This window comes from Sparus aurata, chromosome 24, assembly GCF_900880675.1.
Source record: "Sparus aurata chromosome 24, fSpaAur1.1, whole genome shotgun sequence".
In the NCBI taxonomy this organism is placed as follows: domain Eukaryota; kingdom Metazoa; phylum Chordata; class Actinopteri; order Spariformes; family Sparidae; genus Sparus; species Sparus aurata.
In genome coordinates this window covers 21204108-21274519 of record NC_044210.1, presented here as the reverse complement: position 1 = coordinate 21274519, position 70412 = coordinate 21204108, and the positions used below count along the sequence as shown (strand labels likewise).

Genomic DNA, 70412 nt, shown 5'->3' with positions numbered 1-70412 from the left:
AACGCCATCACGGTCCTCACGCTGCTCGACAAATTGGTCAACATGTTGGATGCCGTTCAGGAAAACCAGAACAAGATGGAGGTGAGCCAGGGGTGGGGCCACACCTCGACATCAGGTCTGAGTGTGTCCAGTACAGACACCAGTACAGGAACCAGTACAGGCCCCAGTACAGGAACCAGTACCGGCACTACAGGCTACGGAATATCTGCCTAAACCAAACTCTATTTAAACGAACATTGATTTAACCACAACTGTTTACTTGTGAACATCTTTCTGTCCTTCCACTCGGCTCAGTTGACTTGACTTAAACCTGACTGGTTAAACAGTTCAGACTTGTTCATCCTTTCTAAACCAAACACTACTTAAAAAGTGATGTTTTAAGCACAACTGTAACTGCTAACAATGTGTTGGTCAGTCTGGCTCTTCGACTCTCTTTATCTTCTCTCTCTGGCGTCAGCTTCTCTCAACAAACATCTAATTTGTCCCACGTTCAGACATCACATGACTCTCAGCAACACTCGGCCGCAGGTTAACTGAACTGTTAGCAGATGTGTAACTCTGCTGTGACTGTAGATTCCTCACATGTTTGTCATGTTCAGATGCTTCAACTGAAACTCTGCTGACACAGTTTAGTAGAAAACAAGTCAGTTCATAACGTTGAGTTCTGGCTGCTAAGCCCAGTTAACCCTAACTGTGGAGCTGCTTTCTGTGGCAACAGGTGTGTTGACTATAGTTCATAAAACACGTTGGAACAGGTTTTCTGTCAAACTGGCTCCTGATCACAGTCAACATTCACATTAACTACATGTTCAAATCTAACAGCAACAAATAAACATCAACATGAGTGAAGTACAGGGGTCAGAAACAGAATGATTTATCCTCATTAAACAAAGTCAAACCAGCTCACCTGTTCACACCTGACTTATTTTTCTGGAAACTACAGAGAAACTACAAAGACACTACAGAACAACTACGGAATATTACATATGAAACTACAAAACAACTACAGAGAAACTACAGAAGGAACTCCATAAAACTACAGAAGAAACTACAGAGAAACACATAAGAAACTTCAGAAAAACTGGGGTGCCGTTTAGCTCAGTTGGTAGAGCGGGCGTCCCATGTGCTGAGACTCTGCAACAGCCCCGGGTTCCACTCACGGCCTGGGTCCCTTTGCTGAGTGTCTCTTGCCCTGTTTCCTGTCACCCTCTTCAGCTGTACTATCAATAAATGCCAAAAAAATACTTAAAAAAGAAACTACAAAAAACGACACAAGAAGCTACATAATGGGGCGGCTGTAGCTCAGGGGGTAGAGCGAGTTGTCAGTTCAATTCACTTTCAAATATTTCAGCAGCCTTAAAACTGAAATATACCTTCACAGCGTTCAGAGGAAGACAGGGTTCAACCCTGGTGAACTTTGACCCTTGAAGCCACCCTATTGACCAATAACAAGCCGTCCTGACGGACCTGAGCTCTGAGTAAACCAAAGCTGTTGGGACCAGTGCTGCGTTGCTAAGCTAATTTGTCAACAGTGTAATAAGAACGTCACCTGATACTCAGAGGTCAAAGGTCTCCAGAATAAATAATTTCATCCAGACTCGATAGTCAGCAGAGGGCTGAACAGGAAGTGAGTCTCTGCACGCATTAGCATCGCCCAGCTAGCATGTTAGCTGTTAGCTCTCCAGCTATAGTTCCTCACTAACCACTACCACTACATCTGAAGCAGCTTATTGGTTGACACCAGGGGTTCTCAACTGATATCCGATTGGCTGTTTCAGGTGCACCAGGTGGAGATGGAGGGTGTGGTCAGAGGGATCCAGGCTGACATGACCAAACTGTCGAAGAGCCACAGCCACACCTCCAACACGGTCAGCAAGCTGCTGGACAAGAGCCGCAAGCTGTCCGTCACCATGAAGGAGGTAAACTTGGTGGTGACATCACCTTTCATCACCTGACTGAACCCAGCTGTTACCTGTCAGGTACATTGAGACTCTTAATGTTCCTACAGGTCCGTGATAAGATGGAGCGTCAGGGCGTCCAGGTGAAGAAGCTGGAGGCCAACCACGCCCACCTGATCAACAGGAACAACTTCAGGGTCCTCATCTTCCAGGTATGTGTGACCTTTTCAGAAGTCAGAGGTACTTATAGTCCCTGCTGGTCTATTCTGAAGTCCTGGTTCAGGTCCAGGACTTTAGAATGGACGATATGGACTGATGCTCTGACAGAGTCTGTCCAGATAAGATCCAAGACTGTATGCAGAGTGGATCCAGTCCAGACCGGATCAGTACGTGAGACATTCGTTCTCTGTGTGTTGGTGGTTTTCAGTGTGTGACCTTATTTAGTCATCAGCTGCTGCAGGAAATGGAGAGGGAAAATCTTTGTATAAAACAGAAGAGACAGACAGACAGACAGACAGAGAGAGAGAGAGAGAGAGAGAGAGAGAGAGAGACAGGCAGACAGACGGAGACAGACAGACAGACAGACAGTATCAGAGTGTCTGTTAGTGTGTGTTTTCTGTCCTCCCTAAAATTCCCAGCATTCCTCAGTAGGTGTGGTACTTTGTCAGTTCTTGTCAGACACTATATGGACAAAAGTATGTGGACAGACTCGTCACTTCTCTCAGGGAGGGGAAATAGAAATTGACAGAATAACATCAGTGTCATAGCTTAATCCACTGGTTAAATTATGGGATGTCTGTCATAATTTAAGGTGAGGAGGTGAGGTTCTTGTACAGGTGCTCCTCCTGAGGAGGTGTCCTCATGTTGTCCCGTTCTGTCCTCAGGAGGAGAATGAGATCCCCTCCAGTGTTTTCGTCAAGGACCCTCCTCCGTTCCCTCGGGATGAGATCTTAGAAGAGGGCGATGAGTCCGCACCAGGGGTAGTCGACGGCAACCGTTCCCAGGAGGGCGGGTTCCACTGCATCGACCTATCATCTGACGAGGACGTTGGGCTGGAGGCGGAGCAAGAAGAGGATGACATGTGGCCTCATGACCTGGAGAACATGGAAAAGTCCAGAGCTGAGAAACTCAAACGTTCCAGTCTGAAGAAGGTAAGAGCCACAGACAGGCGGACAGACAGACAGGTAGGTATTCAGACAGACAGGTGTAACTAACTGTACCTTTGCAGGTGGACAGTCTGAAGAAAGCGTTCTCCAGGCAGAACATCGAGAAGAAGATGACAAAGATCGGAACAAAGATTGTTTCTCAGGAGCAGCGAGAGAAGATCAAACAGAGAACGTCCAGCCTGAAGGTTTCCCCTCTGACCTTCAGCATCAGGAAGGTAACTGTAGTTCCTCTAACTGGCTTCAAGCATTTTCTAAAGGTTCTTCAACCTTCACCGAGAGTTAACACTGAATTTCCTTAAAGGTTCCCCTCATAAATCAAATCAAATCAAATCAAATCAATTTTATTTATATAGCCCAAAATCGCAATCACATTGCCTCAGTGGGCTTTACAATCTGTACAGTGAACAACATCCTCTGTCCTTAGACCCTCGATTCGAGTGAGGAAAAACTTCACATGTTGATGGAAAAAAAAACCTTTTAACAGGGTAAAAAAAACAATGGAAGAAAACTGATGAAGAGCCACAGAGGAGGATCCCTCTTCCAGGACGGACAGACATGCAATAGATGTTGCGTGGACAGAAAAGAGCAACAATTCATAGTTTACAAGTTATATCAACAGAAGATCTGATACAAGTTATGCAATGTTAGTGGAACCAGGAGACGACCGAGCAGGACGAGGCATCACCAAGTGGAGCCCGAGCCAGACGACCTCCTGTCCACCATGTTGACCTGGAAGAGGGCAGAACACACAAGATAATTAGTAATAGACGGAGAGAGGCATCAAGATTTACAGAAATAAAGATATGGTGAGATAGTGAAGCAGAGGAGAGCAATGATCCAGCAGAGCCCGGGCTGTGACGATCCAGATCAGTCAGTATTTCAAGGCAGCAGGAGCCTGGAAATGGTAGATGGTCCCAGGGGCCCGTGGTCCATCAGAAGGGAGCCTGAAAGAAAGAGGGGAGGAGGAGGAGGAGGAGGAGGAGGAGAAAGAGAAGGAGGAGAGAGAAGAGGAGGAGGAGGAGAAGCTATAGAGAGTGACACAGCTTGCAGCTTGTGGGAACAGAAAACAAAAACAAAGGTTAGAGAAATGCGATATTGATCAGAATAAACAGATTGTTTCTCGTCGGCAGCACAGTGTAACTCTAGTAGTATAGGAACTCATTGAGACTGACACCGACCCACTGAGAAGCTCACAGTTGATATCAGGGCTAATTAAAGGCTAAATCGAAGAAGTGAGTTTTGAGTTTAGATTTAAAGGCGTCAACAGAGCCATCTGGTCTGAGGTCAGCTGGGAGGTTATTCCAGAGGAAAGCAGCCCGATAGGAAAAAGACCTGCAGCCAGCTGACTTCTTTTTGATCCTGGGAACCATCAGGAGCCCTGAAGTTTGAGAGCGTAGTGCCCGAGTTGGAATATATGGTTTAATGAGATCTGACATGTACGACGGGGCCGTGTACAGTTTTGTATGTCATCAGCAGCACCTTAAAGTCTGATCTTAGATGCACTGGGAGCCAGTGCAGAGATGCTAAGATTGGTGTAATATGATCAAATTTTCTTGTACGTGTTAAGACTCTGGCTGCAGCATTCTGAACCATTTGAAGACTTTTGGTGCTCTCGTGTGGAAGACCTGAAAATAAGGCATTGCAGTAATCAAGCCTAGACTCATACCTTCCTTAATGTATCATATCTTTCTGTAGGACTCCCCCGTGGTTCTCTTACCTGTACCTGTCAAGTTCTACTAACAGTCCCACTAAAGCTCCTGTCAGGTTCTATAAGGGTTTCCCTGATGATGTTCCTGTAACATTTTCAAAAGGAACCACCTGAGCTTCTAAGGCTCTCCTTAAGCGCTTGTTCAGTCAACCCATGCGTTCTGTTCCTGAAGGTTTACTATGAGTTTCATGAACTATTCTCCCAACGTTTGCCAACAAATTCTCCCAATTCTCCTGAGATTTCCTTAATGTTCCTCTCATGTTTACATCACATTTTCCAAAGGAACCATTTGTGCTTTCAAGGTTCCAAGAATCCAGTTTAGTTAACCCAAGGGTTCCCCTCATTTTCCTGACCCAACAGTTACCACCCCAAGCTTCATGAACTAGTCCTCCAATCAGTACCGCTGCTAGCCATTTTGGTGCCCTAAGCATAATTCCTGTTTTTGCCAGTTTAACTTTTCATTACCAAACATATAACTCAATTCCAATAACACACTAGCAGCATCACAATGTCACACCTAATAACAATAAAACGAAAAAAGAAAATCAACTTTGTAAATACAGAACACAGAACAGGTCACACAGGTCTCAACACTGTCACCTGCTGATGGACTCTCGATGACACGACTTGTGCTTTCAGAGGTGGTTCTCTGCTGTCTATCTGTCCCCAAACTGCTGGTTGAGGGTGGTTGATCAGGGCTTGGTACTGTTGTGGAGTCTACAGACCTGCAGGACGGCTGGGGTTGATGTGTGCCTGAACTGCTAGATGGTTGCTCTTCCTCTTGGCCACGTGCTCCTCCTTGTACGTATCTCAGCAGTGACCCTGCATTAATTTAGAAATACCAAGAAAAAGGTTCAGAATAGAAAGAGACAAAATATTCAAAGACTCTTATACCAAAAAAAATGATAAACATTAAAAACTGAAAGCATGCAGCCAAGGAGCTCTCCCTCTTTATTACTTATTTATCAACTATTTGATGAATCTAATCTAATATAATATAAAAAGCAACAGAATGAGTTGCAATATTGCACACATTCAACAATAATGTTTGCTTTATATCATTCAAAATGACATTATATGTATATATATATACATATATATATGTATATATATATATATATATATATATATATATATATATACACATATATATGTACATACATATATATATATATATCTTACCTACAGGAATAAGAGCAAAATGATACACCTTACACTACACTACACTACATTTCTGAATCTTAAACATTATTTTACCATTTAATTGAATACAACTTAAATATGGTTATGAGAGCATTTTGTCTACTACAAAACATGTTTCTATTTCACTGGCAGATGTCACCCATGCCTTTGCATCCTGACATAAATGCAATCAAAACGCCCGTTCATTTTGTCATGTAGCTTCTGTCACAGTCAGCTGTAGCTAAGCTAGCTGTAGCAGTAACATTAAAAGTCACATTATCAAGAGACATTTTCTGTCCCACTGCACATCCGACACCTCTCCTAATGTGTGTGAGAGACTGTAGCTTACATTCTGCTGAATCCTACTGAATGACAATCCTAAAGATGGTGGTGGGTTTAATATGCATTGCAAACGCAAAATTTATGCGTTCTCAAATGCCACTATGCTAGGTAAACTTTGCTAAATGCCTGGCGAAAGACTATTAATCGCACGCTACACAGTAATAAATGGTCTGAAACAAGAGGATTTGTTAGCCTAGCTTGTGCTCTGACTGCTAACTGTTACTGAGAAAGTACTGGCCATCATCACGTCAAAATAAACCATAAACTACTGCTCAATATCTAAAGTGAAGTAACAGCTAGCTGGCGTCAGTTACTCATAAAATGCATAGATAATGTTGAACAGTAAAATCTCAATTTAGCTTGCATCTAAGTTATAACATATTTGAGTTTGCTAACATTAGCAATAACATCAGCTAGTTGGAGGTGTATGTTGGGCTAACCATCACATTAGCAGCACATTTCCCGTATTTAAGAATGATTAAACATGGACTTACCTGCAAGTGATGCACAGGCATCATCTCGCAGCTTCTTCCTTCTTTTCTCTGCTCCTGACTCCTGCTGTCTTTTCGGGGCCATTTCCAAAAGAGTTAACAGCCTGCTGTCAAACTTCATCAGGTGCAATCCAACAGACCACTGAGATGGGGAGGGGCACCCACGGGGAGCTTGGGAAGTTGTGTGTGTGTGTTTTGTTTTGTTTTTTTTGGGGGGGGGCACCATCGTTACTTTCTTGAGCAATTAAATATATCTCTTGTTCTGTCTGTTTTGTGATATACATGCCTAAAAAGTGCCTAATATTTCTATAGTGAAATAAAATCGGCATTATAATTATTATGACTATGATGATTTTTCATTAGGCTATTTTTGGTGCCCCCTCAGCACTTGGTGCCCTACGCACAGCGCGTGATGGGAACGGCAGCGCTGCCTCCAATGTTCTCCCATGACTCCATCTGGTTCCACTCAGATTTGCTATATGTTCTTCCAAGGTTCCCCAAACATTCTCTAAGGTTTGACACAAGATTTGGCTGAGTTTGTCTGTTGTCGTCTGTTCTCAGCCTCGCAGCAGCTCCGACTCTCAGCCCCCCGAAGCCTCCGACCAGCCGGGGGAGCCAGTCAGTGCCGAGGCCGACGTCCAGCTCTGCCCACTGGGCAGCACTCACCAGGACGTCCCATTCACAGAGGTCCATGCCCAGTTAGCTCCAGCCGAGCATGAGGAGAAAGAGGACGAGGAGGTGAAGGAGGAGGTGAAGGAGGAGGTGAAGGAGGAGGAGGTAAAAGAGGAGGAAGAGGAGGAGGAGCAGAAGAGAGGTGAGGAGGTGGAGGCAGATCTGTCGGTGGTGTCAGAGGGAGTCAGTCAGGAGTACGCCCTGTCCTGCACCTTACCTCAGGAGGAGAGAGGAGAGGAGAGAGGAGCAGAGGAGGAGAGAGGAGAGGAGTGAGGAGCAGAGGAGGAGAGAGGAGAGGAGTGAGGAGCAGAGGAGGAGAGAGGAGAGGAGTGAGGAGCAGAGGAGGAGAGAGGAGAGGAGTGAGGAGCAGAGGAGGAGAGAGGAGAGGAGTGAGGAGCAGAGGAGGAGAGAGGAGAGGAGAGAGGAGCAGAGGAGGAGAGAGGAGAGGAGTGAGGAGCAGAGGAGGAGAGAGGAGAGGAGTGAGGAGCAGAGGAGGAGAGAGGAGAGGAGGTGAGGAGCAGAGGAGGAGAGAGGAGAGGAGTGAGGAGCAGAGGAGGAGAGAGGAGAGGAGTGAGGAGCAGAGGAGGAGACCTAAACACTCGTTAATATTCACATTCATGGAGGTTCGTTAGCAGTAAAACAGATCCAAGCAGATGATTAAAGGAAAAGTTCAACACGTTCCTGAGAGCACACACACACACACACACACACACTCACACACACACACATGCACACACGCACTCAGGCACTCACTCACACACACACGCACACACACTCACACACACGCACGCACACACACACACGCACTCACACGCACACACACACATGCACTCACACACACACACACACACACACACACACACAGTTGAGACCTGGTCTTTCTTGTAAAAAGGAGTTTTGGGTCAAAGTTTGAATGAAGTCGAAGAGTTTTTACTTTTAATTCTTCAGCTGATCTGAAAATCTCAAACTTCCAAACGAGAGATTCGGCGTCTTTACTGGAGAACATTTATCTTTGATGTTAAACGTTTGTTTAAGTTTCCTTTAAATGTTTAATCTTCTTCTACAATGATATAAACATAACTAATGATCAATAATCAATAACCTTACAGTAACACTCCTATCAGTGGAACCCAACTGAAAGTCTGAACCTGTTGATCATCCCAACGAGGTTCTTACGCAGAACTCCGAGATTACTGTGGGAAACATGGTGCTAAACAGAACCCAGAAAACACAAACCTGTCTGAAACATTCCTCTGGTGTTGTTCTCCCGGTACACTGTGGAACCTTTCCCGAAAAGTTTTAAAATATACTGCTTTAAGATCCAGATTAAGTTTCTCAAAGGTGCCCCTAAGATTCTGCTAGCACTCCGCTGAGGAACCCCAAAGTTTTAACAATGGTCCCCTATGATTTGTCAAATGTCCCCCTTTGTTTCTTCCCGTAAGGTTCTCCATAGGTTCCACGAAAGGTTCCACAAAAGATTCTCCTAGTTCCTCAAAGTTCCTACTAGCATTTTTAAATACCTCTGCAAGGTTCTACCAACGTTTTCTTAACATTCCCCTAAAGTCCCCGCTGGTTCCTACAAGGTTCTCCTAAGATCCCCATATGCTGTCTGTTAAACTCCATCATTGAAACAAGTTCAATCTCAAATGTTTTCCTCAATGATTATGATGTTTGATTTCCAGTGATCAATAAGTGATCAGTTTAGATGAACAGTCTTTGAATTAACCTCACTGACGTATTAATAAGTGTAACAGTGTCGTGAACCTGATCAAACACTTTGATCTGGTGTTCTGGTTTTAAGTTGCTGTTTTTCTTTGTTTTTCTTGTTTTTGAACAAAAATTGAAACGTTCTGCTGCCAAAGATCACTTCCTGTTTGATTTCTGTTACCTGTCAGTCATCCGACAGGTGTGTGACATTCACCTGAACAATAAAGTCCAGTGTAACCACATCTGTTTCCTGCCTGTCATTGAACTTTGTTGAGTTTGGACTGTTGTCATTGTTACATTACATATAGACACAGTTATTATCATCATTATTGTTGTTGTTGTTGTTGTTGTGTCAGCAGCAGGTGGGTCCACAGGCTGCAGGTATTTGTGCAACATTAACTTCACAATGTTCCTTGGTTCTGCTCACACTGTGGAGTTTTTTCACAACAAATCATCTTTTTATTAAAAATCTGAAACAGAGCTGAAGTGCTGTCCAACGCTCACCTTGTTTATATTTATAATTATAACAGGTTTGATTAAAAAAAAATAATACAAATAATTAGTTCTATTATTTTCATATTTGTAATATAAATAATAATTGTATGCTTCATACTTTATAATATGTTGTATATTTGTAATAATGATATGTTTAATCTTTATAATAACATGTCATATTTGTTATAATTATGATTATGAGGTGCTAACTCAGCTGTCAGAGTCATCTTTCAGTGTTGATGACCTGATGCACTTTTTACAGTGTGTTTCAGGATCAATAACTATTCAAATCTTAAAAATAGATCAGTAACTCCCCTGGTTTGAGTGTGTTGCCTCCTGCTGGACGATCACCAACTCTTCTTCTTCTTCTTCTTCTAATATATAATATATAGTTTGCCTCACAAATATGTGACTATATTTTAATCTCTTAGCAATCTGATTAGAATAAAACTGATTATTATTGATTATTTTTCTCAGCAGGTGAGTTACTACAGAAGAAAGTGAACAATGTTTTATATTTTAAGTATTACTACTTTATTCTGTTGTTCATTCATTGGTGTAAATCGTTGTTGTTCATGTTTGAAGTCTTTTGTGTGACTTAAATACATGTTTTAGTGTATTATTATTATCATTATTATTATTATTATTATAAAAATACTAACCACGAACCGAAAGTTTTTCTTAAGAACAGAAGCTATAAAGAACCACACTTGTTCTTTACTGAACCTACTGTAAGATGTAAGAAGTTGTAGGAACATAGAAGCACTGAGTTACAAAATCTGTAGTTTTCTGAATAAAGTCTGGTTTGACCTTTGACCTCTGCTGTCTCTGTAAAGGGAGGGGTGGGGCCAGGAGTGGGGTGTTCTCTTCAGGAGCCAATAGGATGGTCCGAGGGTGGGGCTTGAATCCAACATGACTGATGAATTTCAGACGCACACTGTGTGATTTCATTTAGAGTACTGCTGAGTCTGAAAACATACTTCTACGCCAGAGCACTGCCAGATTACTACCAGACTACTCCACGTGGTACTTCAGCTTTTCCAGTACCACATCCTGCTGCTCCTCCTGGTCTGCCTCCTCATCCTCCGGATCCTCCTCCTTCTCTTTTGTTCTTCTCCTATAACATCAGATGGACTCAGTGGTGCCCCCCGGACTCTCTCTGGTTTCTGTCCTGTCTCTGTTAGCATGTAGCATCCAGGTGTTAGCAGCAGCCCTACTAACACTCAGGTATGGTGGGCGGAGCTCTGCAGAGGATAGGTGGATTCTATTGTGGCTCTTCTATGATGTCATCGTCCACCTGACGCTGGTACGACCAATCTGGACCAGTTTCATATGTCTTCACTCAGTTATGATTTGGATGTTTTGTCATTGTTTTTTGTTGTTTGTCCTCAGGAGGGACCGTTTGTCTACATGTCTTTGGTTGTTTATTGTTTGTTGTTTGTCTTCAGGAGGGACCGTTTGTCTACATGTCTCTGGTCGGGACGGTGGAGACATCAGAGGGTCCGCTGGCTGAACTCTGTGAGTATGTCTACTCTCTTATACTTTGTTCTGTACTACACAGTACTATATTAAAGAAGGACATGTTGTATTTTTATTGCACTACATTAATCTGACAGACAGCTGCAGGTACTTTAACTGCCTCTGTCACTACCTGTCTGACTCTCCACCTGCCTGTCTGTGTCTCCACCCGTCTGTCTGTGTCTCCGCCTGTCTGTCTGTATGTAGGGAGGGAGTACGGTAAGGCTGACAGTCGCTGGCTGATTTCTGATCCGACGATCGTTTCCATCGAGATTCTGACGGTCGTTCTCGACTCTCTGCTCGCTCTGCTTCTCATACACGCAGTACTGAAGGACAAGTACTACAGGTAACGTTCTGTTTGTTTACAGACACTTAATGTGTTGTTTGTTTGTTTACAGACACTTCCTGTGTTGTTTGTTTACAGACACTTCCTGTGTTGTTTGTTAGTTTACAGACATTTCCCATATTCTTCGTGGTTTTTGTTTACAGACACTTCTTGTGTTGTTTGTTTACAGACACTTCCTGTGTTGTTTGTTAGTTTACAGACATTTCCCATATTCTTCGTGGTTTTTGTTTACAGACACTTCTTGTGTTGTTTGTTTACAGACACTTCCTGTGTTGTTTGTTGTTTGTTTACAGACACTTCCTGTATTGTTCATTATTTGTTTACAGCCACTTCCTGTATTCTTTGTTTGTTTACAGACACTTCCCATATTCTTCGTGGTTTTTGTTTACAGACACTTCTTGTGTTGTTTGTTTACAGACACTTCCTGTGTTGTTTGTTGTTTGTTTACAGACACTTCCTGTGTTGTTTGTTGTTGGTTTACAGACACTTCCTGTGTTGTTTGTTTGTTTACAGACACCTCCTGTATTGTTTATTGTTTGTTTACAGACACTTCCTGTGTTGTTTGTTGTTTGTTTACAGACACTTCCTGTATTGTTTGTTTGTTTACAGACACTTCCTGTGTTGTTTGTTGATTGTTTACAGACACTTCCTCTATTGTTTATTGTTTGTTTACAGACACTTCCTGTATTGTTTGTTGTTTGTTTACAGACACTTCCTGTGTTGTTTGTTTGTTTATAGACACTTCCTGTATTGTTCATTGTTTGTTTACAGACACTTCCTGTGTTGTTTGTTTGTTTACAGACACTTCCTGTATTGTTTGTTGTTTGTTTACAGACACTTCCTGTGTTGTTTGTTGTTGGTTTACAGACACTTCCTGTGTTGTTTGTTTGTTTACAGACACCTCCTGTATTGTTTATTGTTTGTTTACAGACACTTCCTGTGTTGTTTGTTGTTTGTTTACAGACACTTCCTGTGTTGTTTGTTGATTGTTTACAGACACTTCCTGTATTGTTTGTTTGTTTACAGACACTTCCTGTGTTGTTTGTTTGTTTACAGACACCTCCTGTATTGTTTATTGTTTGTTTACAGACACTTCCTGTGTTGTTTGTTGATTGTTTACAGACACTTCCTGTGTTGTTTGTTGATTGTTTACAGACACTTCCTGTATTGTTTATTGTTTGTTTACAGACACTTCCTGTATTGTTTGTTGTTTGTTTACAGACACTTCCTGTGTTGTTTGTTTGTTTATAGACACTTCCTGTATGGTTCATTGTTTGTTTACAGACACTTCCTGTGTTGTTTGTTTGTTTACAGACACTTCCTGTATTGTTTATTGTTTGTTTACAGACACTGGCTGCAGGTGGCTCTGAGTGTGTGCGAACTGTATGGTGGCTGGATGACCTTTTGTCCTGATTGGCTGATGGGCAGTCCTCACCTGGACACGTCCAGCCAGCTCCACCTGTGGGTCTACCTGGTCTTCTTCAATGGGCTCTGGGTCTTGGTCCCAGTTCTGCTGCTGATCCACTCCTGGATCTCTCTGAGGAGACTGCACGCGCTCGGACAAGATGACCACAACGTAAACAGGAAGAAGATGTAAACTGGTTGACTGACTACCGATCAATAAGCGTTATTAATCCTGTCATGTCTGCACTGATTGGTGGACATTCAAAGGGGCGGTTCAGCTGCTCAGTGACAGAAACAACTGTAATTGATCAATGTATTGATATCTGAAATGAAATGAACATTAAAACTCATCAGTGATCAATGTATCACCTGATGACTGATAATATTGATAGATTGATAGAACGATCGATAGACTGAAATCTGACGTCCTCGTCTTCAGTTCAACGCGTTAACTCAAATTCCTGACACATTCCCCATCAACAAGTGAAAACATTTAATCCACTTTGAGATTCATTTAATAATCGGAACAGTCTGACTGTTACCGGGCAGATGTTAAAATACTGCTCTCTGATTCGCTGAAAAAAAATCTATATTTTACTGCAATTTTAAGGAGCTGAACTAGAAGAAAATCCATGAAATTACCCTTTAATCCTCCTCAGAGTTCGATTATCAAACAGCACAAATTCACATCTTTGAGATTTATTATTCAATCTGTACAGGCCGTCACTCAGGATTAATAATTAATAATTACAGTCGTCGTCCTCCTCCTCCTCCACCTAGCTCTTCTTGATCAGTTTGCTGACAGACATGAAGGCCTGTTGGAGGCCGAGTCCCTTCAGAGCGCTGCAGGCCTGAATCTCCCACAGCCGGTCGCTGTAACTGTTCAGATCCAGCTGCCTGGAGACCTGTGGGGAGGAAGAAAGGGAGGAAGATGGGGGGAGAAGAAGGGGGGAGAGGATGGCTTTAGAAGTGTGAAGTTTAGGAGGGAACAGGAATCAGCTCTTCTCCGCTGACTGTGTTTTGATTTAAAGACGTTCTCTGACTGCAGCTGAGTTCTTTCAGTTCTTGGTTTGTCTGGACAAAGTTCCACTGGTCTGTTAGAAGCTGATGTGGAGAACGTGGAGCTGTTTCGGGTTTAGGTTTCCTACCTCTCGTATGGTCATGGAGTTTGGGAGGTCCTTCTTGTTTGCCAGAACCATCAGAGGAATTCTCCGTAACTTCTCATCACCTAGAACCTTCTTTAGGGCTTTCTGCGCCTCCGGCATCCGGGTCGGATCACTGCTGTCTACCACAAACACCAGAGCCTTACAGTCATCCAGGTAGAACCTGAGGATTATTCACCCGTCTTTCATGTATCACTGTTGTTTGTTTGTTTGTTTGTTTGTTTGTGTGTGTTGTGGGGGTTCCTTACTTCCAGTTGGGTCTCATGCTCTTCTGTCCGCCAACATCCCACACAGTCAGAGACGTCTTCTTGTCCAGGTCCAGAGTTCCCACATTGAATCCGATGGTCGGAGATGTTTCCATTACCTTCAGGTTCACAGAGGACCACAGACTGTGTGACATGCAGTTCATGGCCAACATGATGTATTTACCTGTTCAGAGGAGGCTCACCTGTCCTGTCAGAAGTCTGGCCAGCAGGGTCGACTTTCCAGCTGAGTCTAAACCCATCACGATCACCTGAACACACAGAAACACCTGTTCAGGTTCTGGTTCTGTTTGTATCAGAGGCTGTTTAGACCTGGTGTCTAACCTCAATGTGCTTCACTGTGAATTAAATGTTTGGTTTCTGTTAATGTGCCAACCTGTTTCGACTCCAACCCTTGAACCAGTAACACAACATCACCAGACTCCCTCAACAAATCGTTTGATTTTAAGAGTTGTTGAGTTAAAACAAACTTTCTAACGTAGTGAAACTGTGTGTGTGACAGATTGTAAGTCATTGTGTCCTTGTTGTAAATTCGGCATTAAATCTTTCAGCTGAAGTTGTTTGTCTCCTTGTAAAAAGTGTCAGTTTGTGGCAGCATGTCTGTACCAGCCTGTCTGCTTCTGTGTCTAAAGTGCTAAAGTCTTACCTGCCAACATTGATCAGCTGTTTGAACACACTGTTTACACTGATGTCACCATTTACACTCCATTTATGAAAGAAGAAACATGTTATTGATCTAAACATGTCACATGTTACAAAGACACTAAACAGGAACAATATAGGCATGATTTCCATGCTGGTCTATGCTGGTTAGTGCTGGTTTAGGCCACATTTACACATAGCCAGGTATTTAGAGAAATGAATATTTACCCCCTCCGTTTTCAATAATAACATCGTGCACACCACATTGTTGTCATTTACATCAACCTGCATAAATACGCTATCGAGCACCATTATAACTATGCCAAACCTATGGGCGGCAGTGTAGGGAGAAGGATAAAGCCATGCAAGCCAATCAGAATCCTCAGAATCGACAACAACTAATAACACGAGCGACTTCCTGTTCCTGTAAACATAGGGCGCTCACATGACATTAAGCATTTTCTGGCGCACAATGTGACGTTTGAGAACTCCGTTTCTCCCTGTTGACACGGCAACACATAACCGGCGTTATCAGAAATCTCCAATTTGACCAGAGTTTTTAGAAACAGAAAGAAGAGAGAAACAGGAGCAACAAACAAAGTGTTGCATTTATATTTTTGTATATTTAGTGCAGTATTTACAGTTTGTTTCAGGTGCCCTCAAATGACCCCAAAATCTTTCAGGTTGGTGTACTGTGACGACCTCACTGACTCTGTGTCCTGTATTTAGTTGGACTTTCACAACCAACTTCACTCCTCCTCATACTCTGCAATATGACATTAGTTGTTGACACATCCCATGCTGGTCACCAGCATCCCATCACCAACATCGATGCTGGTGCTGATTAAGGCTGAATTTAGATCAACCCTGCTGGAAAAACCAGCATAGCTGGTGACCAGCATACCAGTACCAAAACACAACAAATGCTGGTCTTGCTGGTTTTTCCAGCAGGGTCCCCGTGGAGAAAGTCCCCAGACTCCCTTAACAAATGTGTCAGTTTAGTGAGTTGTTGAGTTGGAGACACTTTATAAACTCTGTGAAACTCTGTCTCTGACTCATTCTGCATTATTTGGACCTGCTTGTAAATTCAGCAAATGTTCTACATGAATTTCTTTCTGTCTTTGAGTAGAAACATGGAGTCTGTTTGTCTCAGTGATGGACGGGTTTGTTTCATATAGAGCAGGAAGTGACATCACAGGTGGTCACTCAGACGTTAATGAACTGGCTGACTGAGAGCCGAACACTCAGGTACCAGTTCTGAACTGGGCCTCAGAGACTCTTTAACACATCCACAACAAACTACATGACCCTTGAAAAACATGTAATGAACACTGAAAACATTGAAGTGCCGCTGATGAAAGACGAGGAGTTAAGTGTGTCAGTGTATTGATGGAGGATACCTGCCTGACAGGTGTGTTGTTCATTTACCTGAGGAGAGTTGGAGCTGTGAGCCAGACCCATCGATTTGCTTTTCTTCTTCTTTAAATCCTGTTTGTTCTTCTCTCCTTTAAACGGTGTGTCTCTTCCTCTGGCTGAATCCGAGCCTTGTGTCTGACTGAAATTCACCTGTCACATCCCTCAGGTGTGTTCAGGGTCATCAGCCAATAGGAGAGCAGGTCATGTGACTGTATGACAGGTCTGACTACATGTTTGTGTCAGAGGCAGGTGGAGTGTCTGAGACTGCTATAAAGAAAAGCTTCAGTTTGATGACGTCTGAATGTCACGCATTGTGTCACACACTGTGTGTGTGTGTGTGTGTGTGTGTGTGTGTGTGTGTGTGTGTGTTACAGCAGCTGTTATCGACACACAGACTGAACATCAGAGTTCACACACCTGACAGGAAGCAGAGCACACAGGTGTGTTCACGTTAACGCTGAGGAGGTGTCAGGCTGAAGCGCTGTTAAAGGTTAATATGACATTTGTTAGGGTTGGATGCTGCCATTTTGTTCTCATCGCTTTAATCCCAAACACTTTTTCATTCACTTTAAATAGAAGATACATTTTAGATATAAAAAGTGTTGAAGTGAAGAAGACGCCAGGCTGATGGTTCGGAGGGAAACTTCACACTTTACTTTTACTAATGATAATAACAACAATAACACTGGTACACAAAGGTTCTGGTTCTGGTTCTGGTTCGGGTCTAACTCTGACCCAGATAATACACACTGAACTACACAGCAAAACCGGCAGAGTTGATTTCTCCGTGTCAATGTGTTGGGAGTATAAAGTGTTACTCACTGGAGTCAATTTCACTCCATGTAGTGTCTTGTCTGTTTATTGTAACACTCTGTCCACAAAGACAGAGTGTTGATGTTGATAGAATTGGGTGTCAAATGTGTGAGTGTCATTCTCTGCAAATCAACTCTGGATGGCAGTGTTAATATGGAGGGAAAGTCTCAGAGAGGATGTGTTAAAAAAAATAACACAAAAAATGTGTTGTCACATACTTAACACATTTTGTGTTGATTTAAACACAAAATGTGTAAAGAAGCCTAAAAGCTTAACATATAGTGTACTGGACAATTTAACACAGTTGTGTGTTATTTTACATGGCGGGATTTCAAATTAAGCGTTATTAATAAAGGTAATAGTGACAGTCCTCTTTTTCCAACGTGTTTCAGACAAACACAATACAACAGCTAGTTATAGACAGACAGACATACAATAGGCTATAATAACATCCAACAAAAGTGCCAAGTGGGAGCAGATAAAGCAAAAGGACTTTTTCCGACATGCACATAGGTCCCTGCCCTTGCGTTTCAGCCCAGGTAAACCTGTGCAAGGCAGGCTTGTGCAGGAAGGGGCCTTCCCTTCTTCATTGTTCTCCCTTCGCGCCACATTTGACAAAAAAGGACAAAAGGTGGAGGCCGCATCACCCGGTGTGCACCAAGACCCTTGGGTAAGTATTAATATATTATCTTAATGTGCCTCATCAACATGTAAAGCGTCAGGGTAAATTTGGAATGTAAATAATCCACCAACTCAATCATATTTTTAACGGAATTCATGATAAATTTTAGCTTTGTTCAGCAGGGCTGCTTGTGAGCTAGCTAGCTGGCAAAAGGCAAACTTCTGTTGTGGTTTTTAAGTTTATTTCTTTAAACCATATTACCTAACACGACGTAAATTTTAATTTGTAACTTTACACAGTCGCCCGTCTAAACTTGGCACGAGACTGGTGAATTCTAACATTAATGTCAGGTAACTAGCACATTGCAATTTGTTGCTATTAGCATTAACTGCCATGTTGATGCAGGTGCACCTCAGAGTTTAGTTTGGGAAAGGAGACTGTTTTGAGCCATTAACTATTAAGCACAGGTCGGTGTGTTCCTTCAGTTCTGAATTGCTTGCTTTGAACTGTGGAGAGTTAAGGTCGGGCTGGCGATGGTTCATTTTAATGCTGCTTTTTCTCCTGGTCGTGTGGTTTTTAAATTGCTGCAGGTTACCTCCCAGGCTTGATGTTAACCTTAGTTCTCCCCAACACCACGGCAGGGAGAGGTAACGTTAAAGTGGAGCTGGTGGTGAGTGTTTCAACGGTGCTTTTAATACCTTTTGTCCGAGTAGGTCGGTTTTGAAATGCTGCTGGTTATCTCCCTGGGGTCAGACGGATTTCCGACATTCCTTGGGAGGACTGATGCGATGGGAGCGCAAACCAGACGACCCTTCCTCCTTGCACTTGGACAGCAAAAAAACAAGATCCAAAGGTGTGTAGTGTGTGGAGAAAATATATTTTGTTTTACTAGTGCAAAGTGCCTGTGGTGGGTGTCCCCCCCTCTCCAACCTTGAAGTGATTGATTCCCTCTGTTCACATGCTGGGGTACTTTACACACGAAATCCTGAGAACTATGGCTTAACTTCAGATCGTCAATTTTAGTCATGGTTATTTCTATCACAGGTTCTGCATCGTCCTGGATCAAAAAGGCGATCCCCTGCAAAGGCCAGACTGCCGTGGCAGCCTTTGATGAGTTATTTAAGGCTCATTATGTCTTCGGGCTCAACTACGACAACATGCTCCGCGGCTTTTACACGTTCCTTCAGACAACAGTCTACCACATCGATGCTGAGACCACGAAGGAGACCCTGCGTGTGAAGGAACTTCGTACGCGCCTGCTGCAGCGGGAAAACGAAGTTGACACAGAGTTGCAGCGAGAAAACGAACTTCCCACCAAGCTGTTTGGGTAAACCTATGTGTTGTTTGTAAGGAGTACTAGAACACAATTTATATTTTATGTCGACATTTAAAGTTTCAACATAGACTCTACCCTGGGTATAACAACTTGAGGTACACATGGAGCAGCTTACCTACTTCAAACCATTTGATGGACAGTATTCAAATGAGAACAGAGACCACATACCTCGTTCCATATTGTTTTATTTTGGATATGTAATGCAGTTGTATATGCTTCAAAGTGTTGTCTATAGAGGCCAGTATTTCCTGTATTGTATGATGCCACACCTGATGACTGTGCTAGCATGACGGCAGTGTGGTACAGCCTATTTGAGTCGCTGGTCCTATTTTGTTTGAAAGCCTCCAATGAAATGAAATTTCAATGTGTTGTGGTGCACCTTCCAACTAGTCAAATGTTAATGTGTTTTTAAAATAAAAATGACTAAATTCAAATGCTTTAATTTTTATTGTACTAGTTATTATGGAGTCAACACCTGCAGGAGTCATCGACTAACCCCTGCTTGAGAGTTATTAAGTGACAATGCATTGGTGTTGAGGAACACCTGGTGGGTGTAAAGCAAGTACCCATAAGTGTCAAATCCCAACTACCCACATAGTCAATACTTAACTCCAAACATGGTGTTAAAATCCCAACTCTCTTACTAAGTGTTAAATTAACACTTTCTGGTGTGGAACTTATAGGACACCAGGAATAGTGTTAAAATGAACTCCCATGGAGTTAATTTGACTCTGCTGATTTTGCTACTGTGACATAAAGAGTTAGTTCATCTGTTCCACAAACTGTTCTAAAGAGTAGAATAAGTGTGTTTATGTCATTTACTGTTTGTGTTTGTTGTCACTTGGAAGATTCATAATGAACAAAGTGTATGTACACAACTTTTTTATATTTATTCATTTTCAGTTTTACAACACGGACAGATAAACACAACCCAACACACACATACATTTCTACACATGGAAGAAGAAATACATAAACAGTTTGCTCTCCTAATGACCTTTCAGGAAGTTCTCTAACATAATGGCATTTGGGTCCAAGTAATTCAAATAAGGTTCCCAAACTTCATTAAATTGTTTCTACATATCAAGTATTCCAGAGGCACTAAATCAAACAGCACCGTATGGCCACCTTTAACAGTCCTGGTACTCTCTCACTTATCCACTGCAGTAAAATATTGTTCCTCGCTGCACATGTGAGAGAACGACACAGTCTCTGATTGGTTAACATAACATATCTGGCAGGAGGCCTAGGATGAGAAACGCTGGGTCCATCTCTGGCTTCAGTCCTCGTATCTTTTCAATTTCAGTTCAGACATTTGACCAATATCTTTGTAACTTATGGCCAAAGACAATGAGTTAGAGTACCAGTTTCTGTTTTACATTGAAGACACATTGCAGACAAAGTGGGATTAAGATTGTGTCTACGGTTCGCGGATACATGCATTCTGTGCAAAATCTTAAATTGTATCGAATTGGCACAATTACATACTGAGATTGATCCTGCATAGGTCCAAACATCTTCCCACTCAGTATCATTACTGCAACAGAAAGTTCCTTCTATGTTTCTCTCAGCTCTTGTAAAGTCACAGGTGGAACAACTTCATAGCTCTGTAGAGGAGACTGATAGATATTCTCCCAACTGTTCCAAACAAACAGTAGAGTACAGTAAGGAAAGGACAGTAGAGTACAGGACAGGACACTCTCCATTCTGTAATTATTGATTTTTAAAAAATGTGTTTTTGTGTTTGTGTCACTCAGCTGATGACATGACGTCGTACCGCCTCTGTCCACCGGGGGCTTCACGTGCAACACAAACAGCAGCTGCAAGAAGCCTCTGGCTGCAGTACGCAGATTGGAGCGTGGCTCAATGTGGGCGGAGTTAAACGTTTGACTCCGCCCACTGCACGGGCGCCATCTGGTGGCGGACATCAGGCAGCACATTCTCAAACGTCAATGCAGCACCGACGGACAGAGTGGCGTAAAACCCACGTATTGATGTAGAATACAGGGATGCAAACAGGAAAAGCTCAAAAAAGAGAGAGTTCCGCGGGGGGCTGGGGGGTTTCGACAGCCAGGGTGTGCATTTATAGCAGAGGAGACGTGACTTTGTGTTGTGATTATATTTGTAAATCTCTGTGTGTGTGCCCCTGTCTGGCAATGTGCCAATAGAGCTCAACAGTGAGGTTCCGGAAGTGAAAATGCCATTCATATTCTGCATATAGATTTTGATTATTGGCCATAATGTCGTAACCATCCAAAGTAGACTCACCACGAGCGATCAGATTGTCAAACGATGATATATGATCCTGTAGAAGCCACAAGTCCGTATGATATCAATCTTGTTTTGAGAAAAACATGTTTTATTCGCGATGTCATGGATAAGTACTACACTACCCACAATCCCATAGTGCAACAGCGACGTCTCTGAGTGGTGGAGCTCGCTGTTACCATGGAAATGTTTACCAAACCCCCGAATTTCATCTTAGCTAGTCACTGCTAACACTGAACTCTACGATGGTTTCCCACAGAGCGACCATGATGTCACTTTCTGACCTGCTGCGTTCATTTAGTGATGAGGAGAGTTTATTAAGGTTTCAGCCCAACATGAAATTTGGGGGTTCGGTAAACATTTACATGGTAACAGTGAGCTCCACCAATCAGAGACGTCGCTGTTACATTCGCAGTGGTTTATGGGATGAGTAGTTGCTTTACTCTTAAGATAATTATGTACACAGTCTTGTACCTTTGCTTTTTTCTCCATTTTCCAACATTTTTTTTGCGCCGAATTAAATGTTTTATGGTCACGATTCATCTGCTAGCTGATTGGCTTGGTTCCAGGCCTAAAACTCTTTATATAAGGATTTTATGAAACGTCAATGCAGTAAATGAATGGCAAAATTCACTTCCGGAACCGGAGCCGTTAAAAAAGTGGGCGGTCACTGTTGAGCTCTATAGGGCATGCACACCCCTGCTTGCATAATTTATTTTTTTGGCGCATAGTTTGCACTTAGCGCATCCCTTTTTATCAATTTGGGTGAAAACATCTGACAATGGAAACTTGTGTTTTACTTGCTTCACCTCAATTGAAGTTTCCACCTTCAACCAAGCCCACCTCCAACTGCTCTTGCAACCTGAGTCCAGTTTACGGACTATCAGTGCATCCTTCTCCTCAAACTCCCTCATTTTGAAATCAATGCAGAGTTGATAAAGTTAGCTAAAATAATGTTTAACGGCAGCATGATGAAAGTTATAGCTAGGTAAAGAGGAACTAAGCAGGATTTCTCCCGTGGCTATGCTACATTTTTACCTTAATTAAAAAGCTCCAGACTGTGATAATTGTGATTATCTACATGACTTGAGAGTTGTTACGAGTGAGAATGGAGGCTCTCTGCCTTCCACCTAGCGTCTCATCGCTGAAAACCAACCTTGAAACATCAGTGTACAGTGTTTCCCCACAAGTTTGTAAGGACACTGTGGCGAGTGGTCAGATCGTCCGATGGCGGGGGGCGGGGGGCGGCGCGCGATTGGACCGTATGTGTTTCGCTTTTACCGCGCACTGTTATGCGGACGGAGATGGATGTTACTCGGTCTCCCCTCACCGCGACACAAACACGCACTGTAACCAGCAAACTTTTGTTTTTATGACGGTGAAGACTACACAAATACACACACATAACAAATGTACATGGAGGAGAGGAGCATTACCAAAACAGCAGAAAAGCAACCAGACTTGCACATTAGTTCCTCTTTACTATAGCTAGCTAACAACATGTAATGTTAGCTCAAAATACATCATGACACACGAGGGCTATGCGTTTACAGGCTTATAAGGCTAATGTTCATTGACTAAAAAACAGTTCATAACCAAGCTAAATATGCTCAAAGCATAGCCAGCCAACGAAAAAAGCTATTGTTTTTAGCTAATATTAACTTTACCTTAGATGTTTCGATGCGCGACTCGATTGATGCGGTGAATGGCCAATCATAGATCAGCAGCTGGCTGACAGTTTTTTTGTTTCCCCCCCAGTTGTACTTCATTGGTTTTGCTTAGCGCAGGTCACCCCCCCCCCCCCCCCAAAAAAGAAAAACTCTTCGGATCGGAACGAATCACACAAGTGACCTATTTGGCCATGAAAAAAGGGAGTTTCGCTTCGCTTTTCGGCGCGCTGTTTGCATCCATGAGAATAACGAAGAATGCTCAGTTCAGGTCTGCATCCTTCAGAAGAGCATTTGAAGACCAATTACGTCACCACGCCACGCGAAGGCTGTCCCAGTTTGAAGGCTCCTCCAAATGCAGCCTTTGTTTCCTTCTTTCTGGAGGACGCACCGCTACGATCCTTTGCAGCCTCACACATCCCAAGATTCTTTGTAAGCCCGAAAAATAAAGAAAGAAAATGGCTGCATCGCGTGATGCAGATCATCACTTTCACAGGCCTGGGCAGCAGAAATCGTGTCGTAAGGTTAAAACATCTGGTGAAATGCTCCAAAGGCTAGACCGTCCCACTTAACAACAGCTGACGAGGTTAACAAGGTCTCTACGAAGGACTCGCCTTCAAAGGCCGATTCCTTCAAAGGCCGAGTCCTTCAAAGGCAGAGTCCTTCAGAGGATGCAGACCCTGAACAGAAACACAGCTATGTCATTAAGTTCAATTAAACGGACCTCCAGTTTCACTGCTGTTGTTCCAGACAAAAGTAAAAGATTAAAATCATTATCTTTTTATTGTTTTATAGTTTAGAGGAGTTTTAATGTTGAACAGAACAGAACTTCTTCACTTCAGTCCGACTTTCACTGTCAATCACCTCTGTGAGAGCTCAGTCTTCTTCCTCCTCCTTTGCCTCTTCCTTCTCTTCCTTCCCCTCCTTCTTCAGGTCGGCGCTGAGGAGGAGGAGCGGTGTCCTGTGAGGAGGGGTCTGTCTCCGGGTATAAAGGCGGCCCTTCACGCCTCCTCCGTCCTTCTCCTCGCTCCTCCGGCGGCTCCTTCCTCCTCCTCGTGCGCGGCGGATCATCTTCATCATGGGCTTCGGTGACCTAAAATCAGCCTCCGGCCTCAAAGTGCTCAACGACTTCCTGTCGACCCGCAGCTACATCGAGGGGTGAGTTCTTCATCCCGCGGGAGGAAGAGTACAAACTCCGGCAGAGACGAGCTGCAGCTGCCGGCGGAGCCGCCATCTTGGCTCCGCGCAGAGCTAACGGCGGCTAACAGCTAATAGTTAGCTGACAGGCTGCTAGTGGCGCACAGAGCTTAACTGTAAACTAAACACGACACGTGGACGTGGAGCTGTAGAAAGTCTCCGCTTCGGTGTGACAGGTGTGAACTGAACACCGTAGAGAGGTTACAGGTAGCTTCATGCTGACGTCTGTCCGCATCGAGCCACATGGTGCTAACATGCTAACTGACTCCATGTTGCTACGTGTCGCATGAAGCTGCAGACTCACTGACATTAACATTACACATCATCACTGTCAGAATAAACAGCTCAGCACATCAGGCACGAGACTCCTGTCACCTGTCCTTCAATGGTTTATTAGCTGCGGCTGGTTTAACAGCAAATACAACTTTATTGAAATGTTAATGATCAACACAGACACACAGCTATTGAAACTTTTACAACTGGTCAATAAAGTTATCAGTTATTAATGTAAGAGTGCGAAGTTTATCAGAAGCTGTATGTCTGACAGCAAAGACGACTGACCACACATTGGTGCCTTCTGTCCTCAGGTGTGTGTGTGTTGATGACATACTTCCTGTCCTCAGGTACGTCCCCTCCCAGGCTGATGTGGCGGTCTTCGATGCGATCTCAGCCGCCCCCTCTGCAGACCTGTGCCACGCTCTCCGCTGGTACAACCACATCAAGTCATACCAGAGCCAGAAGAACAGGTGAGGTGTGTTTGTGTTTGTGTGTGTGTGTGTGTTGTACCTGAGGTCAGTGCCTAAGCCCCGTCTCCTGTGTTAGTCTTCCAGGTGTGAAGAAGCCCCTGGGTCAGTATGGCCCTGCAGGTGTGGCAGACACCACCTCAGGCTCTACCCCCACCTCAAAGGACGATGATGACGATGATGACATTGACCTGTTTGGCTCCGATGATGAGGTGATGTCACAGTGATGTCATCGCCATGCATCTGTTCTTGTTGTCGTCTTTCTGAATTATTCCCTGATCTGTGCCTTGCAGGAAGACTCCGAGGCTGCCAGGCTAAAGGAGGAGCGTCTGGCAGAGTACGCTGCCAAGAAGGCCAAGAGTAAGTGACATCACACTGATATCAGACTGACAGCCAATCACAGCACTGTGGAACAGTACTGATGAGAGGGCAGCAGTGAGGATCACATGACTGACGGGGAGCTTCCTGATAGGTCAGAGTTGCCGTCTGTGGCTGAAACCAGATTTCTTCAGACGGTTGAATCTCTACTCCCCGATTGGTCGACTCTTCATGATGATTAACCTATCACCATCTTTCGGCTGACTGCCTGATGCACACCTTTTATTAATTCGTCTGAGCGAGTCTCTGACTTCCTGTTAGTCCTACAGAGTGGCTTCCATGGTAACTGACTCCTCCCTCTTCCCACAGAGCCCACCCTCATCGCCAAATCTTCAATTCTATTAGACGTTAAACCGTGGGACGACGAGACGGACATGGCCAAGCTGGAGGAGTGTGTGCGCAGCGTTCAGATGGAGGGGCTGGTCTGGGGACAGTGTAAGAGTCAGATCACTTACTGTTATTAGGACTGATTATTGATCTGTGCAGACTTGATGATGATCTAACTCACCATCTTTCGGCTGAACACAAGATGATACTTTCTGATCTGAAAACTGCAGAGAACAGTCAAAGATCCCGACTGATTATTGACCAGTTATCTAATGATGACTTTTGTTTCTGTAGCTAAGCTGGTCCCAGTTGGTTACGGCATCAAGAAGCTGCAGATCGGCTGTGTGGTCGAAGACGACAAGGTGAGCACATTTACCTGTGGTGGTTTGAAATCTTTTTATATCTATGGAAGATTGGAGACAATTTTGAATCCTTCAGGTGCGACTTTAACGTCAAATTCTGAGCTGAAGTAAATGTTTCCCTCTTAACCGGTTTGTCCCTTTGTGCTGTCTGTCAGGTGGGCACAGACATCCTGGAGGAAAAGATCACAGCCTTCGAGGACTTCGTTCAGTCTATGGACGTTGCAGCTTTCAACAAGATCTGAACCCAACATGACGTTTTTAATAAAAAGCACTTGAAGAGAAAAAGTCGCTGGTGTCTGATGCTTATTTTCTACCCACCGTCAAACCTTTCAGTCTGAGATCAGGGAATAGTTCTGATGGTGAAACATGGAGGGTTATTAGTCTTTTTATGATGACTTGAGGTAAAGTTAAATTTTACGTTTTTAAGGCATTTATCAGAATTTCCTGTACTCATTTACCAACACTTTAATTTCCTTAAGTCTCTTTCTTTGCTGCCACCAAACTCTGAAACACCAGGATCCACATGTTGAGATTTGTAAAACTTATTTTTTTATTCCTGCTGATGTCACTAAAACGGCTGATGTCACTGTATAAAGCAGCTGATTTGTTTACATGAGAAATGTTTGAATAATGTTGGACTGAGCCCCAGATCTTTAAATCAGATTTCCAGGTGTAGTTCTGTGTGTGGTCTGCTGGAGGCGCTCTCGGTGTGTAGACATGTGGTGTGTGTGTGTGAGTGTAGCTCCCGATCTGACCTGCGGGCGGCAGTGTCTCCCTGCTGCTCTCTGGCCGTTTCCCGCCATGCCGGAGTTGGAGCAGCAGAAGAAGAGTCCGACCGGAAACTAAACAGAGCGGCGGAGCAGCGCGCGGCGGAAGAAGGACTTTAATCTGTTTGAAAGTAAACAACAACAAACAAACAGCGCCAGGTAATCGAACGGATCAATTATCGCTTATTTAATATCCGGGTCATTCAGCTGAACTAGACAATCAGCTTCTTGTTTGGACAACTGCTGTGCTAACAGGCTAACATGATGCTAACAGCTAGCCGTCTGCTAAGGCTAACAGTAGCTGTAACGGCAGTGACACGTCACCACCAGGTACGTCACCATGGTGACCACGTGTCCATGTGAAGGACGGTTTTAACGAGCCGTGATTAAACCGGACATGCTAGCATGCAGCTAGTTGGCTTCACTCTGACAGCCAATAAAAGCGCAGTTGGAAGCGGCAGCCAATCACAGCAGAGTTACAGCTGTGCTATGGTTAGTGTACGTCACAGAGACGACGGAATGTCTAAATAAAATATATTCTGTTATTTATATATATTAAGAACGTGTGGTTGATTTTATAGTCAGTGTATCAATAATCAAAGATAGTTTATTGATTTAACAGAAGTCTGTAAAATGTTTGTTCATTGTCTGACTTTAATAAAGTTGTGACAGTGAGGAACCCGATCAGAGATCAATACCTGCTCTCTCTGAGTATCATGTGACCTATTAATGTTCTGGATCAGTATATCTGCTATTAATCTATGACAGACCAGCACTGACTCTTTGGCTCTGTTGATTTATTAATTGATTAAGAGACAGTTTGTTATGGACAGACCTCTCATGATAATTGATATCTTTATGTCAGTTGATCTTCTGCAGCTCGTCCGGTGATGATTTCATAAATGGACAGAAACATCAATAACATTCAATGATATTGATTATTTTTAATTGCTATGAAATTCTGTTGCGGTTTTGCTGTTAGCATGATGCTAACAGCTGTTAGCGTGTAGTTTGTTAAATTAGCTGTTTCCTCCTTAGGCTCATGGACCCTCCACCTGAAACTCTCACCTGGTTACCATTGGTTACAGCATGGAGTGCTTTGATTGGAAGGTTTACGTACTGACTGCACTGCGTCCAGGTGAGATGTCTTTCACATTTCATTAACGTCACATTTAGTAAACATTTAGTTTCAGTTTTACAGTAAATCAACAAAATATTAATATTCAAAACAGAAAACTTTATATGACATTAACGGTCAGTGAGGATGTGATGTGTACTGCTGTTCACCTGGAGGTTATAACACTGAAGGGTAGTTCAGGTGATTTCAGTCCGAAAGTCACCTGTAACAACACACAGATGGCAGCCATGTTTGCTTAGTGTTTCTGCTTTAATTCAAAGAAGTGACATGTGTTAAACGACTTGGTGAGTGAACCTGTTGATTGATAAGTAACGTGTGATCAATACCAATCACATCTGTTTCAGAGCTCCAGTCAGCAGCAGGATGTCAGACTCCTCTGATGAAGGTAAACACTGAAAACACACTGATGAAAGATTCAATATCATTACCACACTGATTATACTGTGTGTGTGTGTGTGTGTGTGTGTGTGTGTGTGTGTGTGTGTGTGTCAGATGACCAGAGAAAGGCGGAGTCTACCAGCAGGTGAGTCCACCTGTTGACTTTTCTCACTCTTGATCACAGATATTAGATATCCAAAGGTCATGAGTTCAGATTCCTCCACCAACCAAACTCTGCTCACTTTTCTTAAAATTTAGGAGAAAAGGAATGTGACCATGATTTTAAATGTGTGATAGAAAAACAGAAAATAATAAAAGTGTCTCAATTTAGTTTTTGTGTTACAAAGAAAAGCATCAAACCCTGAAATCTGAGAATGACCAAACTATTCTCAGAATATTCACAGATTAATTGTTTCAGCTCAATCGGAGGTTGCAGGTTTATATTAAGTGTTACTTTAAAAATAGCTGCTGTTTTCAGAGGTCAAAGGTTTTTTTCACCCCCTCTCTGTCTGACAGGATGTGGGCGGAGTCTCAGCCAGGTCCGTCCAGGTGTCAGTCCAGCAGACAGGGTTACTGTGGATACTGTAGAATCCTCTACAGCAACCTGGACCAGGTACACACACCTCACAGAGCTTAGGTCATGTGACCTGAGCTGTCTAATCAGAGTTGACAGCATGTTAATGACATCATACATCTCTTCTCTCAGCACCTGTCCAGTCTCAAACACCTGGACTCTGTCCGGGCGTCCTCCCGAGGCTCCAGCACCGTCTCCTCTGCCAGCAGCAGCAGAACCAAACTAACCCTGTTGGAGCGCTTCCTGCAGGATGTCCTGCAGCACCACCCGCACCGTTACAAGGACCTCAGGTAACTAAAACAAAACACACCCAGATTGATTGAATGTGATTTATTGACTGATGAAATAATAGGCGCGGTCAAGTTGAACTCCAGCTGACTTCCTGCAACAGCTAGATCTGCTGGCGACTGCAGGGGTGGGGATACAAAGCGCTGCTATGAAGTTGGACACTCTCTATTTCCCGTAGAGTGACGAAACATGTATATTTTGTAATTGCTTTCCTTCAAACGGTCACACAGTGGTGCATTAATGGTCCAACTGGTTTATCAAGAGTACATGAATAGCCTAAATGTTGTTTTACTGTAAATGCTCATGTTCCGTTTTCCTTGTAATGTCACCATTAAATAGGGTTGCCAACCGTCCCTTGAAAAACGGAATTGTCCCGTATTTTGAAACAGTCACACGTCCCGTATTGAGCTGAAAAGGGATGCACTTTGTCCCGTATTTCCGCGAGAATCAAAATGGTCTTTAAAATGTCAATGGAATCAATGAATGACAGGGCGTTTTATACGAACATTTACGGTAATCTTATTGCCAGCCCTCTCCTGCTCTGTGACCAATGAGCTGACAGCACACTCCCACACAAGAATAACAATGCAGAATCCGGCTCTTCTCATTGGACAAGGTACTGTTGGCAACCCTACCATTAAATAAATTTGAACTTTGTCTATCTGGTACATTATAGTAAGTCTTGCCCAATAACAATACAATACAATACAACAGTTATTAATTATTATGATGACAACTGTGCTTAGGTGCATGATTATATCACAGCTGAGGGGAATTTGCTGACTACATTTAACCAATATGCATAACTATAGACACATAAGATGAAGCATTTTCTCATATCAACATTATTCACAATGAATGAAATACATTTCACTGAATGAATGAAATACAATAATCAGAACAAATGACTGAATCAGATGCCTTGTCCCGCTGCGCCATCTCATCACATGCAGAATAGCTCAGGATAATTCTTTGTATTGTTAATGTGACGGGAACAGAAAGGGTTAATTAATAAGAGCGGATGGTACAGATAACACTGAACCTGTATTGTCTGTAGTTAAGCACTTCTCCATCATCACCACAAGTAGGGTGACAGAACTAAGCAATTTATTGACGACATCTTTTAGGGTTGTTGCTTTACATGAAGGATTTTATAGGTTTATTCATGGTGACTATCCCATAGCCGCAGCCACACGGCTGCTACTTGTCTTAAAGTATTTGATATTTGAGTAGAAAAGAGGCAGAGGCACTTATGGATATTGAAATTCATCGAAACACACGTCATATACGTCAGCGTAGATGAGAGCCAATTAGGGCAAAGTCCTGACGTCATGAAGGTGGGTCTAGGCTCGCGCAGCACCTGGAGAGCAACTGCGCAACTGCTCTGCAGCCGCCTTACTCCCGTGATAACTTAAGGTCCTGTGACATCGGATGTGGTGCAGAAACCACTCCCATCCAGGTCATCGTGGACACATTTTAACCAGCATGCATCACGATTTAGGCAGTGCTGCGCCGTGCTGCGCCGTGCTGCGCCGTGCTGCGCCGTGCTGCGTGATCATGAACTCGCCTAATATGTTGGTCTCTCCATCAGGCCGTCACACGCTGACCTCCCATCAGTCTCAGCCCCTCCTCTGCCAAGGGAGGAGCTTGATGAAGTCTGTTTCTCTGACAACGACAACCAGTCGCTGGGAACCCGTGAACACCTGCCCAGCTCTGACAATGCCTCCTGTCAGCCGGCCAATCAGGAAGAGGGCTGTACACACAGCCAATCAGACGAGGGGGCTATTCAACAGAGTGTGTCCGCACCAGTCAGAAAACAGGAGGAAGAAGGGGTCGCCCCCATGGGGCACACCCACCCACCACACATGCAGGCCCTGCCCCCACACATACAGGCCACGCCCCCTGTCCACAGGAAGGCCCACAGAAAGACGAACAGGAGGAAAACCAGTGAGTCTAACTCCTCACCACCCCTCAGGGCTCCAGACCCCAACCCGTGTTCAGACCCTGGTCTTTGGGCCACCTCAAACCTGAGGCCTGGCAGGGATCCTGGCCCCAGCCCCGATCTGCACCCTGGTCCTCGGGCCCCCTCAAACCTGAGGCCTGGCAGGGATCCTGGCCCCAGCCCCGATCTGCACCCTGGTCCTCGGGCCCCCTCAGACCTGAGGCCTGGCAGGGATCCTGGCCCCAGCCCCGATCTGCACCCTGGTCCTCGGGCCCCCTCAAACCTGAGGCCTGGCAGGGATCCTGGCCCCAGCCCCGATCTGCACCCTGGTCCTCGGGCCCCCTCAGACCTGAGGCCCTGGCTGAGCTGGCAGAGGGAGAGAAGGGAGGTTCAAAAAGAGGAGACGTTCTCTTCGGACCACAGCGACCCTCTGGACCGGACCATCGAGGAGGTCTGTCTGTTTGTCTTGTTTACATGTCGTTGTTGACGTCAGGAGGAACAGCTGATTAAATCACGTGTTTTGTCCATTAGGTGATTAAGATATGTTGTTATGGCGTCACTTCCACTTCCTGCCAGCAGGAGGAGACAGACAGCTTCCACTTCAGCCTTCCTGTCTCCATGGAAACACAGAGTGATGACTGGGACTCACCTGTGCAGGTATGAGGGATGTGGCAGCAGTCCAGGAGGTCATGTTGTTTTCTGTTTGTTCTGAACTTCTTGTTTCTGTCCTGTTGGTTTACAGCGTGACACACTGCTCGCACACACTCCTGTCCAGGTGAGCCATGTGGACGAGCAGGACCTCAGCCGTCTGATGGATGTTCAGGTAGACCTGGAGGACCAGGTGTACTCATACCAGCTTGACACTGCCCTCCGTGGCGAGCGGCGAGCAGGGGACGGAGCCAAGCAGAAGGAGGGTTTCTGGACTCTGCCGATAGAGGAGGTGCTGCCAGCCCCGGCACACATCCCAGAATCCTTCAGGGGGAAGACCTGGACCCAAATCGAACAGGAGGACGAGGAGAAGGTGGAAAGACTGGTTCGGCAGTTTAGACGGGACAGGTTCATCTGCTACTTCGACAGCGAGTCCTTGGCCAGGTGACCCATACACTCACCTGTGCTGTTAATATATACACACACTCACCTGTGCAGTGTTGTCTAGGTCTGATTTTAACTATGTTTTGATATTATTAAATACCTGAAGGTTGTTTTCTGCTGATGTCATCGGCGTCAGGTATGGTAGGCGAAGTCAAAACAAGAAGGGCCGAGCTGAGAACCAAGAGGTGGAGCCAGATGGTGGCGCGCTACCCTTATTGGACGGTGATGAAGATGACTCTGCATATGTCAGGAGGAGGAGGAAGAGGAGGGCCTTCAGAGTGGCGTCCAGGTGTCAGGTGAGAACAAGGGTAATTGTCACCGTCTGAAGTCACTTCCTGTATGTAGAAAAACTGCAGCTGTTGTGCGTCTCTTCAGGTGGTCAAAGTGAGTCACAGCACTCAGACCGTCCGATTGGTTGTCCCAGCTGTATGTCAGCCACCTGCGGAAGCTCCTCCCACCAGCATCCCTGGAGCCAATCAGGATGCAGCAGAGAGGACTCCTGATGTTCAGACCTGGCGTTGCCTCCCTCCATCGTACTCAAACATTGTTACACCTCTGCAGCCTCGCACCTCTCTGGTCTACCTGCTCTGCTCGCCCTCAAGCCCCGCCCCCACCTGCACACCTGCAACTAAGCGCTGCAGGAAGAAGAGACGTCCGCTGGACCTGCAGGGGTTGATGGTCAAATACAAACAACTTCCTGTCAGGTTCTACGACCCCAGCAGCAACCGCATCCTCAAGAACCCGCCCAAAGGCTTCCTGTGGCGAAGAGGCTCCGCCCCCTCCAGCCTGCCGCCGTCCTGTGTCCGGCAGCTGTTCAGAAGTCTGAGTCCTGACCTGAACGCTGATAGGCCGTCAGGAGAGGGGGTGTCAGGATCGTCCAGGGTCAAAGGTCACAGATCGTCAGACTCATCCTTTAGCCACGCTAACAGTTTCCTCCTGAGCACGCTCAGTAGAGACTCAGCACAGACGGACAAACAGGACACGGCCAGAACACGGGGCATGACTCCTCAAGCCCCGCCCCCTTCACCTCACAACAGGTCAGAACGGGGGAGGGGCAGAAAGAGGGACAGGACGCGCTCCCTAGTCTCCAAGAGGAGAACCAGGGCTCAGGCCACGCCCCTGCAGCCCAGGAGAGAAGGCCTGCGACGAGCAGGACCCGGCAGGAGGGTCCCCGGCTCGACAGGCCCGCTTTACTCCCCCCCACCCCGCCGGGGGAGGGCTCGCAGGGGGCGGGGCTGCGACAGGAGCCGCAGGTAGCAGAGCACCTGGTCAGGTAGTGTGATACCTGGCCAGGTAACGGCCTCGTTTATAAACAGATAACAGATTGATTCCAGGCAGCAGTCAGGACGTTAAATGATCAATCATTTTTGATCAGGTAATTAAACCTGATTGCTGATTGAGTCTGTTTATAAAAGAGGCTGCTGGACTTTAATGAACTCCATGTGGAAGTCTGTAGACGTCGATATTAAAATTAAATCATCAACCTGAAAAGGTCATTTTACATTTGTGTGCAAATGAGAAAAGGAAACATCTGAGACTAAAGATGTTAAAATCTTTATTTTGTTTTCCAGTTTGATATTTTCTGGTTCATGATTTGAACTTTGACACTTTCAGTTTCAAACACGAACAGCTTTTTGATTCTTTAATAAACCTCATGAAATAAAATAAATTATAAGATCAAACATTTAAATGTTATTATGGTGAAAATATCATAGGATACATTTAACATTTTGTCTTCAAATTTTAGAACTTTGGTTCATGTCAAGTTTGATGAGAGACTTTAAATTTTTAATCTTTTACACATAAAATTAACACAAGATTGAATGTTTTAGTGAGTTCTGTTCTTAATCACAAGAATTAAAACTGAATGTGTTCGTGCACACAAATGGAAAATGAAATATTTGATTCTAATGCTGGCAGCTGAACGTCTCCACATGAACACCTGAAGCCTGAGTGTCAGGTGAGACGTCCGTCAGGTACTGTTGTCTGTTAATGTCTGCAGTTTTTATACATTTACACTTGTTTATTCAAATATTTAAAGAGCTCATGTTGAATAAACAACTTTTATGAACTGAATGCGTCTCTGTGGTCTCTGAGTCTCAGGTGACACGGACTGAAGCATCATCACAGGTTAGTTACAGATCCGTGTACCTGCAACCTCGATCTCTGTGTGTGTGTGTGTGTGTGTGTGTGTGTGTGTGTGTGTGTGTGTGTGTGCCTTCAGGTCTTCAGTGTGTGTTATTGTTTGCTCTCACAGCCTCCACCAGGTGGTGTATCGAGTCTCCCACCTCATCTGCAGCCTCCAGAAGCTCCGCCCTCTTCCTCTCACCTGGAAACATTAAATTAAAGAGTGACGGTGTGAAGGTGTGAGCTTCAGGTTCCTCACAGACAGTCTGTAAAAACCAGCATCGCACATCTCACTGCCACGGAGTCTCAAACAATAAAACCACTGACTCAGAACTGAACCAGTCTTACAGAACTGAACTGAAACATCACTTGTTTAAGTTTTTTTGTTTATTCTGAAATGTTCATGAAATAAATCCATTAGTTTCCATCCTACATATTATATTAGAACGATCTGTGCGTGGTTGTTCTTTTTTCTAATCAATATAAGACTCACATGTCTGCATCTCTTTCCACCTGTCTGTCTCTAGTCCCGTCTTCAGTCTGTCCACAGTCTCCTGCAGCAGCTCCTCTGGACTACAAATCCCATAATCCTCTTCTCCTTTAGACAGGCAGGTGTCTTCTACCTCTGTCCCCGCCTCCTCTGCTCCATCCTGTTTTCCTGTTGGATGACAGACAAGCCTGTTGCCTGCAGGATCCTCCTCCTCTTCACAGAGGATGTCATGTGATGGAGGTGTGTCCAGGTGCATTGTGGGAGATGGAGTTTGATGTTTCTCCTCATTACACTCATCTTCTGTCCTCAGCAGCACTATTTCTTCCTCTTCACCCTCCTCTTCCTCATCATCTGTGTCAGACATAAATGTGACGTGTCTCTGCGTGTCGGCGCTCCGTGGCACGTTGTCGTCATCGCTCCGTGGCGCGTTGTCGTCATCGCTCCGTGGCGCGTTGTCGTCATCGCTCCGTGGCGCGTTGTCGTCATCGCTCCGTGGCACGTTGTCGTCAGCGCTCCGTGGCACGTTGTCGTCATCGCTCCGTGGCACGTTGTCGTCATCGCTCCGTGGCACGTTGTCGTCAGCGCTCCGTGGCGTGTTGTTGGTGAGTTGTTGAGCCTCCATCTTGTTCAGAGCCTGTAGGAGAGACAAGTTTACATTTACTTGTTTACCCATGTGGCTACCAGTGTTTTTACCTATGTGTCTACCCATGTGTTTACCTGTGTGACCTTGCCCTGCAGACAGAGGTTGTGTTCTTTCAGTGTCTCCATGGCAACCTCCATCTCAGAGCACCTGTCCTCCAGGATGCCCTGCTCTGATTGGACAGTAAGCCTCCATGCCTGCAGCTGCTGCTCCAACAACCTTAGAACAACCACAAAAGAAGATGATGACCCGACACTCCAGACTCCTGATTGGTTGATTGTGATCTCTCACCATTTGTCTCTCTGCAGGTTTCTGACCTCAGTGATGAGAGCCGCTGCCTTCAACTGATCAACAACAAATTATGATTATCAATAATCATTAAGAATCATGAATATATAGATCATGTATTGATGAGGTGATCAGAGGTCACCTGCGGAGGCTGTGTCTCCTCATCAGTCTGCAGAGCTTTAGAGGAGCAGGGAGGAGATAGCACTGAGGCATCATGGGAAACATCTCTGTCAGAGGAGGGACTGTGACTGACAGTTGAGGCTGCCAATCGTGCAGAGGGATGAGAGGGGGGCGGAGCCCTGACAGAAAACTTTAGATTATTAAAAGGTGTTTAATGAGAGCATTTAATCGTTTAACTTAGGTTTCATAAACAATGAGGTCACCTGACTCACCTGTTCTGAGTATCTCCTGGCTCCGCCCACATCAGGACCCTCCCTCTTTCAGCCTCTATCTGAGCGTATCGCCGTGGTAACACAGCATGACGAGCACTGTGCACTAACGAGGACAGAGTCTCTCTCCAGGTGGGCTGACGGACACAAAGCGACAACTGTAATGGTACCTGTGTGTGTTAACCTGTGTTTGTTTACCTGTGTGTGTTAACCTGTGTTTGTTTACCTGTGTGCAGAACTCAAGCACTGGATGGTGAGTTTTGTGTTTTCTCGTCTGTCTCTCCGTCAGGAAGCAGCTCTGACACACGTGAATGTTCACACACTTCATGCAGCGATACCTGAAAATACACACACGCACACACACGCACACACAACTGAAGGACCTGTGTTTATTGGCTAGATTTGAAAGAAGCGCTCTGTTGGATATTGTCTCACCTGAGTCCAGTGATGGGGAAGGTCTTGCAGGTGTGACAGCGGACGCTGTGACTGACACTCCGACTGACAGACAGGCGATACAGAGTGGGTAGCCATAGCAACAGGTGTGGTTCGCTCTGTAGCCATGACAACACGTGTTGTTCACCTGCTGTCGGGGTCAACACCTGTAGACACGCAGAGTTAGTTTGTCGCCATGATGAACACCAATCAACTGCAGCTGAGGTTATTCTTTGTGTTCTCACCCCGTTAAAACATGACCTCACTGCCGGCTCCACGGCACCGAAGATTCCTTCTTCCTGCACCGCCGCAGGAACCTGAATACATCAACAAGCATTAGACAGAGAGAAAGGGGGCATGCTGGGAAATGTAGTTTGTTCTGTTTTTTTTTTTTTTTTTACCTGGCTGAGGTCCTGCAGTAAAGATCTGAGTCCAGACCTGCTGACTGATCCTGAACTGTTCTCTGCAACACTCACCAGAGCTGCAAACACCACATAAGACAGTACTGAAGGGAACACAGTACTTCCTGACAGTCAACGTGACCATTGTATTTTATTCTGAAAGTCAGAGTACTAAAGTGATGACAGGGAGAGAGGAAGGTTCTCACCTCTGTATTTTACCAACAGAGTGTCAGCTGACAAAGCAATGAGAGCCGTTTGAAGAGAACCAGCTGATACAGAACCAGCTGATACAGAAACAGGCTGGCTCCTGAAATATAATATACAGAGGTTTTTTTTATTTATATATATATATACACACACACACACACACACACATATATATGAAAAATATTTAAATATACATATTTACAGACTGTATATTTACAGACTGTACATTTGCTGACTGTATATTTAGTGACTGTATATTTGCTGACGGTACATTTGCTGACTGTATATTTGCTGACTGTATATTTACTGACTGTACATTTGCTGACTGTATATTTAGTGACTGTATATATGCTGACTGTATATTTAGTGACTGTACATTTACTGACTGTATATTTAGTGACTGTACATTTACTGACTGTGTATTTGCTGACTGTACATTTACTGACTGTACATTTGCTGACTGTATATTTAGTGACTGTATTTTTGCTGACTGTATATTTAGTGACTGTACATTTAGTGACTGTACATTTGCTGACTGTATATTTACTGACTGTACATTTGCTGACTGTATATTTGCTGACTGTATATTTAGTGACTGTACATTTGCTGACTGTATATTTACTGACTGTATATTTACTGACTGTATATATGCTGACTGTATATTTAGTGACTACATTTACTGACTGTACATTTGCTGACTGTATATTTAGTTACTGTATATTTGCTGACTGTATATTTAGTGACTGTATATTTGCTGACTGTATATTTGCTGACTGTATATTTACTGACTGTACATTTGCTGACTGTATATATGCTGGATGTATATTTAGTGACTGTACATTTACTGACTGCATATTTAGTGACTGTATATTTGCTGACTGTATATTTAGTGACTGTGTATTTGCTGACTGTACATTTACTGACTGTACATTTGCTGACTGTACATTTACTGACTGTTCATTTACTGACTGTATATTTAGTGACTGTATATTTGCTGACTGTAAATTTAGTGACTGTACATTTACTGACTGTACATTTGCTGACTGTATATTTACTGACTGTACATTTGCTGACTGTATATTTACTGACTGTATATTTACTGACTGTATATATGCTGACTGTATATTTAGTGACTACATTTACTGACTGTACATTTGCTGACTGTATATTTAGTTACTGTATATTTGCTGACTGTATATTTAGTGACTGTATATTTGCTGACTGTACCTTTACTGACTGTACATTTAGTGACTGTATATTTAGTGACTGTACATTTGCTGACTGTATATTTAGTGACTGTACATTTCTGACTGTATATTTAGTGACTGTATACTTGCTAACTGTACATTTACTGACTGTATATTTGCTGACTGTACATTTGCTGACTGTATATTTGCTGACTGTATATTTAGTGACTGTACATTTGCTGACTGTACATTTGCTGACTGTATATTTAGTGACTGTATATTTGCTAACTGTACATTTACTGACTGTACATTTGCTGACTGTATATTTACTGACTGTATATTTGCTGACTGTACATTTGTTGACTGTATATTTAGTGACTGTATATTTGCTAACTGTACATTTACTGACTGTATATTTAGTGACTGTATATTTGCTGACTGTATATTTAGTGACTGTACATTTAGTGACTGTACATTTGCTGACTGTATATTTACTGACTGTACATTTGCTGACTGTATATTTAGTGACTGTACATTTGCTGACTGTATATTTGCTGACTGTATATTTACTGACTGTATATTTGCTGACGGTACATTTGCTGACTGTATATTTGCTGACTGTATATTTACTGACTGTATATTTACTGACTGTATATATGCTGACTGTATATTTAGTGACTTCATTTACTGACTGTACATTTGCTGACTGTATATTTAGTTACTGTATATTTGCTGACTGTATATTTAGTGACTGTATATTTGCTGACTGTACCTTTACTGACTGTACATTTAGTGACTGTATATTTAGTGACTGTACATTTGCTGACTGTATATTTAGTGACTGTACATTTCTGACTGTATATTTAGTGACTGTATACTTGCTAACTGTACATTTACTGACTGTATATTTGCTGACTGTACATTTGCTGACTGTATATTTGCTGACTGTATATTTAGTGACTGTACATTTGCTGACTGTACATTTGCTGACTGTATATTTAGTGACTGTATATTTGCTAACTGTACATTTACTGACTGTACATATGCTGACTGTATATTTACTGACTGTTCATTTACTGACTGTATATTTAGTGACTGTATATTTGCTGACTGTAAATTTAGTGACTGTACATTTACTGACTGTACATTTGCTGACTGTATATTTAGTGACTGTATATTTGCTGACGGTACATTTGCTGACTGTATATTTGCTGACTGTATATTTACTGACTGTACATTTGCTGACTGTATATATGCTGGATGTATATTTAGTGACTGTACATTTACTGACTGCATATTTAGTGACTGTATATTTGCTGACTGTATATTTAGTGACTGTGTATTTGCTGACTGTACATTTACTGACTGTACATTTGCTGACTGTTCATTTACTGACTGTATATTTAGTGACTGTATATTTGCTGACTGTAAATTTAGTGACTGTACATTTACTGACTGTACATTTGCTGACTGTATATTTACTGACTGTACATTTGCTGACTGTATATTTACTGACTGTACATTTGCTGACTGTATATTTACTGACTGTATATTTAGTGACTGTATATATGCTGACTGTATATTTAGTGACTACATTTACTGACTGTACATTTGCTGACTGTACATTTGCTGACAGTACATTTACTGACTGTACAGTTACTGACTGTATATGTGCTGACTGTATATTTAGTGACTGTATATTTGCTGACTGTACATTTACTGACTGTACATTTGCTGACTGTACATTTGCTGACAGTACATTTACTGACTGTACAGTTACTGACTGTATATGTGCTGACTGTATATTTAGTGACTGTATATTTGCTGACTGTACATTTACTGACTGTACATTTGCTGACTGTACATTTGCTGACTGTATATTTAGTGACTGTACATTTGCTGACTCTACATTTGCTGACTGTATATTAACTGACTGTATATTTGCTGACTGTATATTTTCGGACTGTATATTTACTGACTGTATACTTGCTGACTGTACATTTACTGACTGTACATTTGCTGACTGTATACTTGCTGACTGTATATTTACTGACTGTATACTTGCTGACAGTACATTTACTGACTGTACATTTGCTGACTGTATACTTGCTGACTGTATATTTACTGACTGTATACTTGCTGACAGTACATTTACTGACTGTACAGTTACTGACTGTATACTTGCTGACTGTATATTTGCTGACTGTATATTTTCGGACTGTATATTTACTGACTGTATTTTTGCTGTACATCACTCTGACCTGTCATACAGTCTGAAGATCAGCCTGCTCGTCTCCTCTGGAGCCTCCACTGTCACATGACCCGGCACTTCCTGTGAAACACTGTGGAACATCCTGTTCAGGGTTCGGGTCACTTCCTGTCTGTTCAGCCACACATCCTGCAGTGCCTTAGCTCCCCCCATTGATACGAGCGCCGCTGTGACATGTCGAACAGACACGATGTCCACTGAAAACACACAAACACAACATCAGGTGCCAAAAGACAGACAGGAAGTGGAAAATACACACTGACCGCACATACAGACACTGGCCGCACATACAGAGACAGACAGACAGAGCACCAAGCCGCCAATTTGCCCGTCCTTTTGGCGGCTCTGCCCGCGGTTTTAGACAGAGGCCGGCAAATTGGGGGTCTGTTTTGGTCCGCCGATTTTCCGCCTCACCTGCTATCTAAAAACGAGGCGGCAATGTGCCGGCCTCTGCGTGAGGTGGGCGGAGGTGTCGATGACCTGCACTGTAGTGCGCCACACAGCCGGGGAGTTTTAAAACCAGGAAACAGCTGATCGCAGCAGTCAGTCCATCATTTCATCCGCGGACATTAAGATGAGCAAATGGACAGCGCTGAGATCTCTGTAGCTGTTTGGTTGTGTTAGCTTGTTGTTGTGTCGGCAAGCTAGGAACGGTCGCTACTTTCAAATTAAAAGCCCCCCGTTAAGAACCCAGTTCTAAACTCCAATGGGGTGCAATGTAAAGCTCTTATTTTGAAGACAAATTCTTTGTCACCGTTCACAGCCCAACTTCGAGCTTGTGAGCTGACTGCACACACACACACTGACTGCACATATACACACTGACTGCACATATACACACTGACTGCACACATACACACTGACTGCACATATACACACTGACTGCACATACACACACTGACTGCACACACACACACTGACTGCACACACACACACACTGACTGCACATACACACACACTGACTGCATACACATACACTGACTACACACACACACACACTGTACTAAAGGTGCTGTCCAGACTCACTGTGACAGAGTTTCTGCAGAGACAGAAGCTTCATGGCGACTCTGTAGACGGATGGCCGGATTTCATTCAGTCCTTCTGAAACGACAAATAAAAACATTGATAATATTTCTACATCAACACTGTGAGTGTGTTTGTCTCCACACAGCCGTGAACTGAACAGTAGAAGTCAGGAGAGATGAGTTTACCGATGCTGTCCAGATCCATGCTGAGTTCCACGTGATGTCAGTCTGAAAACAATCCAGACACGTCACGATAATTGTCAAACAGGACTAATTAATTATATGTACTGTTGTCAGAGAACCCATAACGATGTCCTGGTTTCATCAGATAAAAACTAGTTCTGCAAAGACATGATCCAGTTTCCAGCATGTGACCAGAAACAATTAGATTTCCATCAGTAGAACAGAAACAGATAGAACCGTAGAAACAGACTCACCGCCTTCCTTTCAGAGTTGAAACAGACAAACTGAAGTTGCTGAATTATGAATGAAGGTCTCATTTATCATCACAGCTCCTTCTCACCTGTCAGCTCCACTCACCTGCTGTTTGTGGACCAATTAGCAGCAGGCAGCGTGCTGACGTCAGGAGATCATTCTGACGAAGTGACGGATCACAAACTAAAACAACTCTTACTGTATGAAGGTGTTTCTCTAAAATAAACTGTCCACATGTTCAGAAAAACACAACACAAGAAAGAGAATCATGAGTTTCTCCAACATTAACCTGACCTCAGACTCTTGCTTTGACCTTTGACCTCTCCAAAGGGGGGCTGTTGGTGTTTGACCCTTCTTTTCTTTATTGGGCTTTAGTTTGATGACTTCCAGTATTTTCTGTACTTTAAATCATCATGTATCTTCAGAGGAAGCCGACTGAGAGGCTGAATTAGTAACAAGAGTGGCCTGATGCTGAAAACACACTCGGTACCTCCTCTGCTCTTTGTCTCTGCTGCCACTGAAGCTGATTGTCTCTGTCTCTGAGCTCTCTTTGTTTCTGGGTCGTTCGAGGACAAAACACTGCGGCTTTTCTTATGCACTGAGATAAACGCTGAAACACAGAGCCTCTCATCCACCACCACCATCACATCATCACATCATCACATCATCAGCCAGAGCTGGAACCATGCTGACAGTCTGCAGCCATGCTAGCAGCTCTGTGAAGCTGGATTCTGAGCTAAATGCTAACATCAACTGGCTTATGTGGATGTTTAGTGTTTACCATGTTCGCCACCTTAGTTTAGCATGTTAGCATGCGAGAACAGAGGGTAATAACTTAACAAAGGTTTGGTTATGAAGTATTGTTGAGTTATAGACTGATGTTACATAATTAACTAATATTATTTAATTGACTTAGTTAATGTTATTAACTCATTTTATTAACAAATTATTATTGACACATTATGATATTGACTAATGGTACTTTATTTTCTAATGTTATGTTAACAAATGTTATGTTGTTAACTGAAGCCACATAATTTACAAATATGATGGTATTGACTATTGTTACATGATTAACTATTGATTGATTGACTGTTGTGTAAAAAAGATGGTTTTATTGTAAAATGACGGTATTCGACAGGCCCGGTCTTATGTTTACAATCCTCTAATATCCAAACTGTCATTTTAATGGAAAACAATGAAAACAATGAAAGTGATTGATTGACACAGTCTCCTCCCACTGGGCGTGGCCTCTCCACTGTCAGTCAGACTATCCACTGTTCCACTTCTGTCCTCAAATCAACAACAGAAGTAGTGCTGAACTGCAGTTTTACTGCTGCTGCTGCTGCTGGGTAAGTTCACACTGTGTTAGTTAGTCAGTCTCTGTTCAGTGTTATTGTATTCACATGAATGAACATTCTGCTCTGGTTCCAGATGTGTGTGAGCTGTGCTGAGGAAAAATGAAGCGCACCCTTGGAATCTGTCTGGTGATCTGCTCCGCTCTGATCGGACTTGGTACGTTTGATATCTTCTTTGTTCCGTCTGATAATGGATTTCTTCATTGAAAGGTTTGATTCTGGTTCATCACATTTGATGTACGATCATCTCAACTCAAGCTTAAGATGTCAACAGAGTTTTGGTCACTGCCAGTTTAAAATGTCGGCAGTGTACTTTTCTGCAATGCACCGATACGTTAACGTTTAAACATGTCCGAGGATATGTTCCATACTGACAGTTCTACTTAATGCATCATGTGGGATGATGATGGTGGAGTTACAGGTGAGACGGCTGCACAGCCAGACACCACTGTTTGAGTTGGGGTTAAAGCATCTGTAAGAGTGAAACCACTGGATAATTTTACAGGACACAGGTGTTTTCCAGCTGTGTTTGTGGTGACAGAACCAGGTATTTAAAAACAAAACATAATGTTTTCCTGAACCAACCAAGTGGTTTTTGTGCCCAAGTCTGACCTGAACATAAGTACAGTGTTTAGTATGAAAAAAACTTTTTCTTTTCCAATATTTATTATTATAACAGGGTTGTTGATAAACTAATCAAGTAATCCTGTTACTACCCAAACCTGTACACACACACACACACACACACACTTACTTTGTTTAATGTTTTGATGTTGTTTAACTGGTGTGAAAGCTTTAAATTGCTCTGAACTGATGATGGACTTTGAACCTCCTGACCCTCAGGTCAGAGATTCACAAATTTAAACATTCAAAATCAATATAATGATTTTAGTCGCTAGATACCAGCTGGCTAAATAAACCTGATTCATTAAATCCAGATTCAGGTATTATTACCTGAGAGATTAACCCAAATCATATCTCACAATGTTGAAGAAAGTGAGAAACAATTCCTGAATCCGTCTCTTTATCAGTTAGTGAGGTCTATTCAGGGCGGAGACTCATCATCCATCTGTGTTTGATGGAAACCAACCGGCCATCAAAGTGGAAACAAAAACCCCTTCACTTTATGACTTGTGCTTATTTCCACCTTGATGGAGGGTCAGTAACACTCAAGATGATGGAGATGGGTTAGTGTTGCTGTTGTTTTCTGTTTATAAAACTTACTGGAAACATGTCACGTCTTTCTGGTTACCATATTATATTTTCAAACAATACATGTCATGGACCAATGAGGAAAAAGTGTGACAGATATATCTCATATGATCCTTTTTTTTTTTGTTTTTATATTTTTTGGGCCTTTTATGGCTTTATTGATAGTACAGCTGAATATATGACAGGAAACAAAGAGAGAGAGAGGGGAAGTGACACGCAGCAAAGGGACCCAGGCCGGGAGTCAAACGCGGGTCTGCTGCAGAGCCTCGGCACATGGGGCGTGCGCTCTACCAACTGAGCCCAACAGCGCCCCCTTGGATGAATCCTAACACAGAGATGCTACCGTTAGCATGAACACTGAGTCATCAGAGTAGAAGGGGATTGTTTATATGAAGAACATTTTGTGTTTCAGGATCAGCCATCCGCTGTTACAGCTGTAAGGACTACACCGCCAGCTGCTCCAAACAACGAGACTGTAGCTATGACGACGCCTGTCTCACACTCACCGAGAGAGGTACCTGTACACCTCGACCTGTACCATAACCACAGACAACACTGGACTCTGGTTGGCTGAACTTCAGTAGTTCAATGCAATTTCAATTTCAATTTTATTTGTAAGGGTCAATGTGCAATTAAAACATAAATGTAATCATTTAATGCATTGCACCAGAGTTAGCTGTAGGCTAATTTATATCTGCAGTCCCATTGGCAGGAAACACAAATACAAATACAACATATGCGAAAACATCAACATAACTAAAAATTATGAAGACTGATTAACTAACAATGTGAGTGCATTGTTGAGAGACTTTTAAGTGATTTTTGTTAAATTAGCTTTAAAGCTACCAAACAAACCATCTTTTTTACATTGTCCTGGATAGTTTTCCATTGTGTAATGGCTTTAAGAGAGAAAGCTGCCGACTGTTTGTGTTGTGTTTGTCGTGCAGGTGGGATGACGTACCGTCAGTGTCTGAAGTATTCAGACTGTGAGTACAGCCGACTTGCCCAGATGTTTCCCCAGGTAACCACGACTCTACTTGCCATCAGACATCCTTCTCATCTGACCCGGGGCTCAACTGTTACTGAAAGATCACATACAGCAACATACAGAAACATACTGCAACATACAGCAACGAACAGCAACGACAAGCGACATACAGTGACATAGAGCAACTGACAGCAACAGAATCATATAGACACCACACAGTGAGTCATATAGACACCACACAGTGAGTCATATAGACACCACACAGTGAGTCATATAGACACCACACAGTGCTTCATATAGACACCACACAGTCAGTCATATCGACACCACACAGTCAGTCATATCGACACCACAGTGAGTCATATAGACACCACACAGTGAGTCATATAGACACCACAGTGAGTCATATAGACACCACACAGTGAGTCATATAGACACCACACAGTCAGTCATATAGACACCACAGTGAGTCATATAGACACCACACAGTGAGTCATATAGACACCACACAGTCAGTCATATAGACACCACAGTGAGTCATATAGACACCACACAGTCAGTCATATCGACACCACAGTGAGTCATATAGACACCACACAGTCAGTCATATAGACACCACACAGTCAGTCATATAGACACCACAGTGAGTCATATAGACACCACACAGTGCTTCATATAAACACCACACAGTGAGTCATATAGACACCACACGGTGCTTCATATAGACACCACACAGTCAGTCATATAGACACCACAGTCAGTCATATAGACACCACAGTCAGTCATATAGACACCACACAGTCAGTCATATAGATACCACAGTGAGTCATATAGACACCACACAGTGCTTCATATAAACACCACACAGTGAGTCATATAGACACCACACAGTGCTTCATATAGACACCACACAGTCAGTCATATAGACACCACAGTTAGTCATATAGACACCACACAGTGCTTCATATAGACACCACACAGTGCTTCATATAGACACCACACAGTGCTTCATATAGACACCAGACAGTGCTTCATATAGACACTACAGTTAGTCATAATAGACACCACACAGTGAGTCATATAGACACCACACGGTGCTTCATATAGACACCACACAGTGAGTCATATAGACACCATAGTGAGTCATATAGACACCACAGTGAGTCATATAGACACCACACAGTGAGTCATATAGACACCACACAGTCAGTCATATAGACACCACAGTGAGTCATATAGACACCACACAGTGAGTCATATCGACACCACAGTGAGTCATATAGATACCACACAGTGAGTCATATAGACACCACACAGTCAGTCATATAGACACCACAGTGAGTCATATAGACACCACACAGTCAGTCATATCGACACCACAGTGAGTCATATAGACACCACACAGTCAGTCATATAGACACCACACAGTCAGTCATATAGACACCACAGTGAGTCATATAGACACCACACAGTGCTTCATATAAACACCACACAGTGAGTCATATAGACACCACACGGTGCTTCATATAGACACCACACAGTCAGTCATATAGACACCACAGTCAGTCATATAGACACCACAGTCAGTCATATAGACACCACACAGTCAGTCATATAGATACCAGACAGTGCTTCATATAGACACCACACAGTCAGTCATTTAGACACCACAGTGAGTCATAAAGACACCACACAGTGCTTCATATAGACACCACAGTGAATCATATAGACACTACAGTGAGTCATATAGACACCACAGTGAATCATATAGACACCAGACAGTGAATCATATAGACACCAGACAGTGAGTCATATAGACACCACAGTGAATCATATAGACACCAGACAGTGAATCATATAGACACCACACAGTCAGTCATATAGACACCAGACAGTGAATCATATAGACACCACACAGTGCTTCATATAGACACCACACAGTCAGTCATATCGACACCACAGTGAGTCATATAGACACCACACAGTGAGTCATATAGACACCACACAGTCAGTCATATAGACACCACAGTGAGTCATATAGACACCACACAGTGCTTCATATAAACACCACACAGTGAGTCATATAGACACCACACAGTGCTTCATATAGACACCACACAGTCAGTCATATAGACACCACAGTTAGTCATATAGACACCACACAGTGCTTCATATAGACACCACACAGTGCTTCATATAGACACCACACAGTGCTTCATATAGACACCAGACAGTGCTTCATATAGACACTACAGTTAGTCATATAGACACCACACAGTGAGTCATATAGACACCACACGGTGCTTCATATAGACACCACACAGTGAGTCATATAGACACCATAGTGAGTCATATAGACACCACAGTGAGTCATATAGACACCACACAGTGAGTCATATAGACACCACACAGTCAGTCATATAGACACCACAGTGAGTCATATAGACACCACACAGTGAGTCATATCGACACCACAGTGAGTCATATAGATACCACACAGTGAGTCATATAGACACCACACAGTCAGTCATATAGACACCACAGTGAGTCATATAGACACCACACAGTCAGTCATATCGACACCACAGTGAGTCATATAGACACCACACAGTCAGTCATATAGACACCACACAGTCAGTCATATAGACACCACAGTGAGTCATATAGACACCACACAGTGCTTCATATAAACACCACACAGTGAGTCATATAGACACCACACGGTGCTTCATATAGACACCACACAGTCAGTCATATAGACACCACAGTCAGTCATATAGACACCACAGTCAGTCATATAGACACCACACAGTCAGTCATATAGATACCAGACAGTGCTTCATATAGACACCACACAGTCAGTCATTTAGACACCACAGTGAGTCATAAAGACACCACACAGTGCTTCATATAGACACCACAGTGAATCATATAGACACTACAGTGAGTCATATAGACACCACAGTGAATCATATAGACACCAGACAGTGAATCATATAGACACCAGACAGTGAGTCATATAGACACCACAGTGAATCATATAGACACCAGACAGTGAATCATATAGACACCACACAGTCAGTCATATAGACACCAGACAGTGAATCATATAGACACCACACAGTGCTTCATATAGACACCACACAGTCAGTCATATCGACACCACAGTGAGTCATATAGACACCACACAGTGAGTCATATAGACACCACACAGTCAGTCATATAGACACCACAGTAAGTCATATAGACACCACACAGTGCTTCATATAAACACCACACAGTGAGTCATATAGACACCACACAGTGCTTCATATAGACACCACACAGTCAGTCATATAGACACCACAGTTAGTCATATAGACACCACACAGTGCTTCATATAGACACCACACAGTGCTTCATATAGACACCACACAGTGCTTCATATAGACACCAGACAGTGCTTCATATAGACACTACAGTTAGTCATATAGACACCACACAGTGAGTCATATAGACACCACACGGTGCTTCATATAGACACCACACAGTGCTTCATATAAACACCACACAGTGAGTCATATAGACACCACACAGTGCTTCATATAGACACCACACAGTCAGTCATATAGACACCACAGTTAGTCATATAGACACCACACAGTGCTTCATATAGACACCACACAGTGCTTCATATAGACACCACACAGTGCTTCATATAGACACCAGACAGTGCTTCATATAGACACTACAGTTAGTCATATAGACACCACACAGTGAGTCATATAGACACCACACGGTGCTTCATATAGACACCACACAGTGAGTCATATAGACACCATAGTGAGTCATATAGACACCACAGTGAGTCATATAGACACCACACAGTGAGTCATATAGACACCACACAGTCAGTCATATAGACACCACAGTGAGTCATATAGACACCACACAGTGAGTCATATCGACACCACAGTGAGTCATATAGATACCACACAGTGAGTCATATAGACACCACACAGTCAGTCATATAGACACCACAGTGAGTCATATAGACACCACACAGTCAGTCATATCGACACCACAGTGAGTCATATAGACACCACACAGTCAGTCATATAGACACCACACAGTCAGTCATATAGACACCACAGTGAGTCATATAGACACCACACAGTGCTTCATATAAACACCACACAGTGAGTCATATAGACACCACACGGTGCTTCATATAAACACCACACAGTCAGTCATATAGACACCACAGTCAGTCATATAGACACCACAGTCAGTCATATAGACACCACACAGTCAGTCATATAGATACCAGACAGTGCTTCATATAGACACCACACAGTCAGTCATTTAGACACCACAGTGAGTCATAAAGACACCACACAGTGCTTCATATAGACACCACAGTGAATCATATAGACACTACAGTGAGTCATATAGACACCACAGTGAATCATATAGACACCAGACAGTGAATCATATAGACACCAGACAGTGAGTCATATAGACACCACAGTGAATCATATAGACACCAGACAGTGAATCATATAGACACCACACAGTCAGTCATATAGACACCAGACAGTGAATCATATAGACACCACACAGTGCTTCATATAGACACCACACAGTCAGTCATATCGACACCACAGTGAGTCATATAGACACCACACAGTGAGTCATATAGACACCACACAGTCAGTCATATAGACACCACAGTGAGTCATATAGACACCACACAGTGCTTCATATAAACACCACACAGTGAGTCATATAGACACCACACAGTGCTTCATATAGACACCACACAGTCAGTCATATAGACACCACAGTTAGTCATATAGACACCACACAGTGCTTCATATAGACACCACACAGTGCTTCATATAGACACCACACAGTGCTTCATATAGACACCAGACAGTGCTTCATATAGACACTACAGTTAGTCATATAGACACCACACAGTGAGTCATATAGACACCACACGGTGCTTCATATAGACACCACAGAGTGAGTCATATAGACACCATAGTGAGTCATATAGACACCACAGTGAGTCATATAGACACCACACAGTGAGTCATATAGACACCACACAGTCAGTCATATAGACACCACAGTGAGTCATATAGACACCACACAGTGAGTCATATCGACACCACAGTGAGTCATATAGATACCACACAGTGAGTCATATAGACACCACACAGTCAGTCATATAGACACCACAGTGAGTCATATAGACACCACACAGTCAGTCATATCGACACCACAGTGAGTCATATAGACACCACACAGTCAGTCATATAGACACCACACAGTCAGTCATATAGACACCACAGTGAGTCATATAGACACCACACAGTGCTTCATATAAACACCACACAGTGAGTCATATAGACACCACACGGTGCTTCATATAGACACCACACAGTCAGTCATATAGACACCACAGTCAGTCATATAGACACCACAGTCAGTCATATAGACACCACACAGTCAGTCATATAGATACCAGACAGTGCTTCATATAGACACCACACAGTCAGTCATTTAGACACCACAGTGAGTCATAAAGACACCACACAGTGCTTCATATAGACACCACAGTGAATCATATAGACACTACAGTGAGTCATATAGACACCACAGTGAATCATATAGACAACAGTGAATCATATAGACACCAGACAGTGAGTCATATAGACACCACAGTGAATCATATAGACACCAGACAGTGAATCATATAGACACCACACAGTCAGTCATATAGACACCAGACAGTGAATCATATAGACACCACACAGTGCTTCATATAGACACCACACAGTCAGTCATATCGACACCACAGTGAGTCATATAGACACCACACAGTGAGTCATATAGACACCACACAGTCAGTCATATAGACACCACAGTGAGTCATATAGACACCACACAGTGCTTCATATAAACACCACACAGTGAGTCATATAGACACCACACAGTGCTTCATATAGACACCACACAGTCAGTCATATAGACACCACAGTTAGTCATATAGACACCACACAGTGCTTCATATAGACACCACACAGTGCTTCATATAGACACCACACAGTGCTTCATATAGACACCAGACAGTGCTTCATATAGACACTACAGTTAGTCATATAGACACCACACAGTGAGTCATATAGACACCACACGGTGCTTCATATAGACACCACACAGTGAGTCATATAGACACCATAGTGAGTCATATAGACACCACAGTGAGTCATATAGACACCACAGTGAGTCATATAGACACCACAGTGAATCATATAGACACCACAGTGAATCGTATAGACACCACACAGTGAATCATATAGACACCACAGTGAATCCTATAGACACCACACAGTGAATCGTATAGACACCACAGTGAATCCTATAGACACCACAGTGAATCATATAGACACCATAGTGAATCATATAGACACCACACAGTGAATCGTATAGACACCACAGTGAATCGTATAGACACCACACAGTGAATCATATAGACACCACAGTGAATCGTATAGCCACCACAGTGGGTCATATAGACACCACAGTGAATCATATAGACACCACAGTGAATCATATAGACACCACAGTGAATCATATAGACACCACACAGTGAATCGTATAGACACCACAGTGAATCATATAGACACCACAGTGAATCATATAGACACCACACAGTGAATCGTATAGACACCACACTGAATCATATAGACACCACACTGAATCATATAGACACCACAGTGAATCATATAGACACCACAGTGAGTCATATAGACACCACGGTGAATCATATAGACACCACAGTGAATCGTATAGACACCACACAGTGAATCGTATAGACACCACAGTGAATCATATAGACACCACACAGTGAATCGTATAGACACAACAGTGAATCATATAGACACCACAGTGAATCGTATAGACACCACACAGTGAATCGTATAGACACCACACAGTGAATCGTATAGACACCACAGTGAATCATATAGACACCACAGTGAATCATATAGACACCACAGTGAATCATATAGACACCAGACAGTGAGTCATATAGACACAACAGTGAATCATATAGACACCACAGTGAGTCATATAGACACCACAGTGAATCATATAGACACCACAGTGAATCATATAGACACCAGACAGTGAGTCATATAGACACAACAGTGAATCATATAGACACCACAGTGAGTCATATAGACACCACAGTGAATCGTATAGACACCACAGTGAATCATATAGACACCACAGTGAATCGTATAGACACCACACAGTGAATCGTATAGACACCACAGTGAATCCTATAGACACCACAGTGAATCATATAGACACCATAGTGAATCATATAGACACCACACAGTGAATCGTATAGACACCACAGTGAATCGTATAGACACCACACAGTGAATCATATAGACACCACAGTGAATCGTATAGCCACCACAGTGGGTCATATAGACACCACAGTGAATCATATAGACACCACAGTGAATCATATAGACACCACAGTGAATCGTATAGACACCACACAGTGAATCGTATAGACACCACAGTGAATCGTATAGACACCACACAGTGAATCGTATAGACACCACAGTGAATCGTATAGACACCACACTGAATCATATAGACACCACACTGAATCATATAGACACCACAGTGAATCATATAGACACCACAGTGAGTCATATAGACACAACAGTGAATCATATAGACACCACAGTGAGTCATATAGACACCACAGTGAATCGTATAGACACCACACAGTGAATCATATAGACACCACAGTGAATCCTATAGACACCACAGTGAATCATATAGACACCACAGTGAATCGTATAGACACCACACAGTGAATCGTATAGACACCACAGTGAATCGTATAGCCACCACAGTGGGTCATATAGACACCACAGTGAATCATATAGACACCACACAGTGAGTGGATATGTGAAAGTGTGTATATGTATATAGATTTGACTTGTTACCATATTTATAATGTTGATCCGTATTTCAGTGAAAGTTGCTGGTTAATTCAAACAGACCTTCCTGAAGCTGCTGACTTGTTTATCCATCTCATCAGTAACTTTATTGATCATCCCCAGGTTTCCAGCTTTACCTTCAAGTGCTGCAACTCTGACCTGTGTAACTCCGCCCCCTCCTCTGCAGCGAGCTCTGTGATTGGTCTGCTGGCCTCGGTAGCCATCATGTGGTGGTGTATTCACTGACAGCACCCCCTGTGGCTGCTAGAAGTTTCTCTAACTCATTCATTATAATTATTTCTATGATGTGAAGAAACAGTTTCAGCAGCTGAACATATTCTAAGCTTTCTCACTCAATCATTTTATCAATATTCATATTGATCACAACTGAAGCATTTGATTGATTGCGCATTAGGAGTTCACAGCTTTCTCACTTTGTTTGTATTTAGGAATAAACGATGAAATCTTAGCAACACATTATTTTACAGGTCAGCTTTGTCATTAATAATAATAGTTAATAAAGTTTCCTGAAGAGAACGAGGTGAGTTCATCATGAAGACTTCACACACATGAATCTGAATTCTCTTTAGTCTCACATTGTCATTGTCACAGTAAGTTGATCTCTTCAGAAATGTTTGCATGTGAACATGTTACTGTAGTTTATAATCACTTGTCAGTATGAGATTCAGTGTCACAAAACCAAATGTTATAATACTATATATTGTATATTTTCACACTGAGACAAATGCTCTTCATTCATCATGTGCTGCAGTGTACTCATGGATGTAATAGATTACTTTGATCATGAAGACCTTGACCCTTCCGACAGTTCTGAACCGTCTGTGTTCACCTGAGTGGATTCATGGATGTTGATTGTGGTCTGACATCAGAAATGAGTTCCAAGATTTAAAGAAAAATTTTCTCAAACATCCAACTTTTTAAATCAAAATATTACATTCTTTTAACGCCACATCAATATCCATTCATTTATAGAGACATTATGTTTAAAGTAATTTAAACTACACAGAAACTGGAAACTGCACCTTTAACTCCAGACCTGTCAAAATAAACTTTGAAAATGATGTGAGGCTGCTTTGCTCTTTAACTCTGTTTGAAATGAAAACAGTTTCACAACAATACATGTACATGAACATTAAATCAATAAATGGTGACAAGCATTCAGAGTGTCTGCCTGATTGATTAGATATTGATGATTGGAAACAGGTGAGGTCAGATGTCTGCTCTCAGGTCTAATTATCTATTATTGATAATGAAAGTTTTCTTATATGACATGAACTGTTTTTTTCTCTATTCTGCTGCTGGAGGAAGAGACATATTTAAAACATATTTGTTCATGAAGGAACAGGTACATATTCAGTTAAAGTTATCATTTTGATAAGCTTTGGCTTCTCCCGCTTTTTCCTTTCGGCCATGTGTATTGTATTATTTGAACAATGATGAAATGTGATGTTTATGAATTGACATGCCCGAAATAAACAACATAAATAAATAAATACATTTTTAACTATTAGTTGAATGCATTTGTGTTTAACAGAGTGTTAGGGTTGTTAATTCTGTGGTATTCATCGATTGCAAAACACCTGACAGGACGGAGCTTTTGATCAGACAATGTGGACACACTCGCAGTGACACAGGTGAAAACACCTAAGTGAAGTAAAACACAAAGGCAGATTTGTCCGATTTTTCCTGATGGGACCTGAAGGCAGCAGCAGGTGGGCGTGTTGGACAAACAGGTGAGCCCACCCTGAAAGTGGAGGGCAGGTGACAGAAATGAAACAATCCATGAGTCATTAAAAAGTCATTATAAAATAAAATAAGTAAATAATTTGTGTTTCAGTGTAAGTGCTGTTTGAACTGTTCTTCATTATTTTTAGTTTTAATCATTAAACAATTTTTAAATAATACAGTAATTTTAATCTGTCAACACAACATGACAACAACTTGATGTTGATTTAAATTAAGAATAGACAGTTTTGGATGTTTCATCATGTTAAAGTGCGTGTTATTGTGATCAGTTTTACAGTTTAACTGTACATATTTTTTTTTACAGTGTAGTCATATTATTGTTATGTTTTTACAGTGAAATGTATTATTTTCACAGTGTGCTGGATAATATGTGTTCTACGTGACAGATTGTATTTTTATTTTTACAGTGTAGTCTTGTGTTTTAACAGTGTATTGTGTGTAACTGGAGTGTTCAGGAAATGACGTCAGCCCGTGTGGAGACACTGCCCAGCTGTTCCGGGTGTCTGACGTCACTCTGTGTCAAGTTTTCTATTCAAAACGTTGATATGGAGGAAACTGACCAGTGTACTACCAAAATAAGAGCACCGTAACAGCGTTGATGGGCATGTTTATTTTTACTGTGATCAAATATTTATCACAGCACATGTGCTCAGTCAGTACTAGTTCATCAATAACTGCACAGTATTATTTTTACTACTTGAACTGTGACCTGAGGTTTACTGTCGTTTTATAAATGTTGTCGTGACATTGTTGTTTTTTTAATTGATATTTATCTTGTGTTGTCCTCTGTGGTACAGACTCTGTTGTGGTTGACACTGTGACAAAAATTAACAATGTTTAAAGTGTTTTGGATTTTGGAGCAAAACGTTTAAAAATAGCTTAGAAATTACTGATGAGCTTTTACTGTGAAATCCTGCACAGGAAGTGGGATGTGTGAGTGTTGGTTGGAACTTGACGCAGAAGAAGTTGCGGCTCGATCGCCGAGCAGCTGACATAAAACATGAAACTTTGATCCGAAAACACACGAAGAAGAAGCTGCTGCTGACGTCATCATGGCTCTGAAGGTAAGACAGCTCACCTGTGACTGACGGTGACCTGTGACTTCTCACCTGCTGCTGCTGCTGCTGCTGCTTTACGACATCAGACCGCAGAGCTGCTGCGAGTCTCTGCAGGAACTTCATAGAGAAATGAGTCAATTCACAGTCAGTGAAGGTTCAGAGAGAAGGTGACGAGCGGAGACTGAAACATCAGAGTGACTGAACATCTGTGCCGGAAAATTAAACTCCAGTCTCGTGAAGGACAGACGAAACAAAAACATAGAGAAACTGGATAAAAAAATTTTAAAAAAAAACACAAACGTGAGAAAACATGTCAAATTCTGCAGGCGTCTGGTGTCTGTCAAATATTAATATTAAAATAGTTTTCTAATGCAGACGTTTGGAGCTATTGTTAAACTATTAAACAGATGTTGAAAACATTCTCCTGAGCTGTCATGGATTTGCTAACACGCTAACACGCACTGAAATACTGAAAAACTTTGGTGGGAATATTGAAAAACATCTGTGAGAGCAAAGATCAGAAACACCAAGAATATTATTTATTATTAACTTTTAATACAGACAAATGTTTCAACATTTAACAGGTTGTGTTATAAAGATTTTCTAAACAACATTAGAATACCAAAGAAGAGTAGGAAAAACCAGCAAGAAGACAACTGAAGGGAAACTGAGTTATACAAAGAGAAACAGAAGTGATGTTATGTTGTTAAGGTGTGAACAAGGCTGAAAAAGTACAAGAACAAAAATTGTAAACACAAAAACAAACATTTAGGTAAAATGTGTATTGGAGATAAAAGGTCTGAAGGACTGTGACAGTGAAATGCTACAGTGTTGTGGTGGAAACAGAACCATCAGGTTTCTGCAGGACTCGTCCAGCAGAGAGAGTCACGGGAACGCTGCAGGAAAGAGCCTGAAGTTGTTGACGGAGCGGTTCTGGTCCGACAGGAAGTCCACTGACTTTATGAAGCTTCACTGATAACCAGACCTTTCCTCTCACATACACACACGCATAGACGCACACACACTCACACACACACACACACACACACGCACACACACACACACACTCACACACACACACACACACACACACACACACACACACTTTCCCCTGAAGACAAACTTTGTTTGTTTGTTTGTTTGTCTGTTTGTTTGTTTGTTGTGCTCCAGGCTGAGGTTCTGTACGACTTCACAGCTGAACCAGGAAACAACGAGCTGTCGGTCAGACGGGGAGAGACAGTCACTGTGCTCGACCAAGTACACACTCACACACACACACACACACACACACACAACATATATATGCATATGACACATTCTGACTGTGTGTTTGTCTTTGCAGACTGTTGGGGGTGGCTGGATCGAAGCCCAGAACTCCAGCGGACAAACTGGACTGGTGCCTGAGGGATATTTACAGGTTAGCGTCGAGTTTCTCTCACAAAAACAACCACAGAGAGACTCAAAACAACCACAGAGAGACACAAAACAACCACAGAGACTCTAAACAACCACAGAGAGACACAAAACAAACACAGAGACCCAAAACAACCACAGAGAGACAAAACAACCACAGAGAGACTCAAAACAACCGCAGAGAGACAAAACAACCACAGAGAGACTCAAAACAACCGCAGAGAGACAAAACCACCACAGAGAGACAAAACAACCACAAAGAGACTCAAAACAACCACAGAGAGACTCAAAACTCAAAACAACCACAGAGACTTAAAACAACCACGGAGAGACTCAAAACAACCATAGAGACTTAAAACAACCATAGAGACTCAAAACAACCATAGAGAGACTCAAAACAAACACAGTGACCCAAAACAACCACAGAGACTCAAAACAACCACAGAGAGACTCAAAACAAACACAGAGACTCAAAACGACCACAGAGACTTAAAACAACCACAGAGAGACAGGAAACCAGTATAGTTCAGTGTAGAGGTGTTACTACGTTACCACTATGATGTTGATTTCGGTGTTGTGTTTCAGGTTGGCAGAGGTGTTGGTGGTGGAGGAGGTGGAGACTCCTGTGTGGGGGGTGGCGCCCATGTCAGTGACCCAACAGAAGGATGGAACAGTCAGGGATATACGCACACAGCAGGTAACACATTCTACTTAGTGTTTGTGTATAAATAAGTTATATATTTATGTTTTTAATGTGCCACATGGTACAGAAGTTGCAAACAGAGAGACGTGATGCTTTCGTCCTCTGGTGGTGGTTCTGTGATCAGCTGCTGTGGTCAGATGCTTTAATTAAAGATGAAATGTCTGACAGAGATCTGTTTCTGCTGTACAGTTCTAAATGTATACATACATGTATGTATATATATATATGTATGTATATATAAATATACATATATATATATATATAAATATGCAAGAAATATACATATATACATTCAAAATATACATGTAAATATACATTTAAGTAAATAAATATAAAATAACACTGTAAGAATATAAATATATATATATATATATATATATATATATATATATATATATATATATATATATGTATTGTATTTGGTTTTCTATCTTTATATGGGTGTCGGGTACCTTGGTACCAGTGCTGTGTGTGACATAGAGCTTCAATTTCCTTGAGGGAACCTCCCAAAAGGATGAATAAAGTTGTCTTAGTCTAAGTCTAAGTTTCCTGTCTCCAGCCGCTATCGAGGATGATGACGGTGAGTGGGATGACGACTGGGATGACCAATCAGTGGGCGGTTACCGTGGTGATGATCAGGTGAATGAGGAGGGTGGAGCTTCAGGACAGAGCACCCACGGTCCCTCCGTGAAGATCTCCCTTAACAAGTAAAACATCAGTAGATCACCCAGCAGATTCAAGTAGTGTTCTATGCTCTTAGAGCCCATAGATATCTCAGTAGATATTAGTGAATCGCAGTAGATCACTATCCATCCATCTATCCATCTTCTTCCGCATTATCCGGGGCCGGGTCGCGGGGGTAGGTGCCTGAGCAGGGACACCCAGACTTCCCTCTCCCCGGACACTTCCTCCAGCTCTTCTGAGAGGATCCCAAGGCGTTCCCAGGCCAGCCGAGCAACTTAGTCACTCCAGCGTGTCCTGGGGGTCCTCGGGGTCTCCTCCCGGCGGGACATGCCAGGAACACCTCCCGAGGGAGGCGTCCTGGGGGCATCCGCAATAGATGCCCGAGCCACCTCAGCTGGCTCCTCTCGATGTGGAGGAGCAGCGGCTCTACTCCGAGCTCCTCCCGGGTGACAGAGCTCCTCACCCTATTTCTAAGGGATTGCCCTAACCCTAACCCTAACCCGCCACCCTGTGGAGGAAACTCTTTTCGGCCGCTTGTATCCGGGATCTCATTCTTTTGGTCATGACCCTAGGTGAGTGTAGGAACGTAGATTGACCAGTAAATCAAGAGCTTTGCCTTTCGGCAGACCAGTACAACGGCTGCATTACTGCGGCCGCTGTACCGATCCACCTGTCAATCTCACGCTCCATCCTTTCCTCACTCGTGAACAAGACCCCAACTCCTCCACTTGAGGCAGGAGCTCTCCCCCAACCCGGAGGGAGCAAACCACCTTTTTCCGGTCGAGGACTTGGAGGTGCTGATTCTCATCCCAGCCACTTCACACTCGACTGCAAACCGCCCCAGGACATGCTGGAGGTCCTGGCTCGAAGGAGCCAACAAGACAACATCATTGGAGTTGGGTTCCAGAGCCCAGACCGTGCGTGGAGGTGAGCCCGACTATCTCTAGCTGGTACTGCTCAACCTCCCGCACTAGCTCAGGCTCTTTCCCCCCAGCGAGGTGACATTCCATGTCCCCATGGCTAGAGCCACCGTCCAAGGATTGGGTCGTCGGGGCCCCTGCCCACGACTGCCACCCAAATCACACTGCATCGGCCCCTTCTGAACCCTCCTGCGGGTGGTGAGCCTACTGGAGGGCGGGCCACATCGCTCGTTCGGGCTGCACCTGGCCAGGTCCCGTGGGCAAAGACCCGGCCACTAGGCACTCGCCTGCAAGCCCCAACCCCAGGCCTGGCTCCAGGGTGGGGCCCCGGTGACGCCATTGCAGGCGACTTACACTTCCTCGATCTTAACTTCTTCATTAGGGGCTTTGGAACCGCTCTTAAGCCTGATATATGCTTCTGCGTCGCGGCGACGGCGTAGCTACGTCGTCGACGCGGACCCTACGCCGTAGCCTGGTGTGCGCCTCCAAAAAAATCCTGACTACGTGTCAAGTCGACGCGTCGAGACGCGAACGGCAAGGACTGTGATTGGTCCGCTCAGAACGTCATTTCCGGCAGTTGCTTTTCCGGTCAACAGTATAACAACACCGCCATTTTTAAAGTTTTTGTGGTACGAGCGGCACGGAAAAAATGGACCAGGCAGACGAGAGAATTATCGATGAGGTCAGAAAATATGACCACCTTTACAACTCGTCTTCAAGACATTACAAGGATTGCCAAATGGCAATCTCAGTTGCCATTGTGCACTGTCTGACCGGAAGAAAACCAAGGAATCCGATATGAACCCCCCCTGAATCCAAACAAAGACACAGCCACACCCCCCTAGCGGCTTGGCGGTGGATTGCAGAACAACGCGTTCCCTCAACGCAGAACTTCGAATGCTCAATGACAGCGTAGGGTCGACGACGTAGCTACGCCGTCGCCGCGACGCAGAAGCATAAACCAGGCTTTAGTCTGACCCGTCACTTAGGACCTGTTTGCCTTGGGAGACCCTATCAGGGGCATTAAGCCCCAGACAACATAGCTCCTAGGATCATTCAGGTGCTCAAACCCCTCCACCACGATAAGGTGCCGGTTCAAGGAGGAGTAGATCAGTAGATCAGTAGATCACTATTAAATGGATATTCCGGTGTAAGTTTTATCCATTGTCTAACACACCGTGACACAGAGTAAGACCCCCCTTCGAGAGATCAAGTTTGCAGACCACTAGCTTATGTAGTTTTAGCAACCTCAGAAAAGACCACACGATAACAATACACTGCAGTCTATGCCTCCACCAAGAAACCGCCATCAAAAAGCCACATATAATGCTCAGAACAGCACCAAACTTCAGCAACAGTACAAATAGGGTCCCAGCACATAATTTGAGGCATCAAACATCTGCTAGCTCAGCCGGATTTCTATTGTAAAGTGAACACAACTCACCACTAACAACTCACCACTATCAAAGCATCACAGTAGATTACTGTCGATCACTGTAGATTTCAGTGGATCACAGTAGATTTCAGTAGCTATCAGTAGATCACAGTAGATCACTGCAGTTTTTAGTGGCTATCAGTGGATCAGTAGATCCTGGCAGATCACAGTGGGCTTGTATGTTCTCAGGTTTCCATTCTCCAAAGGTCCGAGTCCAGAAGTCTTCTTGCTTGCCAAACCTCCAGCTAACAGCAGAGACAGACTTCCCGTTTACGTGAGTCATCAACTTTATTAATCACTGTATTAAACTGTGCTGTCGATCACTGTGCTCTGATTGGCTTTTGCTCATCTTCCAATCAGATGGGAGAGGTGGGTCCAGTCTGGCTGTACCCATTGGCTCCTCTGGACTGTGTCATTGCTGATCCAAAGAAAGAATCCAAACTGTATGGACTGAAGAGCTTCATCGAGTACCAGATCACTCCCAACGTGAGTATACAGTACACAGCAGTACACAGCAGTACACAGGAGTACACAGGGGTACACAGAAGTACACAGGGGTACACAGGAGTACCCAGGAGTCCACAGTGGTACACATGAGTACACAGGAGTAAATGCTTTCTGACCCTTGACCGTCTTCCTCCAGACGACCAACAGACCTGTCAATCATCGCTACAAACACTTTGATTGGCTGTATGAGCGTCTGCTGGAGAAGTTTGGCTCGGCTCTGCCTATCCCCTCACTGCCCGACAAACAGGTGACAGGTGAGTCATGACAACCACACCTGCCCACCATGAAACACCTGCCCACCATGAAACACCTGCACACCCTGAAACACTTGCACACCCTGAAATACTTTTACACCCTGAAACACCTGCACACCCTGTATGACTTATAAATATGATGACTGAAAAGTCTGATATCACCAGGCTCAGGTGTGACCTCTGACCTGCATGTGTTTGAGTTTTACCTGTTCTTTCAGGCCGGTTTGAGGAGGACTTCATCAGGATGAGGATGGAGCAGCTGCAGGCTTGGATGACTCGGATGTGTCGTCACCCTGTCGTCTCACAGAGCGAAGTCTTCCAGCTCTTCCTCACCTACAGAGACGAGAAGGCAGGTTGAACCCTGCCCCCTGTAGATGTTTCAGCCAATCAGCTGTGGGGAGGTGTGGTAGCGTTGTCCTGATGGCTGAAGCAGTGTTTTGATATTTCAGGATTGGAAAGCAGGGAAGAGGAAGGCAGAGAAAGATGAGACGGTGGGACCAATGATCTTCAGTCTCCTTGAACCGGAAGCTGCAGAGCTCGACACTGCTGAGGTGTAGGTTACTAATTGTCTCTCATTGAAATACCAAGAAATCTCTGGACCACCATCCTCTGACCGTCTGCTGCCAGAATCCAGATCAGGCTCCAGAAAAATGTTGATCCGGTCAAATAATTTGTCTCCAGTCGTGTTTAATGAGCAGGAGCAGTGATTGTGACCCCTGGGTTTGTCTGTCAGGCACCAGATAGCTTTCACCTGTGATCGTCTGTAAAGTTACTCAAAACCATAAATGTGTAGAGGAGAAGAAGCCTGTGTTTTCACTGTGTGTGTGTGTGTGTGTGTGCGCGTGTGTTAGTGAACAGAAGTGTGAACACTACAGTCGCTTCACTAAATCAATGGACGACGGAGTCAGAGAGCTGCTGAACGTTGGAAACACACACTGGAAACGCTGCACCGGACGTCAGTAAACACACACACAATATACAGGCATACATATACATATATATATACACACACACATATATATGTATGTGTAATACATATACTGTAATTTTGTGTACTCTGTGTGTGTGTGTGTGTGAGCAGCGCTGCCTAAAGAGTATGAGCGGATTGGTCGAGCCTTCAGGAACCTGTCGACTGTTTTCATCAGCAGCAGATATCCAGGTAAGGAGACAAGGAGACAAGGAGATGAGGAGGGAGGAGTTACTTAAATGAAGCTTCTGATCAGATCAGACTCTCAAAGTGTCCTTGAAGGCATCAGCTGACCTTGAGTCAGATCTGTGTCTTCAGAACATGAATCCCCTGCTGATCTGCTGCAGTTTATGTTGTGATGATGATGTTTGTGCTGTAGGAGAGGAGACGCTGACGGACGCGCTGACCGCTGCTGGACAGACCTACGAGGAGATCGCAGAGATAGTCGCACAGCAGGTACACACATCCAGTAACAATACTCTGGTACCGTGATGCATCACCGTGGTACTCTGGTACTCTGATGTCCGTGTGATCACCTGGAAAATGTTTCTGATCTTTGATTTCCAATGATGATACAGAAACGTCTTCTTTAATTCAAACACAGAAATATTGTGTTTATTTGTTACATGTCATCGTGGTTTTGTTGTGTTTGTGGTGTTGCAGTGACAATAACATGTGTTTGTCTGACCTCTGGTGGTCTTTGACCTTCTCCAGCCTCAGAAAGACCTTCACTTCCTGTTGGAGACAAACAACGAATACAAAGGCCTGCTGGGATGTTTCCCAGAAATCATGGCCGTACACAAGGTACTGTAGTACTAATACACACTGCAGTTCTGTTAATGTTCCCATGAAACTGTCTTCAGTCACGTGTTTCCTGTAAAAAGGGCAGCAGGGCTGATGGCAGGTCAGTTGTCATCAGTAGCCAATAGTGCAGAATGTGCCACACGCCGCCCGCCAAGAAGCCAGCGGTCCACCCAGTCTGGTCGGACTGGCAGCTCCTGACTGGCAGTGATCATGACCGGACCAACAGAACATTACAGCGCCCGAGTGACTCTGTCACCACCCTCGGTGACTTGTCCAGGTGTGAGTGTGTCTCCGATCCTGGACAACCAGGTAGAGCGGTGCAGTAAAATCAGAATGTGTAAAGTGAGTTTGTGATGATCTCCATGAATCACCTCGGCACTGTAACTGGCTGCGTCCGGCTCCAGTCCAGAGATGTTCACTGGACCCTTGATAGCATCTGTTAGCACTAACTATAGCAACAAGTCTGGCTATCTGTCCACAGGAGACGCAGAGCAGCCGGAGGACGGCCGATCAATACTACAATATTATCAGATCATTTATTCTTTCATCCAGATCATCAAAGTCTAATGAAGATGGGGCGGGGCTTCAGCTCAGATGATGGTGATGTCACTAAGGGGCTGCAGTCTCACCTTTATGTGTGTGTGTGTGTGTATTCAGGCTGCAGTCGACAAGGTGAAGGAAGCTGATCGTCTGGTTTCTGCAGGAAAAATCACCAACAATGACAGAAAGTTAATGAACCAACGAGTCAGCTGCATGAGCTACTCACTGCAGGGTACCAGTACACACAGTACACACAGTACTACAGTACACACAGTACACACAGTACACACAGTACTACAGTACACACAGTACTACAGTACACACAGTACACACAGTACTACAGTACACACAGTACACACAGTACTACAGTACACACAGTACTACAGTACACACAGTACACACAGTACTACAGTACACACAGTACAACAGTACACACAGTACACACAGTACACACAGTACTACAGTACACACAGTACACACAGTACAACAGTACACACAGTACTACAGTACACACAGTACGCACAGTACGCACAGTACAACAGTACACACAGTACACACAGTACTACAGTACACACAGTACTACAGTACACACATTACACACAGTACAACAGTACACACAGTACACACAGTACTACAGTACACACAGTACACACAGTACACACAGTACTACAGTACACACAGTACACACAGTACTGCAGTACACACAGTACAACAGTACACACAGTACTACAGTACACACAGTACAACAGTACACACAGTACTACAGTACACACAGTACACACAGTACTACAGTACACACAGTACACACAGTACTACAGTACACACAGTACACACAGTACAACAGTACACACAGTACTACAGTACACACAGTACTACAGTACACACAGTACACACAGTACAACAGTACTACAGTACACACAGTACACACAGTACAACAGTACACACAGTACTACAGTACACACAGTACTACAGTACACACAGTACACACAGTTCAACAGTACACACAGTACACACAGTACACACAGTACTACAGTACACACAGTACACACAGTACAACAGTACACACAGTACTACAGTACACACAGTATACACAGTACAACAGTACACACAGTACTACAGTACACACAGTACTACAGTACACACAGTACACACAGTACAACAGTACACACAGTACAACAGTACACACAGTACTACAGTACACACAGTACACACAGTACTACAGTACACACAGTACACACAGTACTACAGTACACACAGTACAACAGTACACACAGTACTACAGTACACACAGTACACACAGTACACACAGTACTACAGTACACACAGTACGCACAGTACACACAGTACTACAGTACACACAGTACAACAGTACACACAGTAGTACAGTACACACAGTACAACAGTACACACAGTACGCACAGTACACACAGTAGTACAGTACACACAGTACAACAGTACACACAGTAGTACAGTACACACAGTACAACAGTACACACAGTACAACAGTACACACAGTACACACAGTACACACAATACTACAGTACTGTGCAGAAGTAATAATTACATCCTCCTGTCTCCTCCAGCTGAGATGAATCATTTCCATAGCAACCGTATCTATGACTACAACAGAGTGATGCAGCTGTACCTGCAGCAACAGGTGACCTTCTATGAACAGGTGAGGGGGAGGGGGAGGAGCATCGGGTGACCTTATACCAACAGATGAGGGAGATGACGGCTGATCAGGTGTGTGATGTCATCTCCCTTTTGCTCTCTGATTGGTTAGATCGCTGATAAGCTGAGAGGAGCCCTGAGCCGCTTCGCCACACTGTGAGGGAGAGGATGACATCACTGATGATATCATTGGTGACATCACTGTTACATTTCTAACAAAATCAAATGATTTAAAGTTTGTTTGATATTAATGAACCAGTAATTATTAATGTTTGTTATAAACTGATGATTTTACACATTAAACTCTGATTTATTTTATATGTTGTTTATGTATATGATGTAAAAACACGCCTCATGTTATAAACGTCATGTTTTCACTGTATGTTGCACATAAGTCGTCTTTGTTTCACCACACTGTAACATTTATATTTAAATCATATCATAAATCATATAGACCATGACATCAGTAGATACACAAACTTATACATCACGAGTGTGTTATTGTTTATAAAAATGCTTTCAAATCTGAACTTTCATTATCATTTCTCAATACAAAACTAAATGACAAGAAGACTAACACGGCAATCAGTAGAGTGCATACCTCCACCAGGGCCCAGCAGTCCCCTGGAAGTCCAACCAACACAACAACACACCAACCAACACAATTTTGAGATTAACTCTAACTTTATTAAAACAGTTGTCACAATATTTGAATGAAAGATTGTAATTTTACAAAAGAGAGAGAGACACACACACACACACACACTGAGGAGAATTATTGTTTACAAAGTTCACTGATGAATTTATTACAAGAAGAAGAAAGATTGATATGACTGTGAAAAAATAAATGTTAATTTTATACAGACTTCAACTATCACTGTGTTGTATGATGATGATGATGATGATGATGATGATTATTATTATTATTATTATTATTATTATTATTATTATGTCAGTTCTGTCTGCAAACAGACAAACAGTTCACACCAAACTCCATTTAAAGACCAGATAGTTTAAATCATTCCTCTTCAATTCAATACATCATCATCATCATCATCAGTGCTGTGATGTAAGTGCTACAGATAAAAACATACAAGTTTATGTTTTGTTTTGGGGAAGTCGTGCTGTGCAGGGTCGAGGTTTGAACAAGTGAACTGAGAAACATAAAGTGTTTAGATATTAGCATGGAGTTTGGTTTGGTGAGTCAGTTTTACTGACTGGTTCACTGCTGTGATGTTCACCTGTATGAACGCCTGATGACCTGCAGGTGAGTCTGTCAGTGTAATGCTGCCACCTGCTGGCATGTGACTGAACTGCAGCGTCAACACATTCAAACATGATAAAACTTTATTAATCTGTACTGAATTATTTAACTTAAACTTTAACTGTTTTTATTACTTACTGAAGTTTGGTGATAAGATTGTGTCTCGGCCCAACAGACAAACACTGAAATCATCTAAAAGCATTCACAGACTTCAGTCTGGACACCTGGAAAGTATTCAGTGACTTTATATAATAAAATCTTTTTTTCAAAACAACTTTTGTTATGACCCTAGAGGTCATAAATGTTTGTCTATTTTTAAAATCCCTCTTCACCTGAGAGAGTGTGTGTGTGTGTGTGATTGGTTGCAGGTGTGTCTGTGACTGTAGGTTGTCCCTGGGAGCTGATTGGTTCCTGCCTGAAGACAAGAGTTTAAAGGCCGGCTCTGCCCAGTTCCTGTGGGCTCTCCTCTGCTGTCCAAGACTGCTGGCATTTGTGCGACTGTGGACATGCTTTTGTTTTGAATAAAACTGTTAAAACGCTCGCTGCTGGTGGTGTTTGGGGAACAGGAAGAGGGGAGTCTCATTCTCATGTTGCGCCAGGGTTTCCCCTAGGCCCAGGTCGCTGAAAAATATGAAACAATTAAAATAAGAAGATATGCTGTTAAAAGTAATACACTGTAAAAAAATAGGACTGTTGAGAAGTTTTAACTTGAAACAAACAGGACTCGTCTGAAGTCGGACTTCCTGTTCCACTTCCTGTCTCTCCTCCTTCTGAGCAGCTGGACACCGACACACTGCTGACGTTCATTATGACAAAGCGACACGTCTCAAGCCAGATGAACAGGAAGTGTCAGGTGTGTGAGAGCTTTTATTTTCTCAGGACGAGACAGGAAGCATTTGAACCCATGACACAATAACAAAAACAGTCAAATAATCTGATCCAGGTGCAGCTGACGGACTTCCTGCTGTTCACAGCTCCACTTCCTGTCTGGACATGTGCGTTTCCTGTGTGAGTGGCAGGATCCAGGCCAATCAGAGAACAGCTGGTGGACAAGATCAGGATCTGAGCTGAGATCAGTGGGGAACAGGATGTTCACAAACAGAAAACAAAACCCTGAAGTGATCTGAGAGCAGAGAGAACTGATCCCAGACCAGCTAATCAATAATCAGAGATCATTAAAACCTGATCCAGGTCCACGGTGTGCTGAATGAGCTGTTAGCAGCTCCTATCTGCAGTGAGGAAATCAGACCTCCTCAATATTAAAGTAATCTATTACACCTGTAATGATGTCGCTCAGTCAGGACCGTGAGGAGGAGGCAGAGTAGAGCTGTGAGACCAGATCAGGCCAGGTCAGACCACGGGAGACCAGATCAGACCAGGTCAGACCACGGGAGACCAGATCAGACCAGGGGCCTCATTTATAAACGTTGCGTACGCACAAAATAAGGCGTACGCAACTCTCTAAGCACACCGTGGGATTTATAAAAAAAGAACTTGACGGGAAAATGTGCGGTCCTCCACGCAAACTCTGACCCATGCGTACGCACATAACTGGGGTAAGGAGAAACGGGAGAAACTGTGTGAAACTGATACTGATCGTGTAAAATAAATAGTAATATTACCTCTCATATATGAACAGTTTATTTGCAAGAAATGTATTTAAAAAAACTATTTCTACAATGAATAAACAAACATACTCCCTTGAGTGCACATGGGAAACAGTAGAGCAAATTACGTTTACACTGATATGAATGCAGTTTAATATATTGTGTGTGTGTTTATCTGTGTTTTGTTGCCATACAGATAAAGACTATAATTATCTTACAATGTTAGTCTGAAGGACTGTTAGTCAGTCAGGGTGTTTTGTTGCCATACAATCAGGGTAATTCTCACACGTGTAGCAGATATTACCTAATAGATGGTATATAAAGGCATGTATTCACTATGCGTTATGGCGCACAATGGCTGCTTTGGCACTGTTGGAGGATGTGGCAAACGGAAGGATACGGAGGGAGCGGAACTTCAGAGACCAGCAAGATCCACTGGCCAACAGTGACGAGTGGCTGATGAGCCGTTTCCGACTCCCACGAGCTGTCCTCTTGGATCTATGTGCGGTATTGGGCCCAGCGTTAGAGAGGAGCACCCGCAGAAACCACGCCGTGCCGGTCCCGCTTTAAGTGGAATAATTGGTTTGTCGCAGCAGTATAAAGTTTCCTTATACGGTGAACAGGCAAATAAAAATGCGCAAGTTGCAGCAATGTCCGGTTTCCCAAATGTAATCGGTGCCACTAACTGCACTCATGTTGCTATAAGAGCACCGAGTGAGAATGAATTGGGCCGGCATCAGTGTCCCCCTCCACCTCCATCACCACGTCACTCAGGAGGGATTCCCCGATCATCCCCGCCAGTTTTTCATCCAGCGGGGTGAGCTCCGGTTGGCCCGTTCGCCTTTCTCTCTGCTTTCAGTCATGAATGAATATTAATTAGGGGCGTTTCTCTGAATATTCATAGGCAAATGTGGGCGTGGTATGACCCGCACACAGGTGCGCCACATTTAGAGTGGAGTGTGATTTATAAAGGGAAATCGGCGTAGGACGTGTGTGCGCACTGTTTTATAAATCAGGATATTTTTGTGCGTATGCAGTTTCTCTGTTTCG

The 70412-nt window shown here is 43.4% G+C and overlaps 8 protein-coding genes across 12 annotated transcripts in view; 6 read left to right on the top strand and 2 right to left on the bottom strand.

The window, feature by feature from the left end:
* The window catches only part of LOC115576654 (caveolae-associated protein 2-like), an 8096-nt gene extending 295 nt beyond the window's left edge, over positions 1–7801 (top strand). Inside the window, exons 1-6 of the mRNA XM_030409223.1 lie at positions 1–81; positions 1779–1919; positions 2009–2110; positions 2783–3049; positions 3127–3279; positions 7349–7801. The exon at positions 1–81 is cut by the window's left edge and continues 295 nt beyond it. Coding sequence (XP_030265083.1) covers positions 1–81; positions 1779–1919; positions 2009–2110; positions 2783–3049; positions 3127–3279; positions 7349–7732 — 1128 coding nt within the window. The 3' untranslated portion in view covers positions 7733–7801. The remainder of the gene's footprint in view (positions 82–1778; positions 1920–2008; positions 2111–2782; positions 3050–3126; positions 3280–7348) is intronic.
* Positions 7802–10549: 2748 nt separating this feature from the next.
* Positions 10550–14726, top strand: ebpl (EBP like). The gene is made up of 4 exons (XM_030409273.1): positions 10550–10967; positions 11110–11179; positions 11387–11525; positions 12873–14726. The coding sequence occupies exons 1-4, from the start codon at positions 10791–10793 to the stop codon at positions 13120–13122; spliced, it is 636 nt and encodes a 211-aa protein (XP_030265133.1). The 5' UTR covers positions 10550–10790; the 3' UTR covers positions 13123–14726.
* arl11 (ADP-ribosylation factor-like 11) lies at positions 13613–16576 on the bottom strand. The gene is made up of 5 exons (XM_030409276.1): positions 16426–16576; positions 14541–14606; positions 14341–14456; positions 14078–14255; positions 13613–13834 (listed from the first exon to the last, which is right to left on the bottom strand). The coding sequence occupies exons 1-5, from the start codon at positions 16456–16458 to the stop codon at positions 13706–13708; spliced, it is 522 nt and encodes a 173-aa protein (XP_030265136.1). The 5' UTR covers positions 16459–16576; the 3' UTR covers positions 13613–13705.
* Positions 16577–23992: 7416 nt separating this feature from the next.
* Positions 23993–26414, top strand: eef1b2 (eukaryotic translation elongation factor 1 beta 2). The gene is made up of 7 exons (XM_030409270.1): positions 23993–24277; positions 24940–25062; positions 25139–25271; positions 25353–25419; positions 25747–25872; positions 26059–26126; positions 26282–26414. The coding sequence occupies exons 1-7, from the start codon at positions 24198–24200 to the stop codon at positions 26366–26368; spliced, it is 684 nt and encodes a 227-aa protein (XP_030265130.1). The 5' UTR covers positions 23993–24197; the 3' UTR covers positions 26369–26414.
* Positions 26415–26872: 458 nt separating this feature from the next.
* Positions 26873–34381, top strand: zdbf2 (zinc finger, DBF-type containing 2). Of its 3 annotated transcripts, XM_030409159.1 has the most exons (12): positions 26874–27052; positions 27932–28031; positions 28376–28416; positions 28524–28554; positions 28926–29022; positions 29116–29273; positions 30863–31435; positions 31568–31664; positions 31745–31870; positions 31956–32305; positions 32412–32601; positions 32681–34381. In XM_030409159.1, exons 3-12 carry the CDS (start codon positions 28395–28397, stop codon positions 33560–33562), a joined length of 2526 nt encoding a protein of 841 aa, XP_030265019.1. In that variant the 5' UTR covers positions 26874–27052; positions 27932–28031; positions 28376–28394; the 3' UTR covers positions 33563–34381. The 3 variants fall into 3 exon arrangements, with proteins under 3 accessions (XP_030265017.1, XP_030265019.1, XP_030265018.1); XM_030409157.1 differs by having other exon boundaries at positions 26873–27052; positions 30863–31664; XM_030409158.1 differs by having other exon boundaries at positions 26877–27052; positions 30863–31664; positions 32442–32601.
* Positions 33848–42689, bottom strand: dytn (dystrotelin). The gene is made up of 14 exons (XM_030409191.1): positions 42301–42689; positions 41947–41988; positions 41762–41836; positions 40728–40932; positions 37279–37379; positions 37073–37152; positions 36675–36988; positions 36466–36577; positions 36243–36376; positions 35993–36149; positions 35854–35906; positions 35640–35781; positions 34926–35556; positions 33848–34634 (listed from the first exon to the last, which is right to left on the bottom strand). Exons 2-14 carry the CDS (start codon positions 41963–41965, stop codon positions 34534–34536), a joined length of 2124 nt encoding a protein of 707 aa, XP_030265051.1. The 5' UTR covers positions 41966–41988; positions 42301–42689; the 3' UTR covers positions 33848–34533.
* Positions 42690–43454: 765 nt separating this feature from the next.
* cd59a (CD59 molecule (CD59 blood group) a) lies at positions 43455–54946 on the top strand. Its single transcript, XM_030409280.1, has 5 exons — positions 43455–43547; positions 43630–43710; positions 45178–45279; positions 45713–45786; positions 53892–54946. Exons 2-5 carry the CDS (start codon positions 43656–43658, stop codon positions 54012–54014), a joined length of 354 nt encoding a protein of 117 aa, XP_030265140.1. The 5' UTR covers positions 43455–43547; positions 43630–43655; the 3' UTR covers positions 54015–54946.
* A 1510-nt stretch (positions 54947–56456) lies between these two features.
* Positions 56457–68029, top strand: LOC115576641 (sorting nexin-9-like). 3 transcript variants are annotated; one of them, XR_003982900.1, is made up of 17 exons: positions 56457–56599; positions 57764–57850; positions 57936–58010; positions 58592–58703; positions 59269–59416; positions 61938–62022; positions 62109–62234; positions 62392–62509; positions 62728–62858; positions 62959–63062; positions 63361–63464; positions 63591–63668; positions 63856–63932; positions 64191–64280; positions 64361–64589; positions 64938–65052; positions 66404–66422. XR_003982900.1 is itself a non-coding variant. In XM_030409207.1 (17 exons), the coding sequence occupies exons 1-17, from the start codon at positions 56588–56590 to the stop codon at positions 66649–66651; spliced, it is 1602 nt and encodes a 533-aa protein (XP_030265067.1). In that variant the 5' UTR covers positions 56457–56587; the 3' UTR covers positions 66652–68029. The 3 variants fall into 3 exon arrangements, 1 of the variants encoding a protein (XP_030265067.1); XM_030409207.1 differs by lacking the exon at positions 64361–64589 and adding an exon at positions 66604–68029 and having other exon boundaries at positions 66404–66495; XR_003982901.1 differs by lacking the exon at positions 66404–66422 and having other exon boundaries at positions 64361–64557.
* The last annotated feature ends 2383 nt before the right edge of the window (positions 68030–70412 follow it).

Coding starts and splice junctions, on each gene's coding strand:
- ebpl (XM_030409273.1), top strand. CDS start 10,791: ATGGACTCAGTGGTGCCCCCCGGACTCTCTCTGGTTTCTGTCCTGTCT. Junction 11,180..11,386: donor GGGTCCGCTGGCTGAACTCT/GTGAGTATGTCT, acceptor GTCTGTATGTAG/GGAGGGAGTACGGTAAGGCT. Junction 11,526..12,872: donor CTGAAGGACAAGTACTACAG/GTAACGTTCTGT, acceptor GTTTGTTTACAG/ACACTGGCTGCAGGTGGCTC.
- arl11 (XM_030409276.1), bottom strand. CDS start 16,458: ATGGGTCTGGCTCACAGCTCCAACTCTCCTCAG. Junction 14,607..16,425: donor ACAGCTCCAACTCTCCTCAG/GTAAATGAACAA, acceptor CTGTGTGTTCAG/GTGATCGTGATGGGTTTAGA. Junction 14,256..14,340: donor AGCATGAGACCCAACTGGAA/GTAAGGAACCCC, acceptor AATAATCCTCAG/GTTCTACCTGGATGACTGTA.
- eef1b2 (XM_030409270.1), top strand. CDS start 24,198: ATGGGCTTCGGTGACCTAAAATCAGCCTCCGGCCTCAAAGTGCTCAAC. Junction 25,063..25,138: donor TACCAGAGCCAGAAGAACAG/GTGAGGTGTGTT, acceptor CTCCTGTGTTAG/TCTTCCAGGTGTGAAGAAGC. Junction 25,272..25,352: donor TGTTTGGCTCCGATGATGAG/GTGATGTCACAG, acceptor TGTGCCTTGCAG/GAAGACTCCGAGGCTGCCAG.
- zdbf2 (XM_030409157.1), top strand. CDS start 28,395: ATGTCAGACTCCTCTGATGAAG. Junction 29,274..30,862: donor CACCGTTACAAGGACCTCAG/GTAACTAAAACA, acceptor TCTCTCCATCAG/GCCGTCACACGCTGACCTCC. Junction 32,602..32,680: donor GAGTGGCGTCCAGGTGTCAG/GTGAGAACAAGG, acceptor GCGTCTCTTCAG/GTGGTCAAAGTGAGTCACAG.
- dytn (XM_030409191.1), bottom strand. Junction 37,380..40,727: donor ATCTTCAGACTGTATGACAG/GTCAGAGTGATG, acceptor ATTATATTTCAG/GAGCCAGCCTGTTTCTGTAT. Junction 36,578..36,674: donor TTCCCCATCACTGGACTCAG/GTGAGACAATAT, acceptor GTGTATTTTCAG/GTATCGCTGCATGAAGTGTG.
- cd59a (XM_030409280.1), top strand. CDS start 43,656: ATGAAGCGCACCCTTGGAATCTGTCTGGTGATCTGCTCCGCTCTGATC. Junction 43,711..45,177: donor CTCCGCTCTGATCGGACTTG/GTACGTTTGATA, acceptor TTTGTGTTTCAG/GATCAGCCATCCGCTGTTAC. Junction 45,787..53,891: donor TTGCCCAGATGTTTCCCCAG/GTAACCACGACT, acceptor GATCATCCCCAG/GTTTCCAGCTTTACCTTCAA.
- LOC115576641 (XM_030409207.1), top strand. Junction 62,235..62,391: donor AGTACCAGATCACTCCCAAC/GTGAGTATACAG, acceptor GTCTTCCTCCAG/ACGACCAACAGACCTGTCAA. Junction 65,053..66,403: donor CATGAGCTACTCACTGCAGG/GTACCAGTACAC, acceptor TGTCTCCTCCAG/CTGAGATGAATCATTTCCAT.